This window comes from Sapajus apella, unplaced genomic scaffold (assembly GCF_009761245.1).
Source record: "Sapajus apella isolate SASKATOON/1434 unplaced genomic scaffold, GSC_monkey_1.0 scaffold2, whole genome shotgun sequence".
In the NCBI taxonomy this organism is placed as follows: Eukaryota; Metazoa; Chordata; class Mammalia; order Primates; family Cebidae; genus Sapajus; species Sapajus apella.
Genome location: NW_022436942.1, coordinates 32,967,455 through 33,039,543, shown reverse-complemented (window position 1 = coordinate 33,039,543; position 72,089 = coordinate 32,967,455).

Below are 72,089 nucleotides of genomic sequence, written 5' to 3'. Positions count from 1 at the left end.
CAAGGTGAGATTTGTGTGGGGACACAGCCAAGCCTTATTAGTTTTTAATTGTTTCTTAATGAAGTTAAGCTCTTACCCTCCCATGGAGACTGGAAGAGAGAGCCCTACTTTTTTTTTTTTTAAATAATTGCCTTTCAAAGAAATCATACCTAGATCTTTGAGAAAGATATTCTTACATGTAAGTTTGCATTCAAAGGGGCAGAGAAAGAATTTACAACTCTAAGTTTTATAAAGTAAATGTGCTAAGTAAATACAGATCAGAGGCCCAGAGTAAAGAAGTCTGGTTTAAGCTTTGTCAAGCTTAGAGTATTGTTAAAGCCATCTTAGTCACCACAGTCATAAAATGCAGAACAAAAATTTAGCATTTATTTTAATTAAAGGCTTTAAACACTTTTATAATTATTTTCTATAATCATTAGCTGCTTTATCTTTGATTATATCTCTATCTGACAACAATTTTATGGTGTTCGGTTTTTATAAAAAGAATTCAGCTTTTCCTGTAGCCAATTTGGCTAAGAGAAATTATTACTAGTTTAGGAAAATTTATTTCAGCTTTATTACTCATTACATTATTGGTGATGTCAAGGAAATCTTAGGTTTTTCCTTAGGAAAACTTAAAGAAACTGCCATCAAAATTTTTTTTTATATATGAGCTGTAAAATTTCATAGAATTTCACATTTTCTTGTACAATGATGAATCTTAATTATTTTTAAACGGATATTATCTTAACTGATTTGTCAATGATGATTGTCCACCTAAAGAGAGAAACTAAGACAAAAGTGGCATAAAGAGTCAATTTGAGGGCTGTAGCTTCTCATGTTTCTGTTGTGCTTACATACTCGAGTTTTAAGTTACTATTTCAATTCAATAAACAGGAAAATAATGAGGCTATTTAGTGTGATTAGGGAAGGCCAACTGGGGCCAGGAGACGCACATGAGCAATGCCTAGTCTGGTAAGGAGTCCATTTTGGCTATTGTGTCATGTACAGCTTAAGCACCAATTTGCAAGGCACTGGTGAAGTATAATGAAAACTGGATTTCATTATAGTTTATGATACAAATGCTTGAACTATATTCACATAAAAAAACTTAAAAATTTTCTCTACTTTTGAAGTCATTAAGCTGGGAAGCTGGAAATCAATCAGTTTTTTATGTAGGAGCAGTGATTCATATATATATATATATGTATATATATATACGTATGTATATGTATATATATATACGTATGTGTATATATATATATATACGTATGTGTATATATATATATATATATATATATATATAATTTTCCTAAACAGAATAAAAATAAATTGTCAAACTGAAATGAATAACAACTCTGGTGAATCTTCTGAAATTTAAAATAATTATTTCTGGTACTAAAATATAGTAAAATGTATATCTCTCTCATATACAAATATATGCAGGGCAGATGATATTCTTGTCTGGACCAGCAAATAAAACAAAATGAAAAGTTAATTGAAGGCTGATATAGGAGTTAGTTGGATAGGCATCCATTAATACCTCTATAGCTGTGCCTTTGCATACGTATAAGAAAAAATTCTCAAGAACAGTAGAAAACAAAATGTGCGTATGCCATGCATATCAAGTTCCATCTCAGTGCTTGAATGAATAAAATGCTGCAAATAGAACACAGCTGGAAGAAAAACTAGAGAAGAATTTGAAATAATATTTAAGAGGGCTTTTTCTGTCACCGAGGTAATTAATTTTCTCATGAAATAAGTGCCATACTTTTCTAGTTAAAGGAGGGGATGACATGGTTTTTCTTGTTTATGGTTGAAACATGATTTATCACAGTTCATTTATGAGAGCCTCATATTTTCTTGTCATATTTTGACTATGATTTATTCAGAAAAAATATACTTCTCAATTTAAAAGTGGTATACAACTATACCAGTCTGTAAGTATATTTAAATTCACAATAGATGTGGAAATAATTAGAGATCAACTTGCTTCTCTTTTCTAACCAAATTACACAAAGGGAAAATGAAAGCCTAAGCATGAAATACATGCATGTTGTCTGGAAAAAGTCATTCAAGTTTTGAAAAAACAAAACCCAATGTTTTAACCATGTCAAAATTTATTATGATTAGATGCGTTATATCTGCACAGCCAATGACAGTTTCAGTATAATGTGAAACGTTAAAATTATTCCCTAAAAAACTATGTTCATTTGTGCAAGAAGTTGCATTTCCAATGACATAGAGGATTAGTACTCCAAATACGTAAAATAAAGCTAGCTTGGGTCTGCATGAACCCTTTGAAATCACTAGTCTTCAGGTACATTCTCTAGTAGTTAGAGAATTCTGCTTTTGATATAGTATTTAAGTTTATTCAGGAATATTTTAGGTATATATCTATCACTTCTGTTTTGCAGTTTGAAGATCATTTTCTTTCCAAGTGCACAGAGTATAGAATGTTAATATTCCAGGAAATTAAGAAAATTTACAGGGCTGGGCGCAGTGGCTCACGCCTGTAATCCCAGCACTTTGGGAGGCCAAGGTGGGCGGATCACGAAGTCAGAAGTTTAAGACCAGCCTGGCAAACATGGTGAAACCCTGTCTCTACTAAAAATGCAAAAATTAGCCAGGCATGGTGGTGCACACCTGTAATACCAGCTATTCAGGAGGCTGAGGCAGGAGAATTGCTTGAACCAAGGAGGCGGAGGTTGCGATGAGCCGAGATTAAGCCATTGCACTCCAGCCTGGGAGATAGAGCAAGACTCCATCTCAAAGAATAAATAAAATTTACAGTATACAATAAATTAAAATCAAATGTTACATAAAAGAGATCAATTTAAAAGTTAGATTTGGCCAACTTTTTTTCAACAGGAAGTACCAGCAGTATTAATGGTATCAATGGGTCTATAAATTGATATAATCTTCCTGAAGGGCAGTTTGGCTCCATACATTGGTAATTAAAATGTATTTACTTTGCATCCCAGCAATCTCATTTCTATAAGTTTGTCATAAGGCAATAACTGAACACACTTGCAAAATAAGTGAACAAGGCTCTTCATTCCAACATTTTTTAAGGTATCCAAATATTAGAAAAACTGAAACTTTATATAAGGATGAATTGCTGGACATTTTGTCTAGCTAAATCTGACTATATTTATAAAATAGGCCACTGGGAAGTATGTTTATAAGCATGTATAATGTGTCTGTCTGTAGGAAGGAGAGGTAAGAAGGCTAAATTCTTATTTTCTATTGTAGAATGTCTAAAAATAATGTCCAGCACCAAAAAGAAAAGTGATTGCATAAAAAATATGTGATTTAGAAATAAGGGGCGAAATACAGCGGGGATAGGGGCAACTTTAGGATATGAACATGCTTGCCTCTGTTCAACAAACATGAGTGAGGTAAGGAGGCTATTATTCATTCATTCTAAGACTTGAAGATTTAGATGGTATTTAAATTGAGAATTTTTAACTTTAATAAGAATTTTAAAAATTAAGACCTTGATTAATAAATGTTTAATAAACTTTGCAATTACTGTCATGTCCAGATAATTGCAAAAGCCACTTAACTGTTATGCAGCTTTTGCTCTTGTTCAATTTGAATTTATTCTCAAAATGGAGCCAGAGTGATTCCATAAATGTATGCCAGCTCACAACTCATCAGTGGCTCCTCCCCAGATATTCAGTCAAGGAGCTAAGAATGGGTTATCAGAATCCAGCCAGCTGTTACATCTCTGACCACATCTCCACCACTTTCTCTCTGGCTCCTTTCCAGTTAGTCCGACTATTCTATTGAGTGTTTAGTAGACGTGTTATCACTTGGCACCTGTTTTGTCCCGGATAGCCACAGCCCTCGCTCCGTCACGCTCTCAGTTTATTCCTATCACCTTCTCAGCGAGGTCTTCTCTCACTCCTACAGCAACTTGCAGCCCTTCCACCTCTCAGTGAAGGGTGTTCTTTCCTTGATTTACTTTTCTTTGTATCACTTAGCTTTCAACAAACAATGCATTTTCTCTGTTCCTTAATTGTTTGAGGCCTCCTCCAAATAGAATACACCTTTGTAAGAGCATGAATTTTTCAGAGCTTTATCCTCAGTGGGAAGAACAGTACCTGATATATACAATTCAATAAACATTTAAAAAATAAATAAACTCAAGACGTAATTAGAGCTGAAGATGTAAGAATAAAGAGTTATTCAGTGATATGTAAAAAGTAGGTATTTCTGCTTCTCTGTTATAAAATTCTGAACATTTTTCTGATTTTCTAATTTAGCTACAACTAGCATAAATATACTGTAATGAAAATTTGTATAAAATTAACATTAAAAATGAATCTACATCAGCAGATTCAGAAGTACTAAAGGTAAAATGTGAAAACCAAATATGGAACAAATGAAATTATATATTTTTTTCTGAAGTGTATATCAAGGCTGTCATACATATGGGTCATTATCCAAAGACTAAAGTAAAAGAGTTCTTGGAATAAAAATAATCACTTTTCTTTGCACAGTTGAGAATAGGCCTGGGAAAACTTCGCTATGATTCAAAGAGACTTTCCTTTGCATCTTTTATGAAATGGATATTTTGGATGCTGTTTAATTCATAGGGGAAAAAGATATTTTGAAAATAGCATGAAATAGTTTGTTCATTTTTAAAAGTATTTTTTGTATGCAGAAACAACATCTCACTGCAGTTGTAAAACTTTTTTGTATAAATTTTTTATTTGCATGTTTTCCCTATATTTGGGAACCAACTCAGCGTTAGGGAAGGGTCCATGCTTTCAAATTAAACTTGCTTTACTCTAACATAAATCATTTATGAAAAAAACTTTTCCTGCTAATGCATTGCATTAGAAACAATATTCCCTTTATAGATTGGTTGTGAGGTTGAAATCATAATAGAAATTAAATTACTTTTTGTTGGAATTATTTTATACCACCATCACTGAGTAAATATGTCAGATTTGTTTCCACAAAATTCCATAAAAGTTATGCAAAATGTTGAAAACCCACAAAGACATTAATGCATTAAATCACTTATTGCATTAGTGGCTTTAGAAGCCGGTAAAACTAGCTAGCTAAAAAAATTCCTTTGGGTCTGGTGTCACATAAATTATTTTCAATGCCTGTTATTTTACTCTTGATTTTCCACAAGATGACGAGCCTCTTGGAGGTACCTTCTTGTATCTACTTTTCAGGTTATTAGATACGTTATTTTCCCAGATACATAATAGTTTCCCAGATGCATATATAGTTTTCCCAGATATATTATTTTTCCATGATATAGCAAAATTTTACATCCATGGGTTAGAAATTAAATTTCACAAAACACTTAACTAAGAAAGTCTTAACTGTTCTAAATCTTAAATGAATAAAGGCCTGGCAAGTGTTTGTGTTGTGTATGTGTGTGTTTGTGTCTCTGTGTGTGTGTGTGCGTGTGCACACGCACACATAGGTATCAGTTCTAAAAGTATATATTGGGGTCTAAGTTAGGCCCATGTTCTCAAAAATTTGATGCAATATGCTTAATTATTTCGTTCAATGTGAGAGTTAAAAACTAGGTTATAGTGTTATTTTGGAAAAGAAAAGCTTTTCAGTAGTAACCTAACATTTTGCATTGTATATATTGCCTTCTGCTTCTTTTTCTTATCCACATATACAAAAGCACATAATGATAATGGTATCATTACTGTTGTTTTTGTTAACCCTGATGGATCACTCTGTGTTTGCCAGCTTCTCTGCTAATTACCTTACATGTGTTCTATCACTTACTGTCCATACACGAAGTAGGCACTATTAATTTAAACATTTTTTAGATAGAATGTATGGATATAAAAAGCTGAAAGAGCTTGCTTCCAAAATTTTTATTAATTCTAACTACAGTATCATAACTTTTTTGCCCTTAACTCCACTTATCTATGTAATATACGTTTCAAACGTAACATGTCTAGGTACAAAGTCCTTTACTTTCCCCGTTTCTCCCTGCCCACTCTTTCTCCATAAATGTGCATTATTCTGCTGCATTGAAGAATTTGTGCTGAAATTAGAAAAATAATAGTAATATGATGATGATAATATAGGTATTTGCTTGACAATTTTTTACGTGTTCTACATGTTATTTTATTATTTAATTTGCAATGGATTAATGGATGGCATCATTACCCAGTTTTACAGAAGAGGAACCAAGTCACAGAAAGGTGAAGTAACCTACACATGGACACAGGGAGGGGAGCACTACACACTGGGGTCTGTTGGAGGGAAATAGGGGAGGGACAGCAGGGAGTGGGGAGTTGGGGAGAGAGAGCGTGGGGAAAAATGCAAGATATAGGTGAAGGGGAGGAAGGCAGCAAATCAAACTGCCATGTGTGTACCTATGCAACAATCTTGCATGTTCTTCACATGTACCCCAAAACCTAAAATGCAATTAAAAAAAAGTATCATAGCTTCTACACTATAGTAAATATCACATGCTCAATGAAGCATTGACTCCTGAGAGCACACTTTTGAATTGCCTGTTTTACTGCTTTTAAAAGTGTAGACTATTTTAAAATGTAGCTTTAGAAATTCTGATTTAAAATTGAGTTTTGGAAAATATCCTGACACTATTTTATCTTTTATTGAAATAACTAGTAAGATAAATGAAAGGAAAAAGTAAAACAGCTGAAAATAATAAAAAAGAATCTGGGAAAACAATGGATAACTCTAAAATCATCCAACCTCTATTAAGAATAAAGTATTATTCATATTTTTTTTGGCATTACTGGGGCTGATTTCCTAAAATGGATGCCTCTCAAACAATATTAAGAAACAAATTAAACACTGTATATGTCCCTAACTAAAAAACTCATGGTTTTAAACAGCAGGAAAATTAGATAGATATTCACTACTGTGTGGCTGCAGCTTTTTAATCCATCTAAAGTCTTTTTTATTCCATTACATTTCCATTACATATGTTTTCACTCCCATTTAACTTTATAACTGACAGAGAACAATGATAAGAAATGGAAGTAGATAGCATGACTGGTATTAACATGTTATATCCTGGGAACTTTTCCAAGTAGATAAACATTACAGGAGGGCAGACTTTTTGTCCGCTTTATTGGCTAATAAATCCATATCACTTAGCACATGGAAGGCTTTAACTAAGATTTTGAATAAAATATGTAGTGTTATAGGCAGTGTTTGAGACACGGAACTCCCTGCCAAATACAGAGAGTAGGGATTTTAATACTTCTATGTATTACAATGGGATATGACAGCAGCTACAGAAGAAAGCCACAATCTGGAAGAAGCAAAGAAGAAAATAATCTGAGAATTCTACATCTAATGACTCTCTACATTTAGATCTGAGAAGTAATTTTAGACTCCCTTCACCTGAGCCAATCCTCATATCAACAATGCTTGATTAATAAATTGGTCAAAGACACATAAAGGAGGAAAAGCAGCTATATGTGGTAAACAAACACACTAAAAGAATAATGAAAAGAGATAACTACACTAAAGACTCAGGAATATTCATCTTGATTTATATGAATTTAAAGAAACTCTTTCATATTTTCAAAATAATATGACAATTTGACCTCTAGGAAAAAAGAAGCAGAGAATTATAAGAAAAACACAATAAAAATTACAGGGAAAATAATAGAAAACTAAAAATGCACTTGCAGAATTATAAGCTCTGTAGAAGCAGTAAAGCACAGAATTGACAAAATGGCACCTTGATTTAGTGATAAAGAGAACATTTTTTTAAAATATAAGAAAACTTCAGAAAAGAGAACAAAATAATATTAGGAGATGATTGATATTGAGGATATTCACTGGAGTTATTATATAGGTGCTTTCCAGTTTGTGGAACTAATTTTTCTGCATATTGAATTTGGTAACTCATATTTTTAATTCATTTCCTTATATGGTTCATAGATTTTGATTGTAATCTTATCTTTAGTATGGGTGATTACATGCTCATACGTGTAGGTATGTATTTTTTGTGAGAGTTCCCAGCTGAAAATAGAAGTTTTAATTTACTTATCCATAGGCTGAAGACTTTGTACTCATTCTAGTCAACGTTTAAATTAATTTCTTGGCTTGCTGAGAACAAGCCATGTAGAAAGATAGTGTAAATTCTGACTTCATCTTATACCTTTTCATAGCACAGACCAGGGCTAATTTATGGCATTAATCTAATTCTTATTACAGAGTGACCTCTCAATTTTATATATCAACATATATTTTATTTATAATCAGAATGTATTAATAAGAAATGCTACTTTTAAATAGCTAGACTGAGACTTTGAATTTTTTTTTTTTTTTTGAGATGGAGTCTCACTTTTGTCACTGGAGTACAATGGTGTAATCTCAGCTCACTGCAACCTCCACCTCCTGGGTTCAAGCCATTCTCTTGCCTCAGCCTCCCTAATAGCTGGGATTACAGGTGTACGCTACCATGCCCAGCTAATTTTTGTATTTTTAGTAGAGACAGGGTTTCACCATGTTGTCCAGGCTGGTCTCAAATTCCTGACCTCAGGTGATCCACCTGCCTCAGCCTCCCAAAGTGCTGGGATTACAGGCATGAGCCACTGCACCCAGCCGAGACTTTAATTTTATAAATACCAAAAAAATAATATAATAAAAGTAGTCATTTCTCATGATATGACTTCAACATGTTTAGTGATTTTACTTTTCTCTTTTTCATAACTTCAAACAAAGAAAATTTAATAAATAGAAAAACTAATATCTTAAATATACAGTGCATTGGTCAGGATTTTCCAGAAAAACAGAATCTTTGTGTGTGTGTGTGTACACAAAAAGGGAAAGAGACAGATGGTGACTGAGACAGAAATTTATTATAAGAAATTGGTTCATGCAATTATGGAAACTTGGAAGTTCTGTGTTCTGCCATCTGCAAGTTGGACATCCAGAAAAGCCAGTGGTGAAGGTCCAGTCTGAGTTTCAAGACTCGATATCTGGGCACCTCATGACCCAGTCAGGTTGATACATAAAATTAGCCATCACATATAATGATATATTTTATCAACAATTCCAAATCTATACATACACTTCAATGAAATATTTAACAACTGTATCAAGAGTTTGTTTATTCAAGAAGTACTTTTTGAAGTTTACTAAGTGGTAAACTTAGTGATCACTGCGATAGTAGCTGGCACAGAGAGGTAAAGAAAAGAGAGATTACAATTCTGAGATTCCAAAATGAATCATAAAGAAACTAAACCAACATGCAAATAAATATTGAATATTATTTCTAAAATAAAAATATATTTAAAAATTTAAGAACATAAAATAGTCTTATCTAATTTAGTTCAGAGTTCAGCTATACTTCCTTTAAGAAGGTGTTATTTAAGCTGATCCCTGAAGGGTGAATAGGAGTTTCCTTAAAAATGTCAAATGGTCTTGTTCTATTCCAAACAGTCATTTGCTTATTGACTAAGTTGTCTATTGTTCTAAATGTCTGTGTTCTAATCTGAAATATACCATTATATTTAATTGACTCATTATACAGGGTTGTATTAAATGGATATTTTAGTCTCTTTAGGTACTATAACACTATACCATATACTTCAGTTAAGCAACAGAAATTTATTTCTCACAGTTCTAGAGGCTGGTAAGTCCAAGATCAAGGTTCTGGCAGGGTTTTGGTTTTGGTGAGGGCTTTTTACCTGATTTGCAGACAGTGCGTTATCACTGTGTTCTCATATGAGAGAGCTCTGGTGTATACAGTATTGATCTTTACATAAGAGTGCCAGCCCTATAGGAGTAGAGCTATGCTTTTCTGACCTCACTAAACCTGAATTACCTCTTTAAAGTAACCTAACTCTAATATAGCTACATGGGGGGTTAGGGATTCAACTATGAATTTTGGCACGACTGTTCTTTCCACAGCATTATTTTCCTGCCTTCTTGCCCACTCAATTCATGTTTTTATCACATGCAAAATTAATTTCTCCCATTTCATCAGCCCCAAAAGTCTTGTCACTACAGCATCAACTCTAAGGTCTGAAGTCCAAAATTTCATCTAAATATTACCTAAATCAATTATGGGTAAAATTTAAGTTACAATTCATCCCGAGGCAAAATTTTTCTTCAGCTTCTATAACTCTGAAGCTGTGATACTAGGCAAGTTACCCATTTCCAAATTATGATGGTAGAACAGACACAGGATAGACATTTCCATGTCAAAAGCAAGAAACAGAAAAGAAAGAGGGCAAAGGGTCCTAAGCAAGGCAAATGTCGTTACAACTTAAGACTTGAGAATAATCCTCTTTGGCTTGCTTCCCTGTCTTCTGGACCAACTTGGGTGACAATCTGCTCCTATGGCTTTGCTGAGCAGTGGTCATGTTGCCAACACTGCTAGGAGGGGAGAGGACCCCACACTCAAGGCTTTAAGCAACCCCACACTCACAACTCGGGTTGGACACTGTTTGGCTTGTTAAAACAGAGGTGCTAGACCCATTTTTTGAAACTGAGGAGGCAGCACTGATGATTTCTGAATTACCTTAAAGGTCATTCTTTCTTTTTTTGAAGAATAGTTCATTTGCAGTAGAATAGTTCTATGATTGAGTCACGTAGGATCTAAAAGTTTAACACCTTTCTTTCATTTTGTCTCTTTTAATTTCTGTCCCTTTTAGTCCCAGTTGTCAGTGTTCCTGCTGGTGTAATTCTATTTCTATTCCTGGCTTCTGCTTAAATGGCTAATTAAGTCCATGAATCATACCTATGATCTCTTTATCAAATGGCTATTCAGCCACATTCTTAGTGTTCTCTATAGAACAAACTTTCTCATTTTTGTATCATAAACTGATAATTTTTCAAATCTTTGGGTTCTGATTCCTTTTTAATCTACCAATTCCATCTTCGATTCATCTATTTCCTCTCATATTTTACTATAATCAGAAAAGGAACCTAAGTTGCATCTTCAATGCTTTGCTTAGAAATCTCTTCTGCTAAACATTTTATTGCTTACAATTTATACCTACCACAAAAACACTAAAACTCAACTTAGCGAGGTTATTTGCCACTTTGTAACAAGGCTTAGCTTAGCTTCCCTCCGGTTTCCAGTAACCACTTTTTCTTTCTTTTCTTTTCTTTTTTTTCTTTTTCTTCCTTCCCTCCCTCGTTTCCTTCCTTCTTTCTCTTTCTTTCTATCTCTCTCTTTCTTCTTTTCTTTTCTTTCTTTTTGACGGAGTTTTACAATTGTCACCCACGCTGGAGTGCAATAGGGCAATCTTGACTCACTGCAACCTCCACCTCCCAGGGTCAAGCAATTCTCCTGCTTCAGCCTCCCAAGTAGCTGGGGTTACAGGTGCCCACCACCAAGGCTGGCTAATTTTTGTATTTTTAGTATGGACAGGGATTCACCATGTTGACCTAGAACTGATCTAGAACACCAGGCTGATCTAGAACACCAGGCTGATCTAGAACTCCTGACCTCAGGTGATCCATTCGCCTCGGCCCCCCAAGGTGCTGGGATTACAGACCTGAGCCACTGAGTCCGGCCTCCAGTAACCTGTTTCTTATTTCTATTTGAGACCACCCCCAAATTTCCCATAATATTTATATACATTTCCAGCATGTACTTCACAACTCTTCTGGCCTGTAGCTAATATCCAGTTCCAAAGCTACTGCCATATTTTTAGGTATTTTTTACACAAGAACTCTACTCCTTGGTACCAAAATCTGCCTTAGTCATCTTGGGCTGCTGTAACAAAATATCATAAGCTGCATGGCTTAAACAACAGAAATTTCTTTCTTATCGTTCTGGAGGTTACAAAGTTCAAGATCAAGGTTCTTGTAAGGTTTTGTTTCTGGTGAAGGTTTTCTTCCTGCTTGAAGACAGTCATCTTCTTGCTGGGTTCTCACATGGCAGAGAAAGAGAGAGCTCTAGTGTCCTCCCCCCACTGCCCTTCCCCTCCCCCTCCTTCCTCTCCCCTCCTCTCCCACCCGTCCCCCCCTCTTCTTCTTCTTCTTCTTCCTCCTCCTCCTCCTCTGTGAGAATCAGCCTTCTCAGATTAGAACTCCACCCTCATGAATTCAGTTAGCCTCAATCACCTCTTTCAAGACTTTCTCCAATATAGTCACATGAGGAGTGAGGGATTTAACACATGGATTTGGGGAATCCTTTTCACACTGCAGCAATTAGATATTTTTCAATATCGCACAAGATTTTTAAGAGTGGTAGCTACTATTCTGGCTGTTATTAGCCAAGATAATACCCGTGGAGGATTATTGGCAGAGAGAAAGATGCATATATTATTCCTGGTGTGGGAGGGAGGTTGACCAATGCAGTTGGAACTGCACTGTGAGAATGGGTAGGTTTGCTATGAGGATAACGAAACCATAGGTCAGGGGGCAAATTCTTTCAATGCCTCGTAAAATCTGAAAAACTCTTAATTTATACTGTGAGAAAAATGGGCAGCAATTTAGGGAAGTAACATTATCAAAAATGAATGTAAAAAGCATTCTGACTATTTTTATGAAATGCATTGAACTATTTTTATGAGAAAACTGGACAGATGCTAGATGACCAGATATGGGAGAGAAAAAAATGGGGATTTGCTATATCAGATATTTCTATACTGAAAGAACAATTTAAGTAAGGTTCAGCCACTGAGGAATGACTGTATCAGCCTTGCTGTGTCAAGTTTTAGTACTTTTATATACTCGAAAAATAATTCTTTATATTTTTTTAATTGTATAACAGAAACATTTTGACAATGCCATACTATGTGAGGGAGACCATATTTAAACCAATGTTTCTGGCCTGGCATGGTAGCTCACAGCTATAATCCCAGCACTTTGGGAGGCCGAGGTAGACAGAGCAACTGAGGTCAGGAGTTCAAGGCCAGCCTAACCAACATGGTAAAACCTATCTCTAATAAAAATACAAAAATTAGCTAGACATGGTGGTGTTCACCTGTAGTTCCAGCTGCTCAGGAGGCTGAGGCAAAACAATCACTTGAACCCAGATGGTGGAGGCTGCAGTGAGCCAAAATCGCGCCACTGCATTCCAGCCTCGGCAACACAGTGAGATTCCATCTCAAAAAAAACCAAAAGTTTCCAATTATGTAAATATCTTTATCCATACATGGCTGCATAGGCACTGCAAAATATTATAAATATGTATACATATAAATACACAAAAAGTAAATGCAATAAAATATGAATGTGAAATATTATCTATATGATATTAATTTTAAATATTAAAATAACATTTAAAATAATCATTGGTATTTCTAGAGACAAATTAAATTTTATTTTTTCAATCTTGCTTTTCTTACAACTAAATATTTGTAATGTATAATTTGCTTAAATTTTTAAATTTTATGATGTTTAGGCATCATATTTCTAAGGAAAAATGATTATAACTGGTATATAAAGTTAGACACTTTAGATTGAAAGATAAAATACTCTTTTTGGTATCTGAATATGGTATACTCATAATGTATTATATTACCAGGTGTTTTATGTGTTGTAGATGTGTCTTAATTTTATGGTTGTGTTAAGACTAATGAAGTTGAGAAGTGGGGCAAAATCGATATTTGGAAGAAGAATTTAAAAGATTCTGATTTTCACATTTTCTACTTTCATTTTATTAATACAATCCTGAAATTATAAATACCTTACCAAGGTGAAGATAAAACAAAAATATGGCTTTACAACTTTAGAAGTTAGAAATTATTCATGCAACCTGTTGGGAAAAAGCCTATGGTTTCAAATTGAAAGGGCTGTGTGGTTGGTTCTAAATGTTCTACTTTGTAGTCACAAGATTTTGACCAGGTTGACTGAGTCTCATTTTCGCTATCAGTAAATAAATTAGAAAATAAGCTCTACTCTACCTTCTGTACATGGATGTCGTGAGGGAGAAGTAAAGCACTCTGTACACAGTATTTAGAAATTATATGTTATGCAAACCTAAAATTCTTGTTTTAGCCATAAAATTAATGATCACAGGGGAGAAAATAAAGCAATAAGTAGATTGCCTTGGAATTTACAACAAATAATTAAGGAGCATATGAAGAAAGCTAAATACTAAATCAACCAATTTTGTTTTCTTTGGGCTTAACTAGTATCTCCTATTCATGTCCTCCTAACAATCACTAATGAATTAGTTAACCTCCTAACAGCTTGAAGGCCTGTGATCAAAGACCTAATTGGTATATTTTAAATAATTTTTATTGTAGCATAGTATGTTTTAAACTCAATATAACTAGTCTGGAAATAAACTAGATCTACTCTATTTAGATGTAATCTGAATATCGCCCATATTTATTCATAACTAATATATTTTATTAAATTAATATACTAAGTATATCTGAATATAAAGTGGACTCAAGGTAATTATAGTAAATATAAACGATGAATGGTAAGATCAAAAAGATTTACAACAATTAAAAGGTAGTTAAATGTTTATCTCTGAGTTTCTTGTTAGTCAAGAGCAGATTAAAAAACTAGCATCATGAATTTTCTTTTTTTAATAAAAATTCACATATAGTTTTAAATTGATTTCTTCAGTCTATTATAGTCAGGAAACCTTCTGCTAGACTCCTAAAAGCATACATGTAAACTCTTGGATTTATCTTTCTGTTGAAGAACTGGTCAGGAAAAACAGTACACCCCTTTGCAAAAACACACAGACCAGTGAGTCTGGATAAATATGCTTCCTTACGTGCTTTTTTATATTATTACTTATTTTTAATTTTTATGAGAACATAGTAGCTATATATATTTTGGGGGTACGTGAGATATTTTGATCCAGATGTACAAGGTATAGTAACAATTACATTATAGAAAATGGATATCTGTCACCTGAAGCATTTATTCGTTTTGTGTATGTTACCAGCATTCTATTTATACTCTTAGTTATATTTAAATGTACAATAAAGTGTTGTTGACTGTAGTCATTCTGTTATGCTATCAAATACCAGATCTTACTCATTCTACCGAGCTACAGTTTTATACTTGTTAAACATCCCCATTTCTCCCCTCCTCACCACTAAAAATCCTGTTCTTTTGAAACTGATGCTGCCTTCTGTTGCATTTGATCTTAGTTTTTTGGCTGACCTTTCTCAACCCAACCCAACCCAACTCTTTCCTCAGAGGCCCTGAAATGACTTTGACAGAGGATCATTTATTTTCTGTATCCTATTTCAGACTTAATAACCCTAACAATTTGAGGGACCTGAAGTAGTTTCTTTAATTTGTTCACGGTCAATCAGGCCCAAATCTATACATGGCTCATTTTCTGCAAAATGAGCACGGTGAGATTAAGATATCTAGATTCCCTAAGCACGAAAAAACATAGTTCCTTGTTTTGTATAATATTACAAAATAAACACTAACCCCAAAAATGAATTTGAAGAAATACCACATCATTTCTTCTATGTATTTTTCATCATGTTTTAAAATATATGCTATAACATTTCAAAAATGATTTTCTAGTTTTTATGCTAATTCTTTATATGTATACAATAAATCTTTATTATAGCTGGTAAAAAATGCAACAGGAGCTATATTGGATTCATTTTATTTGAATCTCTAGTAGTTCCACCATGTGTTTCTCACACTATCAACCTCAGCATTCAAACAATGTATCCCTATGCAGTGATAGCAACTTTCATTAATAAGGAAAAAAGCTTTCAGTGAAATATTGAAAATCTATTTGCAGTAAATTAATGCTTTTTGTCACAAATCTTTCAAGACATATGATTTGACTGATTAATATGAAATATCTTTATCAAAGTATCTGTGTCATTTTTGCACAGTACTAATCACACAATCAGTACTTTTAATGTAGTGATACAAAATTTCTGAATTTGATTTATTAACTTTTTTTCAAATTATAGCCAAGTCTATTTTTTTTGTCACACATTTATTTCTGGAAATGAAAAAAATAAGAACATTTAAAAATAAACTTCACTTATCTGTTCATTTCTAACTTATATTCCACTTGCTTTCCAGAGCCACATCATGGTAAAAGATACAATAGATTATCACTCATATTACCATATTTTATCTAGACAGCCCATAAGTCATTTAACAATACCAAAGTCTGCCGGGTGCGGTGGCTCAAGCCTGCAATCCCAGCACTTTGGGAGGCCGAGGCGGGTGGATCACGAGGTCAAGGGATCGAGACCATCCTGGTCAACACGGTGAAACTCCGTCTCTACTAAAAATACAAAAAATTAGCCGGGCATGGTGGCACGTGCCTGTAATCCCAGCTACTCAGGAGGCTGAGGCAGGAGAATTGCCTGAACCCAGGAGGCGGAGGTTGCGGTGAACCGAGATTGTGCCATTGCACTCCAGCCTGGGTAACAAGAGTGAAACTCGGTCTCAAAAGAAAAAAAAAAAAAAAAAAAAAAAAAACCAAAGTTAAGATTAGCTGCTTTCAAAGCTTTAATTTTTCAGCAGATTAGATTTTAGCTAATTAGAAAAATGTATCTAGTTGGATATATTTTTTTAAATATTCTTTTTCTGAGTACTACCTTCTATAGGATTTATCTGAGATATATTCTGAAACATTTGAATATTATGGAGTTATTACATACTTTGTGTACTCGGTCAATTAAATAGGTACTGAGAAATATGTACTATTACTTTCAATCTGTTTACTTATCTACCACAGGGAGCAATTACCTGCGAAGTACTTCCTGCATGTCCTATGACTCATAAATTGAGAATAAACTCAGACAGAATCAAACCTTATATTTTCCTAATTATATAGTAATTATTTAGTATGATTTCAAATATTAAATACAAAATACTTATATTTAGCCATTGGGAACCATAATGTTGAAATATTGATTTAAATATACAAATGATAACATTCTGTTTTGGAAATAACAGAAAAAAATCAGCCAACAATTTTTAATTAATTTTCAACGATTAATGTCACTGATTTTATAATTATATCTTGTTTGTCATAATGGTATGTGCTTTTTCTGTGAACATTTTGCCTGATATTCATAACAATCTGATAACATTTTTACTAGGTAGAATTATCATCATCATTTTACAGATGAATTGACTGATTGACCTATATAATTAAAATAGTTTGTCTAAGATCATTCAGGTCAGAAGTAGAATAGGTGACTCTTCTATAAGAGCCATTGTTAAATTCTCCTAAATATACCTACATCATTCTTAACATTTTAACATAATTCCCTGTGAATTGGAAATAGGCATATAAAACTGGCATGTTATTATAAAAGTTTCTAAGATGACTAATTGAGCTCTTCAATTTGGTAGCTGCTAGCCACATACATCCGTTAAACACTTGAAATGTGACTATCCCATGGTAGCTCACACCTGTAATTCCAGCACTTTTTGAGGCCAAGGCGGGTGGATCACCTGAGGTCAGGAGTTCAAGACCAGCTTGGCCAATGTGATGAAACCTTGTCTCTACTAAAAACACAAAAATTAGCCGGGTATCATAGTGGGCACCTGTAATTTCAGTAACTTGGGAGGCTGAGGCAGGAGAATTGCTTGAACCCGGAAGGTGGAGGCTGCAGTGAGCTGAGATGGCGCCATTGCACTCCAGCCTAGGCAACAAGAGCAAAACTACATCTAAAAAAAAAAAAAAAAAAAAAAAAACATGGTTAGCCCAAATTGGGAAGTATTTTAAGCATAAATATACACTGGATTTCAAAGACTTAGTGTGAAAAATTATGGAAAATATATCAGAAATAATCTTCAAATTTAATTACATGTTAAAGTAAAAACATCTTGGTTATATTGCATTAAATAAAATGTACTAGTAAAATTAGAACACTATACTGGATATTTTGGTGGCTACTTTTCATTACTAAATTCGTTCATATATGTATTGTCTCTGCTTTTACTTTTATATTCTTATTTGCATTTTGGTTGGTTTCAAAAATCTTAAATCATAAAGAACAGAGAAAATGCCTTCTATTTAATTTTTAGCAATTTATCCTCTGGTTTAAAATGCAGCAGCTGGGCTGGTTCATGATTTTGTTATAAATTGATTTATGGTCACCAGTAGCTTCTTCCTTGGTAATGACAATATCAGAATTATGTTTGGGTAATCTTGCTTTTCTAAACAACCGTCTATAATCAATTGTAACAATGCCATTTTCCTTAGCAAAATTTGTTTATAAATAGGACAGTGATGCAACAACATTAAGACACATGTTTTTGAGAGACAGCTTGCTGAGAGGATTCTGTGATATGTTTTCTGTGATAAAGAGAGATTATAGGGAAGGAAAGAAGATGCTTTTTTCATTGATTGGACACTTTGCCTGGATATGATGTCTGACAAACCTTCTTCAGTATTACAATGAGGCTAACTAAGCTGACACATTAAAGATGAATGAAACCCAAGTCCCAATATCATTAGTTATTTAACAGTTTTGGCAGCTACCTCACATGTGGACTTACTGTTGTATGAGGTAATATACTTACTTATTTTAAAAATTTTACGTGTGCTTATTTTTTAGAAAATACACATTCCAAAAATGTTGTAAAGGGTATAATTAACTTTTCAAAGATGGAGCAATTGTACACCAGTAAGAACATCATTATGTGCTCTCAGGATCATCTTTGACAGATGAAATACAAAAAGTATTTATTTATTTGTAAGTTGAATAATAAAGATAAGAGGCCCACTTGTACAGAATAACACCTCATGGAGTCAATGACCTGTCAATGCCTTGAGCTATATTCACAAAACAGACAGAAAACAGATATGAGGTCTAAGAATGAAAAATATAGGTAGGCAAATGCTATCATTTAATATTCTGGGTATTTTATTTGCTGTTTCATTTCCAGTCTTGGGATTTCTAGTAGCAGGTTTCATAAATATATTAATAATGCCAAACAGCAGTTCTCTAGCAAATTCATAATCAGAGTAATAGAAATATAATAATTTAAGAAATGTCCAAAACAAGTAATTTTTGGAAAATACTGTTCTGAGCATCAGTACCCAGCCTTTTGTGAGATATTTAACACTCAGAACAACGACTGCACTTATGTGCTCCATGACTTTCCTTAATATATTAGGTGACTTTAATTTCTGCCTGTATAGTCAAATTAGAAAACCAAAAAGGCAAAATAGGCTCATATTTCACTATGACCAACTAAAATATATGTTTCTTAAAATTAAAAATATGTGTTCTTTATTCTTTACAAATCCATACATTATCATGTATTTCCAAAATAAAGATGAACATTGAGCAGCAATATATGGTAATTTTCCCCAATTCAAAATTGACAGACTATGGCTTTACTGGAAGATGTTATTTAAAAAAAAAATTTTTTTAATGTAATAAGATCCCACTGAGAGATTTTTTTTTGTTATTCTCCTAGGCTTACTAATCAGATATTTTGTAGTTTTATCCTAAATTCACTGCAAATCTTGATAATTTATAGATACGGTTACATCTAAGATTACACCTTTATATATTTCATTGAGTATATTTTTCTTGTAATTATATACTTGCATTTTTATTGTAGGTCCTTGTCATTTAATTTGAAACTTTTTTTCCTTTATGTAGATGTGCTTTTTATATATGTTTTGAGTATACCTAAATATTTACATGAATAAAATATATACCAAAGATTTAAATACATATATTGCTCCTAAACTATAATACAGAATCACATAATTCTAGGATTTAAAGAACTGAAGGTAATATTTACTAAAAATTCCTTTTTATAATGAGAAAATTGTCACACAGAACACTATAGAGCTGGTATTAGCCACATTGGGATAAGAAACTAACTTCTGAGATTTCCTGCTTGAATATTTCCCAAAAATACTGATCTAAGTTTAACTTTTCTTCTGTTTTAGATTTCTCAGACTATCACAGCTTCTAATATTATGCCCTAAATTAAAGAATTCTGGGTCTAAATGTGAACAAATTGCCTCAATTCTATCCAATGAAACCTCTTTGGAACTTATGACATAATAATTCATCTGTCTGCTTCACATAGATTAATTTCATAACATTTCTCTTCCTTACCTGCATTTTCCTCCCTCCTTCATAGCCAGACCTCCTGGTATGCTGAAGCTGGGTCCTTGATGTTTTATTCATCAGCATAATTCCTGAGCCAGGCTTTCCTGTTCACCTCAGCAAAGGTGAACAGATATATGGTAAATAGGAAAGATACTGAATCCACCTGTGATTGTAATGAATAAGTGATGAAAAGAAAATGAAATAACTTTTACCCTCAACAGATGTGGGCTGTTAACCTAAGAAAAGTTTGTATTATAAATGGCAATGGACAGTCGGCAGCCCTCAGTATTCTTGGATGAGGGGGGTGGGGTGGGGGAGCTTTGGTTCCAGGACACCCCTCAAATACCAAAATTCATGGATGCTCAAGCCCCTTATATAAAATGGTGTAGTACTTTGCATATAACCTATGCACATCCTCCCATATACTTTGTCTTCTGTAGATTACTTATAACTAATACAATATAAATGTTATATAAATAATGTTATACTTCATTGTTTAAAGAATAATGGCAAGGTAAAAATCTGTAAATGTTTAGTACAGACTCAAGCATCCTTGTTTTGTATGTGAATAGTTTATATCCCAGTTGATAAAGGCCAAGAATGCAGATCCCATAGCCATGGAAGGCCAACTGAAAAGCTTTTCACTAATCAGCCTATCTCTCTTCTATTTAAAAGTTGAATTATAAGTTTCATTTCAGAGGTTTTGATACCTATCCTCCAACTCCAAATCATTCTCAATCTGTGATTAGGGTTTTGCTTTGGCAAAGAATGTTTAACTTGTTATTAATAAAAATAATATTTTACCCTCACAAAGTAAGCTTGTGAATGTACAATACGCATACTCAAAAAGCTTGAAATAAATAGTAAGTCCTCACTTAACATTTTCTGGAGGCTCTTAGAAACTGTGATGTTAAGCAAAATGACATGTGAGACTAATTTTATTAGAGCCTAATAGATGTAAAGAAGAGTTAAGTTTATAAGGCATAGTTCTGGTCAAAAAAAGTTGAAAAACTTCTATAAAGACCAAAACACTGTTTTTAAAATTTTTTAATTTTTCCCCTTTAAAGTCATAAAACACTATTAATATTAAATATTGAAGTACATTTTAACTATGAAGATATTTAAGAAAACATAATTAAAAAGTAAGATAAGTATTTTTTCCAGTCATTCCAGTTCAAGGTTATATGTAGATGGTTGGAGTCTATTCCAGAAACAGGCACAAGGCAGGAAGCCACTGTGGACCGGGCACCATTCCATTGCAGGGGACACTCACATACACTCACATTCACTCAGACGGAAACCATTTAGACACGCTAATTCACCTAACGTGCACAGCTCTGGAATATGGGAGAAAACTGAAGTACCCAGAGAAGACCCTTGCAGACATAAGGAGAATATGCAAGCTCCACACAGCCAGTGCTCCTGGCTAAAACTGGAGGAATTTTTTCTCCATTAGAGTTATAACAAAACGAAATTGAACGTAACGATATTATTCAAGCACCTTCCACACAGCAGATGAGAAAGAAGGAATCTTCTTCATGGCTCTGCTTTCATCAGAGTTACTTACATGGATTACCACATGGATTTAGGATATCAGGCGTATCCTAACAATCACAACTCTTGAGGCATTTACTGTAGACACACCTCAGAGGAACCTTCAGCCTGAAGGCATACTGTAAAACATAAAGCAGGGTCTAAAATGATTTCATTTCCTCTGTTCTGCAACATCTAGTCATCTCTTTATACTATAAAGTTTCTAATAACTCAAGTTTCATCCTGTTATTTTTTGTGTTTCAGATAGTTCACTTTTTATACTAATTTCATAATAAAACCCAAAATATATATAATTATTTCCAAGGATTTTAAAAATCTGAACTCTATTAATAAATCTAGCATCATTTTTCAATAATTGCTTTCCTGAACTTTGTACCTCTGCCAGATTCAATGACTGTTAGTTTTCTGATACCCCATGGCCTCTTACATGGGAACTTTGTATATGACATTTACATCAGTTTTCTAATCGTGGTTCTTCATGGCTTTTCCCTATTTGTTTTTCCAGATTCAAGTGTGACATTAATTCTCACCAATCCTTTCCTGAACCCATATGTCCAGAATAGTGGTTCCTTCTATTTATACTCGATGAAACCCCTGCTACCAATATGCATGCATTGTAATTGTGTTGATGAAAACTGTTTATAAAATAGCCATTCATTAATTTTTATGGTTTTTTTTTTTTTTTTTTTTTTTTTTTTTTTTTTTTGAGACGGAGCTTCACTCATGTTACCCAGGCTGGAGTGCAATGGCGCGATCTCGGCTCACCGCAACCTCCGCCTCCTGGGTTCAGGCAATTCTCCTGCCTCAGCCCCCTGAGTAGCTGGGACTACAGGCATGCACCACCATGCCCAGCTGATTTTTTTGTATTTTTAGTAGAGACGGGGTTTCACCATGTTGACCAGGATGGTCTCGATCTCTTGACCTTGTGATCCACCCGCCTCATTTTTAGAATATTACCATTTTTACTAACGGAGTTATCTTAGAATTTCTTAAATGATAGCTTGTAATTATGCATATGTTAGACATGCAGTCTAGACTGATAAGCATTCGAGTTAGGTTTGTATTAGATTCCATTCTGATGAGGTAAATGCCTGTCCCAAGACAGTTGTTACAAATTTTGATTATCACAATTGTGAGCATCCACGGTTCTATAGAAAGGGTGTAATGGGATATTTGTTGAATGATATAAACATGCCCTTTTCGTTTCCTCATTTTAGAGAACTTTAAGATTACTGGGATGGGATAGTCCAATATGCATAAAGTTTAAGGAATCCCCTGGGTAGAAATGTTTCAAGGCTTCTACCTTTCCTCTTTTGGGATCCAATTTTGCTAGGATATTTCTGGTGGATTGAAATGATCTGGAGAAGTAAGCATGACAAGAACCACCTTAAAAAAGGAAGAAGGAATGGTGTTATAAAGGACAACTAAGACCAGCCACTCTGATGCTGTATGCCATGAAGAACATGACTGAGTATGTCAACATGCAAAAGCTAGAGAATTGTGTGACTAAATTAAGACACCATGAAAGCTCAGGTCAATTCGGTCAAAGCACAGACAGGAGCCAGTGGCTCTTACAGAATCCTTCAAATGTAAATTCCCACATATGAATATTTAATATTTTGTTAAGTGAAATGAAAGGAATCAGAATTGATTCATTACACGTGCCAGATAGAAATAATCAGTCAGATATGAAGGACTACCTGCTTTCAGTCTCTGCTTTGGGTGATAGCACATCACCTGCATACCTCTTTTAGGGTCATAAAAGGAGCAGTCTCAGCTTTGGTTCTAGCAACATGGTGGAACAAACTAGCTGGTGTGCGCCATCCCCTAAATTCTAGGCTTTTCCGTTGGGAAAATAAGTCTGATGTCTTCTTCCCCTAACAGAAGCCCAGAATACATTGTTTAATAAATTATTTAAAAATGTTTGCTGGGTTTACTTTTCTCTGCCTAAGGCGACCAGGGACTATCTTTGTTGTATTAGTTTTTACATCTTGGGTACCTAGGCAGAGTCTGGCCCAGAGCAGATGCTGACTATATATCTGTGGAGATAACGAAAGAATAAAACAACATATATGTAGAATCTAAGATGGGCTCTAATTGTTTTAAGATGACTATAATTAAATTGTAACTTTGAAGAAAACAAAAATCCATTACTACCGCATGAAATACATTTATAAATTATAAAAAAATATAGTCATTTAGAAAAATAAAAAAATATGTACATTGAGAATTAAGAAAATATGCTGTTATCTGGCTAAAATAAAGATCCCTAATATGTAGAATAAATGGAACTAAAACGCAGATCTTCAGTTCCAGATCTGAAAATATGATCCCTCAATTATTAAATTTTGTATATGCTGCAAATCCCATTTGCATCATTTCATTTTGATTTTATAAAGTAGAAAAAAGTGGGGCTCAGGGTCCTATTTTATGAAGCTTGTATAATTCTCTTGATAGACAGAAGTGCAACTATAGTCTTTTTTGGTTAAGTAGTTTCTGAATTCCTCTGCTGTTTTGTTGAACAGACAGATTCATGATTACAAAAGATTTTAACTTAAATAAAAAATTAGCCAGGAGTGGTGGCACACACCTGTAGTCCCAGCTACTTGGGAGGCTGAGGCAGGATAATTGCTTGAACAGGGAGGTGAAGGTTGCAGTCAGCTGAGAATAATTTCTACTATAAAATTCTGTAAATACTTTCCAAAAGATTTCCCTAATATGTATTTTTACTTTGTCAATAACAAATATTCAAATCATCTATGTCTTATCTTGTTATATATTGAAAGGTAGAGACATTACTTTTATTTTACCTAATGCTGATGAAGCTATTTATAAACTAAAGAATTTCTTCTATATTCAGTATACTGTGTTCATGCTATTCTACGTATTTACCATTATTCATAAAAGTTTTCTGAATTGTTTCTTGTTTAAAGTCATTCTTTTTTCTTACAAAGACCATGTTACTTAAATTATTGTAACTTTGTCATCTGTTATAGTACTTATAGGGCATAGTCTGTTATTGACCATGTTTTACATAATAATCTACAAAGTAATGCAACTGCAATTTCTCAGTGTGATTTATACATGGGAATTTTAATTTGTAACATATTTTCTGAAAGTCAGTTGACAATTTTTTTGAAGAAGAGTTATTTAGGAACTAGCTAATACAACCATTCTTAATTGGTACAAAAACTTATATTCATTGCTGACTGCTCTAATATTTTCCTTTTATACATTACAACTCCATGTTAAGTAGTCTGTAGATAAACTCTGAGGCCTCTGATCCATCATCTAAATCTGCTTTTCCAGAGATAAATTGCTACCTTCGAACATGCCCTGGCAAACTGGCCTACACATGCCCTCGCTGCTCACTCCTAATTTTACAAACCTTTCAGGACTTTGAGCTTTTCATTTTGCATAGTCAGTCACTATATTTAAGTTTTGCTTTTGTATGTCTTCAAATTTGTATTCCCATTCCAAATTTATAGAGCTTTAAATTTTGTTCACCACATGATAGAAATTGGAATTAATTCAAATATTTATCTCATCACAAAGCCCATATGCATCTCATTATGTTGGACTGTTTTAAGTTGAAGGCACAATTCAGATTTTACAGCTAACTGCAGTTCCTAGTCAATCACAAAAAATTTACTCAATAAACGCTTTGCTTAAATCAGATTTGATTCTGTTTCATATTTAAATTTGCATATTAATAAACAAACATCAGGTTTTAAATATTGTTACAAATGTTATATTTTTTTTTGTTGTTTTCTTTCTTCAGGATCTTTCAAAACCTAGCTATTGCCTGAATTCAGTATATGGTGACTTAGTACAACACAACCACATTCTCTCTCTCTCTCACACACATACTCACATTTCCATTACATTTCAGCTTTTATAAATCCTGATATTGAGAATCTGTATAGCCACAGATAAACCAATATAGTTACACCCATTACTGATGCTACACTCAGCAGAATGAAGTCCATCAAATAGCATATTCATTAAAAGATAAGCATCATCTATTACTGTGCTAGTCATTCCAGGGAAAGCACAGTCAATAATGAATGGTTCCTGTACTCAAATTATTTAAAATGTAGTTAGACAAAGAGAGTACATACTTAATATTGCTACAATTATACCTATTGAAAAATGATCGGGCTGGCTGGGCTGTTGATATTGTATGGCCATTGGTCTAAACCTTTTCTCTTTAGGGACAGAGGAAATGTGCTATGTTGTTAGGGGTTGTCATGGAAACAAGAAAGGGGGCATACTGAAGACAGAAATAGAGATACTATATAACCGTTGGTGTATGGTAGAGTTCTGGACAGCAAAATATTCACTGACCCAAATGCCAATATATTCTCAGGGAGAAACAATATACACTAGACTACATTTTAAACAATTTATTTATAGTAATTTTTGCCATTTAGAACATATACATGAATTACATGTAGCATACTAAGGTATTTTTCCTTCAAAATAAAACTTAGGAAAATTGGCTTGAGAAATTTTATTTCAGGGAAAAAATTATACAAAATAAATATCCTTTATATGTCTCAAATTAAGAGACAACAAAGACTACAAGATGTTACTGCTCTTTTGAGAAGGACAAAAGAGAACAAGATGGGGAAAATATCATCCCTATCAAGTTTTGCAGTTGTCTTCAGTGAATTTCACTTGCCTTTTTATACATGCCAATTGAGTCCTCTTATCACCTTTAGCTATCTCTGGAGTATATACATCAATGTCTTTCTTCAAGTAGAAAACCAGGTAAGCATCTAATGAAATTGAGCCTGGTTTTTCAGACTGGGGCTACTGCCTCAGAGTTTGGTTTGTGTGTGTGTGTGGTTTGATCATTGTTTTTGGTGGTGAAGAGTTGAACTTATATGACCCTTAAAGTATAAATATCATTATTCCTTACTCGCTGCTGCAAATGGACATATAGATAGTGCTCAGGTTCATAGAAATGGCCAGATATGCAAAAGAAACTATGCATGCTATCTAAATGAATAAATCTAGGCCTTTATTTTAAATATAACTGAGCAATAATTACCAGATTTTTAGAAAAATCAGTAGGAAAAGAAAAACATTTTACCTGGAAAGAATAAGCCAACCCTAAAAGAAGCATAGATAATTTAGAAAAAGGTTTATAACTTAAAAAAATAAAAAAAGAAAGTAGCAAACAAATTTAATTAGTAAATTTAGGGTTATGAAGAGATAATACATGTACCCAACTTTGACCAACATTTATGAGGAAAGAACAATTACTAGAACAATAAAACATGCATGAAAATTAAAAACATAATTGTTCTTATCAGAAAAACATATGGAGGCTATCTCTGAGATTTAAGAGCAAAATATAAGTAAATATGTAAGAGATATTTCCAATCAGAGGAGATACAAAAGACTGATAGGTACTCTAGAATAACACAACAAACAAGGTAGAAAGATATAAACAATGAAATAGTAGGAGACATGTTCTCAAAGTTGAAGTAAACCTTGAGTTTGTCTTTATCTTTGGTTTTAGAAAAAAATAACTTTTATCTCAGCATGGCGGCTCATGCCTGTAATCCCAGCACTTTGAGAGGCTGAGGTGGGTAGATTGCTTGAGACAAGGAGTTCAAGGCCAGCCTGGATAACATGGTGAAAACCTGTCTCTACAAAAAATACGGAAGTTATCCAGGCATGGTGGCATGTGCTTGTAGTCCCAGATACCTGGGAAACTGAGGTGGGAGGAACACCTGAGCCCAGGATATCAAGGCTAGGGTGAGCCATGAGCATGCCATTGCACTCAGGCTAGGCAACAGAGTGAGACCCTGTCTCAAAAAATAATAATATTCCAGTAAGCCACAAAAAAATAAAAAATGTATCAATAATCAAAGAAGAAATCTACAAAGAATTTCATAGGATTCACGAAAATAATATTCATCTATTAAACTAAAATGAAAATAAATGTGAGGCTTAGAAGTTAGAGCATATAAAATTCAATAAGTTGTATAACCCCAAACTGAAAACTTTTAATGATGTGGTAACTATGGCGCATGTTTTATCTGTCAAAATAAAATAAATTTTGTAAATTGAAAAATAATGAATTATTCAAATATGAAGTCAATTAAGACATGAAATAATTTTTGCATGTTAAGCAAGCCCGCATGTAAATGTGGCATGTGTTTTATTCTTTGCTGGATACCTGTAACATGTTAGGTACTCAATAAGTATTTGGTAGAACATTTAAGTAATTAATGGAATAGAAAGAGCAACAATTCATTTGACTTTGAAGCAAGTAATGTATGGATTAACTGTGAAGTATAAATACAATCGAACATATTTTATAGAGGAACATATTCTATAGATGGAGCTACTCTAGTATTCAATGGTTTCACAGTGATCATATTTGCATTATTAAATATTATAGATAATGTGTATTCTTAGACTTTTAGTTTTTACAGAATAATTTATAGATAGAGCATTTGATTATAATTGTAGAGTTAATTGTAAATGTTTTAAATCTCTTGATTATGTAAATGTAAAGGCATTAAGATTGAAAATAGTATTAGTGAATCCACAGCTGCTGTTTACTGTAACGTAAACTTAGTGTATACCAGCCTGATGTTCAAAAGTAGAGAATAGAGGAGGAAGAATGTAAAGAGACAATGGTTTTCTTTTTCATGTATTGGAGTGTCAAGCAATATAGTACATGGTAAATAGGTCACGAAATAAAGGTATGCACACATTATAAGATGTACAAAGTTAGGTACGTTTTTTCTATTGCTGCTGTAACAAATGAACACAAATTTAGCAACTTAACACAAATTTGTTAATTTATGGTTCTGTAAGGCAGACGACCATTACAGGTTTCACAGGCCTAACATCAGGGTTGGCAGGGTTACATTCCCTTCTGGAGCCTCCAGGGAAGAATTGGTTTTCTTGCTCATGCAGATGATGGCAGAATTCTGTTCCTTATTGTTGTGTGGTGGAGGTCAATATTTTCTTGGTTCTAAAAGCTGCTGTGTGTCTTGGGTCTTGAGTTCCTTTCGTTTTCAAACCCAGTAGTGGTGGGTTGAGTTCACTCATGCTTCAAATTTCCCCTGCCTCTTGTCCAGTTTTACATCTCTGACTGAAATTTTGTGCCTTTTCAAAAGCTAGGTGATCACCTTGAAGCCTGACAGGTTATCCAGGAAAATCCTTTATTTTATGGTTGAAAATCTTCTCTTTTTTCTTTTCTTTTTTTTTTTCTTTTTTATTTTATTTTTTTTTTTTTTTGAGGCAGAGTACTCTTGCTCTTTTTTCTAGGCTAGAGTGTAGTGGTGCCATCTCAACTCACTGCAACCTCCACTTCCTGGGATAAGTGATTCTCCTCCCTCAGCCTTCTGAGTAGCTGATACCACAGGTGCACCATCACGCCCAGATGATGATTTTTACATTTTTTCGTAGAGTCAAGGTTTTGCCATGTTGGCCAGGCTGGTCTCAAACTCTTGACCTAGGTGATCCACCTGCCTTGGCCCCCAAAGTTTTGGGATTATAGGGATAAGCCATGGTGCCGGACCAGTCCAAAATCTTAATTCCATCTGTGAAGTCCTCTTTATCATGCATTTTTACATGCAGAAGCAAAATACCAGGGGTTAATACAAAACATATTTGGTGGTCTTACATGAGACTTCAATTCAGGAAAAAGTAGCATAATTAGGCATATGCTACAAATAATTGATTTTTTTAATTAGGAAATTGGTATAGGTCTCTTCCTTCTTAGAGAAAGCATTAATGATGGTTCTAGTATCAGTGCCTCGCATCCTGTGCAAATGCCAAAGTACAGTACCCAGGTGTCTTTGGCTAGAGTAGGACAGGTTTCTGGCTTGAGCATAGACCCTCTCAGTAGCAAAGTCTCTTAATTATTCAACCATTGCTGTGTAGATTTGTCTTAACACACAGATCCCTAGATCTCATTTATTGCTTTCTCATGGGTTTTTGGGTTTATTGTAGTATGTCTACTTTAGGAATAGTGGTCAATCTTAAATCTTAAGTCTCAACGTATTTCTCCTTTAAATATCCAGAGTCAAGAAACAGTAGTAGTCTGGGCATAGTCTTCTCATAATAATCGGCAGGAATTATGAACAGGCTGACAGAAACGTGACTTGCCTCTTAAAGCCCTCAGGAGCTTCTTCTGTTCCTATACTGTTGGGCACGTGTGGTTGTCACTTAGCATTCTTTAATAAAACTATTTTCTGTGAGCTTATGAATTTGTTTTTTTTGTTTGTTTGTTTATTTTAATTTTTGTTTAACTGAGAACCTTAAGTGATACAAAGAACAGCACTTTTTGTGACTGAAAGAATTTCCACTGGATGATTTTGGAACAAACTGTAGATGCTTCTTATTGACTATTCCATGAAAACAAAAGTAAACCACAGTAGACACTGCTCAGATACTATGACAGTGGCAGCCCAAAGCTATAGGCTTTAAAGTATGATTTTAGTATCTCCTGTCTCAGAATGTCACACGGTATTTAATTTTAGAAAAGTACACCCCTTTGCTCTACTAGATATCTACTCAATAAGAAAATAGGGCTACTATGGGTGAGGATCTAATTTTAAATTAATTTCCTAATAGTGATTCTCGTGTACCTTTTAAGCCATCTTCCTATTCTACAACTAATATGTATTTTGATTCAATTGCAATCATTACTTTCTATTAAAAGCAATTGGTTTCTGATTTTCTAGTGAAAATTCTGTTAAACCTGACCTATACTTCCTTCTTCATAGTGTTTTGTTTTATATCATTTTAAAGCTTTAAAGGTATTTTTATATATTTGATCTTATTTTCTTTTCTCATAGCACATTCCTCTGTATTAGGCAGAAAAAATAATAGTGAATGTAAATCTTCCCACTCTTAATATCTCAAGACTGGATATTAAGGCTCAAGCACTATATAAAAGTAAATTTAGGTAAAATCCTAAAGCATGCTTCAAAACACAGTAGTAAATACTCAATTTTAAAATTATCTTATAATTTTTGCTTTGACAAATGTTATTGTCATAGAAGTTACACACATTTAATTTATTTCAGCTTGCAGAATGTGATATATAATGGAAAAATGATTACCTCTTTTTTAAGATTATCTTCAAAACACTGAGATGCTCTAGTGGTTAGGAAGACAGTCAAGAATGAAAGACCCAGTTACTTCCCTTGTTAGCTGTATTGTTCGGAGGATTTTACTTAATTTTTAAGTTTGATTTTTCTTAAAAGAGGTTAAAATAACTGCTATATAATCATTTAAAAAATTGCGTGAGATTGTCATGTGAAGCTTTTAGCATGTATCCCAACCCATCAGCTATTATTCTTGTCAATCCAGTATTTTTGTTGTTGCTAATGGTATAATACAGCCAATTAGCTTAAAACAACTTTTGAAATTAAAAAAAACAAATAGTTAAAATCTAAGTTTCTGACTTCAGGTCTGTGCTTCAGTCTAGATTTCAAAGGTAGTGTAGCATCTTGATTAATATTGTAGATCCTAAAGTCATGGTCAATTCATGATTTTTTCATTTACAAGCTGACTGAGTAGGAGGTTACTTAATCTCTCCATCCCTCAGCTTCAGCATCTGTAAAACTAGGGTGATTATAACAAAAATTAATTCATAAAGTTGTGAGATTTCAACAAATTAATTCGTATAAAATGCTTAAGAACATATTTGAATTAGGTTGTCATTCACGTAAAGGTAGCTCTTGTTACAGATATTTTTGTACAAAAGTAAACTAATTTTCTTTATTGTGATGTCAAAATCTGCCATTAGATATAATGTTGTAGTTTTGCTCTTCATGCATGGGAGATATGAGAAAGTAGATTGAAGTGTAACAAAGAAATCCTCGTTAAATATCTTTGGACACAAGTGAAATTCTACACCACTGTTAAATATGACAAAAATATTTTAAATACCCTGTTATGCTTATGATTCATGAACTATGTAAGAGCAACAGTAATCTGACTGCTACACTTTTACTTTGCATTTGCACAGTCCTTTAAATTTAGGAAGTTTATTCATATACAGAATTGTATTTACTACTTGCAAAATATATGTGATATAGATAGCATTAAACTAGTTTATTGATGAGGGAACTAAAGCTCAGAAAGATTAAATAGGCTAGGGGTGGTGGCTCACATCTGTAATGCCAGCATTTTGGGAGGCTGAGGTGGGTGAATCACTTGAGATCAGGAGTTCAAGACCAGCCTGGAAAACAGGGTGAAACCCCAGCTCAACTTAAAATACAAAAAATTAGCCAGGCATGGTAGCACACACTTGTAACCACAGCTACTTGGGAGGTTAGGGAACAAGAATCCCTTGAACCTGGGAGGGGTAGGTTGCAGTGAGCCTAGATCACACCATTGCACCACTCCAGCCTGGGTGACAGAACAAGACTTTGTCTCAAAAACAAAAAGAAAGAAAGTTTAAATAATTTGATGAAGTTTAAACAAACAATAAGTAGAAGAGCTTGAATACAAAACCAGATCTTCAGATTCTTAGAATACTTTAACATTAAAGAAAATATTTAGGAATAGACATCACCTCACCTTTTATGATAGGGGTAAGAGTTTTAAAAGATACCCAAAAACGCAGACTTTATATAAGCCAAACAAAAAACCTGTAACTAACAAACATGTCCCCAAACAAGGCCATGCAATATCTCCAGAGGAAATAAGCCATCGCCGCTGCCGCCGCCTCTCTTCTTCTTCTCCTTCTTCCTTCTTCTTCCTTCTTCCTCCTTCTTCTTCTTCCTTCTTCTTCTTCTTTCTTCTCTTCTTCTTTCCTTCTTCTTCCTTCTTCTTTCCTCTCTTCTCCTCTTCTCTTCTCCTTTCTCTTCTTTGTTTCTTTCTCTCTCTCTCTTCTTTTTTTCTTTCTTTCTTCTTCTTTTTCCTTCTTTCTTTTCCTACTCCTCCCCCTCCTCTACACCCCCCCTTCTTCTTTGACATGTAGCATTTTTTCCATTTATTTTCTGGAAATTAGGGAGTTCTGACTTCACCAGTGAATGTTATTAAAAGTTCTCTTTTCTATCCCTAAACTTTGCATGTATCTTGGAAATACATAGCACAATGTGTTCAATTAGAGAATCTTCAGGTTGTAGACTCTTTTTAGACAATTCAATGACTTAGTTTACAATCTAGGAAGAATTAGTTTCAAAAATGCAATAGAAAACATATATTTATGACTTTTCTTTTCTTCCTTTACCTCCTCCAGTCACAAATAATAGCTAACACTCTAGTAATTACTATATGTGAAGTTCTTTTTTTATTGTTATACTTTTAGTTCTGGGGTACATGTGCAGATCATGTAGGATTGTTACAGAGGTATACACATGCCATGGTGGTTTGCTGCATCCATCCCCCCATCCTCTACATTAGATTGTGTTCTTCTCCCTACTCTCTCCTCTCTCCTCCCTCCTCCCCTCCCCCCACCTCTCCTCCTCCTCCTTCTCCTCCTTTTTCTTCTTCTTCTTTCTTTTCTTCTTTCTTACTCTTTTTTTTTTCTTAAAGGGGGGAATATTTATGATCATACCAGAAAATTACTTTTGCTATAGAAACACATGGGCCATATGGCCCATTTGTCTAAGTCAGAAAACATGACATTTGTGTAAGCCACTTATTTTATAGATATAGAATGCAAGCTTTATTCTTTGTGTCATGAATGACATATTGAGCTTGTCATTTTTAAGGAAAAATATATGTAAATGTGTAGATGTCAATGAATGCTCCATGCTCAGATAAAAACTATATCATAGTATGTAAAACAATTCAAAGACAAAGCAACTATTCACACTTATTGTTGGCTTCACATTTAAAATGAAACTGCTCTCTGAAGTAATCACATTTCATGTATATGTGTGGACCTCTCTTCTGAATATATATAAATTATATATAGAAAAAATGTATATATATATATATATATATATATATATATATCTTTCCCTCCAGAAGAGGTCAAACTATAACCAACATATGGTAAAATTAATCAAGCATGTCATTTATTTTGTCTGCTTGGATTTTAATAGAGCTGATAATCTAGTTTGACAACTTGCTGAATTATTGTCAGACATATTGAACAATTTCTTTTCATTATGTATGACAGCTAGTTAAGTGCTGTAAATTATGGAGCACTGCAGGACTTGAGTATGTTATAAAAGCCAAGAGACAAGCATTAGAGGAGAGGGAGTAACTCTGTTCTTAAATGACCTTTTATAATAATTCACAAAGAGCATTCAAGCAATTCTAGACAGGCTTTTTTATTCTAGTTCAAAGAACAACTATTCACTTGAATAAGAAACAACTGAAGGTCAGGCATGGTGGTTCATGCCAGTAATCCCAACAATTTGGGAGGCCAAAGTCAAGACCAGCCTGAGCAACATAGCAAGAACTTGTCTATTTTTTTGTAAGAAACAATTGTGTATGAATATGTATATGTATGTATTTATATTTATTTTATAATACATTTTCCCTCAATTTTATTACTCAAATATTTTCCAACTTAAAGTTCTAGTTTATAGCCACCTTACTCAACGATTCTACTCCTGAATTTATTAATATCATAAATATTTGTTGATTAATGGCCTGGAAAATTATAGTATTTAATATATGATAGTAATATATTTTTACTACATATTTTTGAAAAGTCAACTGATTAAGTATTACCCTAAAGTAGTATATAAGCTCAAGTATTTTACTGTGATAATCACATAAATGTATTTTAAAAATTGGTTAAATAATGATTATTATTTGTGATGTGTGGCAATAAAGTCATAAATGCTTACTGAAGGATAATTCGAGACAAAAACAATGTAACACTTTCTTCAATAATATCACTAACCAGAAATAATGACTATTTTGCTATTTTTTCAAACATTCCATAACAGTTGTCTTGCATGGATAAGATCATGCTTTATACTTTCATGTACGATTATATCTTAGTTTTTGACTTAATATTGTATTGTTGATTTTTTTGTGTCATTAAAAAATTACTCATTACAATGTTGGTCAATTAAGTAATGTTGACTTCCAGTCTTCTCTCTGGCATATAAAGAATTTAGAAGTTATCAATTCTGTCCTTACTAAAGCGAAAAGGCAGGACAAAGTGAAAATCAATTATTTTTCATTCACTTGTTAAAAACTGAGGTTTCAGGGCAAACTTCCATCTTGAAATCTGTAATGAAAGATTTATCCACAGAGACACAGCCAGGTGTGCTTACCTGGAGCAGGACCCTCTGAAGCAATAAACTGATAGGAACACATAATGATAATTTGAACTAATTCCTGTAGGCTGAAGGTAGGCTAGTATGCATGTGAGAAATTCTTGGTTGTATTCACAATTTCATGGTTACCATCTAGTAACTAACTATGCCTGGCTCTCATAATGAAGATGACCCAAATGTCCCCTTTGATCTTGACAGTGGAAGGGAAGGGTAATTATTTTGAAATAGGCCTCAAGACTTCTCTGTAGCAAATACAAATGTTCCAGGGACAGATTTGTCAGAGCATTAACCTAGTTAGGGGAAAAAACATTCCTTCAAGTTGAAGGAATTTTCTTCTAACCTTTCCACCTCACCAAAGTGAAAGAATACCTCATGTGCAACTTTGGTCAGGGCTTCAAGGAAAAGGACGGAGAATTATGCAGTAGGGAAAAATGGGAACAGGAAGGTGGTGGAGAAAAGCAAAACCACTGGGTAAAGCCATGCAAATGTAAAAGCCTGAGACACAGGCTCACTAAAACATTGAAATTAGATGGAAAGATTATTAACCCCCCTCCCCCCGCTTGCCTTGTACTTTAGTATCACAACAACAGGACTCCAGTATAAAAAGTTGATTTTAACTGAAAAAGCTGCAAGACAGACTCTCTCTGGGGAAGATTACTTAGGGAAGCCCAAAGTCAAGAGGGAAAACAGAAAAAGGCCATTAGAGGAAATTGAAGACTCTGGTACCCATCGATAAGGCCAATATTAAACATCACCTAACTCCTGACATAAATCCTCAGAAAAAATGCTTTTTCACTTCAGTTCCTATTACCCAATACAGCATATCCATCTCTTATAAAACAATTATGTCATTCCAGAAGATAAGGCAACACCAGTGTGAAAAGACAAAGCAAGCATCACATCCTGATGGAGATATGATCAGTATATTGGAAGTATCAAATAGGAAATATTAAGTAACTATGACCAATATGTTAAAGGGTCTAATATTAAAGTATACAATATGCAAGAACAAGTGGGTAATGTAAGCAGAGAGAATGGAAACTATTGAAAAAAAATCCAAAGGAAATATTAGAAATCAAAAAGATTATAGGCTGGCATGGTGGCTCATGCCTGTAATCCCAGTATTTTGGGAGGCTAAGGTGGGTGGATCACTTGAGGTCTGGAGTTTTAGACCAGCCTGGCCAACATGGTGACACCCCATCTCTACCAAAACATATAAAAAGTAGCTGGGCATGGTGGCACGCGCCTGTAGTCCCAACTACTCAGGAGGCTGACATGGGAGAATCGCTTGAACCCAGGTGGTGGAGGCTGCAGTGAGCCAAGATTGCACCACTACACACCAGCCTGGGCAATAGAGTGAGACCCTGTCTCAAAACAATCAAACAAAAACAAATAAAAAATAGTGTAATAGAAAATAAGAATTATTTTATGAGCTCATCAGTAGGTTTGAAAAGACTGAGAAATGAGTCATTGAGCTTGATCACTGGTCAATAAAAATTTTTTGAACTGAAATGAATGATAAATAAAAAAATATATATCCAAGAACTGTAGAACGATTTCTGTATACCAAGAATACGGAATGAGAAAAAAGAAAAGATAAAAATGTTAATATGATGTGTTTGCAGTAATATTGGGCAAGAATATTTTAAAATTAATGACAGACCCCAAACTATTTCAGAGCCATCAAGCTTAGAGAACATCAAAAAGATAAATGCCAACAAAACAAAGTAAAACATAAACACCCTAAGCATATAATGCCAAATTGCAGGACACCAAAGGCAAAAAAAAAAAAAAAAAAAAAAAAAAATATCCAAATAAAAAGCTAAAGCCAAAAATTACCTATGACAAAACAAAAGATAAAATATCAATGGACTTATTTTCACAAATCATTCAAGCAGAGAGCAATGTATTATATTTAAAATGTTGAAAGAAAAAAGAACTCTCAAACCTGGAATTGTATAACCAACAAATCATTCTTCAAAAGTAAATGAGAAATAAGTTTCTCACACAAAGCACAAATAAAACAGAGGGATATTTTTACCAGCAAAAGAAATGTTAAAAGTTCTTTGGATAAAAGGAAAGAAGCTTGGATCTATGTAAAGAAAATTAGAATGTTAGAGAAGGACTAAATTATAGTAAAATGGGGTATTTTTATTAATCTAACTCTTAATTGATCTAAAAAATATCATTTAAAAAATAACAGTAAAAATTCAGTGGTTGATGATAAAATGTACATAAAATCAGTAACAGCAATGTCACAAGAGACAGAAATTAGAATGTGGAAATAATATTAAATGTCCTACAGTATACTTGAAATGGTATAGTGCTATTTGAAGATTCTCCCTCTCTCTCTATCTCTCTGTCTATCTAACCTGTCTTAAATCAAGGCAATGACTGATAGAATGACTTTAAGATGTCGCCAGAGAAATTGAATATATTTTGAACTAAAAAAAATGAAAGTGCATTAAAATTTGTATGCAGCTAAAGTAGTGCTTTAGAGAGAAAATACATAGCATCAGATTCAAATATTAGAAAATAAGAAAGTCCTAAAATCAATAACTTAAGCTTCCTTTTTCAGAAACAAGAGAAACATAATTTAAACCTAAAGCAAACAGAAATCAATAAAACCAAATTCAATGAAAACAATGTAGACAATCAATAAAATCAACAAAATTGGCCTTTGAAAAGATCAGTAATATTGACAAAATTCTATCCATGCCTACCAAGTAAAATAATGAAAACAAAAAGAACCTTTTCTCTTATTCCATACCGTGAAGATAAAATAAGTTAACATACTACAGTTATCTTTCTCTTTATGTAATTCCTTTTGACTAGTGAAAAAAGTGACTGCTATAAAAATATGCTAACAGTCATCTTATCAAATGTTTTGAAATATAAGTCTAGAACACTCAGGAAAACTCAATTATATATTTCCTTCAATTGGGATTCTTTTCTGATATTTTCTTGTAATTCAGCTGGAATTACAGTTTTTTTGGAGGAAGATAACAGATAAAGTACCATTTTCATCATATCATATCAAAGGTATATAATATCAACATGAGTTTTAACTGCTGAGATTAGCCTTGATCAGCAGGTTGAGGCAGTGCTTTTTAGGTTTCTCCATTGTAAGATTAATTTTCCTTCCCTGCCTTTTCATACTGTACATTTTAAAAGTCACGCTGTCCAATCCTGAGATATGGTAAGTTATGCTAAACCTTTTTGATGGTGAAGTGTCTATTGTTGGGTATCTGTTCATATCCTTTACCCACTTTTTGATAGGATTGTGCATTTTTTTTCTTGAAAATTTATTTAAGTTCCTTGTAGGTTCTGGATATTAGAACTTTGTAAGACTGGTAGATTGCAAAATGTTTTTCCCATCCTGTAGGTTGCCTGTTCACTCTGATGCTAGTTTCTTTTGCTTTGCAGAAGTTCTTTAGTTTAATTAGATTCCATTTGTCAATTTTGGCTTTTGTTGCAGTTACTTTTGGTGTTGCCCATTCCTAAGTCCTCAATGGTATTTACTAGGTTTTCTTCTAGGGTTTTTGTGGTTTTAGGTTTTACATTTAAGTCTTTAATTCATCTTAAGTTAATTTTTGTATAAGGTGTAAGGAAGGGGTTCGGTTTCAGTTTTCTGCATATAGCTAACCGGTTTTCTAAGCATTATTTGTTAAATATGGAATACTTTGCCCATTGCTTTTTTTTGGTCAAGTTTGTGGAAGATCAGATGGTTTTAAACGTGTTGTGTTATTTCTGAGGTCTCTGTTCTGTTCCATTGGTCTATATGTCTGTTTTGGTACCAGTACCATGATGTTTGGGTTACTGTAGCCTTGTAGTGTAGTTTGAAGTCAGATAGTGCAATAACTCTAGCTTTCTTATTTTTACTTAATTTTTTTTGGCTATACGGGCTTTATTTTTTCGTTACATATGAAATTTAAAGTAGTTTTCATTTTTTTCTGTGAGGAAAGTCAATGGTAGCTTGATTGGACTAGAATTTATAAATCACTTTGGGTAGCATGGTCATTTTCATAATATTGGTTCTTCCTATCTATAAGCATGGAATTTTTTTTTTTTTCATTTGTTTCCTATCTTATTTTCTTGAGCAGTGGCTTGTAGTTTTCCTTGAAGAGGTCCTTCATGTCCCTTGTAAGTTGTATTCCTAGATATTTTATTCTCTTTGTAACAATTGTGAATGAGAGTTCCCTCATGATTTGGCTCTCTACTTGTCTATCGTTGGTATATAGGAACGCTTGCGATTTTTGCATATTAATTTTGTATTCTGAGACTTTGCTAAAGTTGCTTATCAGCTTAAGCAGTTTCAGGGCTAAGACGATGGGGTTTTCTAAATATACAATTGTGTCATTTGCAAACAGAGACAATTTGACTTCCTCTCTTCCTTTTCAATTATGCTTTATTTCTTTGTCTTGCCTTAATGCCCTGGACAAAAATTCTAATACTATATTGAACAGGAGTGGTGAGAGAGGGCATCCTTGTCTTATGTTAGTTTTCAGAGGGAATGCTTCCAGATTTTGCCTATTTGGTATGATATTGGCTTTGAGTTTATCATAAAAAGCTCTTATTATTTTGAGATACATTCCATCAATACCTAGTTTATTGAGAGTTTTTAGTATGAAGGCTGTTGAATTTTATCAAAGGACTTTTCTGCCTCTATTGAGATAATCATGTGGTTTTTGTCATTGGTTCTGTTTATGTGATGGGTTATGTTTGTTGATTTATGTTGAACCAGCCTTGCTGGTTGAAGCCAGGGTTGAAGCCAATTTGATAGTGGTGGATAAACTTTTTGATGTGCTACTAAATTTGATTTGCTAGTATTTTACTGAGGATTTTTGCATCGTTGTTCATCAGGAATATTTGTCTGAAATTTTCTTTTTGTTGTGTCTCTGCCAGGTTCTGGTATCAGAATGATGTTGGCCTCATAAAATGAGTTAGGGAGGAATCACTCTTTTTCTGTTGTCTGTAATAGTGTCAGAAGGAATGATACTAGCTCTTCTTTGTACCTCTGGTAGAATTTTGCTGCAAAACCATTTGGTCCCAGACTTGTTTTAGTTGGTAGTCTATTAGTTGCTACCTCAACTTCATAACTTGTTATTAGTCTATTCAGGGATTAAATTTCTTCCTGGTTCCCCTTGGGAGGGTGTATGTGTTCAGAAATTTACACATTTCTTCTAGATTTTCCAGTTTATTTGCGCAGAGGTGTTTATAGTATTCTCCAAGGATAATTTGTATTTTTCAGGGATCAGTGGTGATATCTCCCTTATCATTTTTTTATTGTGTCTATTTGATTGTTCTCTATTTCTTCTTTATTCATCTAACTAGAGGTCTATCTATTTTGTCAGTCTTAAAAAAAATCAGCTCATGGATTCATTTTTTTTTTTTGAAGGGTTTTTCATATCTTTATCTCCTTCAATTCTGCTCTGATTTTAGTTATTTCTTATCTTCTACTAGCTTTTGAATTGGTTTGCTATTGCTTTTCTAGTTATTTTAATTGTGTTGTTAGGGTGATCTTTTCAGTTTTCTATTGGGGCATTTATTGCTATAAATTTCCATCTTAACACAGCTTTAGCTGTGTCCCAGAGATTCTGGTGTGTTGTCTCTTTTTTCTCATTAGTTTCAAAGAACTTTATTTCTGCCTCATTTTCATTAGCTACCCAGTAATCATTCAGGAGCAGATTGTTCAATTTCTATGTAATTGTGTGGTTTTGAGTGAATTCTTTAATCCTGAGATCTAACTTGATTGCACTGTGGTCTGAAAGCTGGTTTTTATTATTTCCATCCTTTGGCAATTGCTGAGAAGTGTTTTACTTCCAATTATGTGGTCAATTTTAGAATAACTGCTGGTACTGAGAAGAATGTATATTCTGTTGATTTGGGTTGGAGAGTTATATTTCTATTAGGTCCACTTGGTCCAGACCTGATCTTACATCCTTGTTAGGTCCTGAATATCCTTGTTAATTTTGTGTCTCACTGATCTGTCTAATATTGAGAGTGAAGTATTAAAGTCTTCCACTACTCTTGTGTGGGAGTCCACATCTCTTTGTAGGTTTCTAAGAACTTGTTTTATGAATCTGGGTGCTCCTGTATTGGGTGCATATATATTTGGAATAGTTAGCTCTTCTTGTTGCATTGATCCACTTACCATTATGTAACGTCTTTGCCTGTTTTGATCTTTGTTGGTTTGAAGTCTGATCAGAGACCAGGACTGCACCCCCTCTTGTTGTTGTTGTTGTTTTTGTTTTTTGCTTTCCATTTGGTTGGTAAATATTCCTTCATCCCTTTATTTTGAGCCTATGTGTGCCTTTGCAAGTGAGATGAGTCTCCTGAATACAGTGCAGCAATGCATCTTTACTCTTTTTCCAATTTGCTAGTCTGTGTCTTTTAACTGCGGCATTTAGCCCATTTACATTTAAGGTTAATATTGCTATATGTAAATTTGATTCTGTCATTATGATACTAGCTGGTTATTTTGCACATTAGTTATGCAGTCTCTTCATAGTGTCATTGGTCTTTATATTTTGGTATGTTTTTGCAGTGGCTCGTACTTTTTTTCTTTCCATATTTAGTGCTTCCTTCAGGAGCTCTTGTAACACAGACCTGGTGGTGACAAAATCCCTCGGCATTTGCTTGTCTGGAAAGGATTTTTTTTCTCCTTCCCTTATGAAGCTTAGTTTGTCTGGATATGCAATTCTGGGTTTAAAATTCTTTTCTTTAAGAATGTTGAATATTGTCCCCCACTCTCTTCTTATAGGGTTTCTGCCAAGAGATCCACTGTGAGTCTCTCTGGGCTGTCCTTAACATTTTTTCCTTCATTTCCACCTTGGAGAATCTGAGAATTTTGTGTCTTGGGGTTGCCCTGCTCTAGGAGTATCTTAGTGGTGTTCTCTCTGTTTCCTGAATTTGAATGTTGGCCTGTCTTGCTAAGTTGGGGAAGTTCTTCTAGGAAATATTCTGAAGTGTGTTTTCCAACTTGGTCCATTCTCCTCATCACTTTCAGGCACACCAATCAATTGTAGGTTTGGTCTTTTCACATAATCCTATAATTCTTGGAGGCTTTGTTTATTCCTTTTCATTCTTTTTTTCTCTACCCTTGTCTTCACTCTTATTTCCGTAAGTTGATCTTCAATCTCTGATACCCTTTCTTATGCTTGATCAATTCAGCCACTGATACTTGTGTATGCTTCACAAAGTTCTCATGCTGTGCTTTCAGCTCCATCAAGTCATTTTTGTTCCTCTCTAAACTAGTTATTCTAGTTAGCAGTTTCTGTGACCTTTTACCAAGAATCTTATCTTCTTTGCATTGGGTTGGAACATAATTTTTTAGCCAGAGGAGTTTGTTATTACCCACCTTCTGAAGCCTACTTCTGTCAATTCATCAATCTCATTTTCCATCCAGTTTTGTGCCCTTGCTGGAGAGGAATTGTGGTCATTTGGAGGAGAAGAGGCATTCTGGTTTTTGGAATTTTCAGTGTTTTTGCTCAGGTTTTTCCTTATCTTTGCGGATTTATCTACCTTTGATCTTTGAGACTGATAACCTTTGGGTGGGGTTTTTGTGTGTGGGTCCTTTGTGTTGATGTTGATGTTTTTGCTTTCTGTTTGTTAGTTTTTCTTTGAACAGTCAGACACCCCTTCTGCAGGTCTGCTGCAGTTTGCTGGAGGTCCACTCCATACTCTGTTCACCTGGGCATCACAAGTGGAGGCTGTAGAACAGCAAAGATTGCTGTCTGCTCCTTCTTCTGGAAGCTTCATCCCAGAGGGGCACTGCTTGATGTCAGTTGGAGGTCTTGTATGAAGTGTCTGTTGATCCCTGCTGGGAGGTCTCTCCCAGTTAGGAGGCATGGGGTCAGGGACCCGCTTGAGGAGGCAGTTTGTCTCTTTGCAGAGCTGGTGCACTGTGTTGGGAGAATCCCTCTTGTCAGGATCAACTGTTCTCTTCAGAGCCAGCAGGCAGGAATGTTTAAATCCTCTGAAGCTGTGCCTAGAGCCACCCCTTCCCCCAGGTGCTCTGTATCAGGGAGATGGGAGTTTTGTCCATAAGCCCCTGACTGGGGCTGTGAACTTTACTTCAGCAGTGTCCTGCCTAATGGGGAGGAATCTAGAAAAGCAGTCTGACCACAGCTATTTTGCCACACTGTGTTTAGTTCTGCCCAGTCCAGACCTCTCATCCTCCTTAGCACTGTCAGGGAAAAAATGCCTACTAAAGCCTCAGTAATGGCAAGCGACCTACCCCCATTAAGCTCGATTGTCCCAGGTTGACTTCAGACTGCTGTGCTGGTAGCAAGTATTTCAAGTCGGTAGTTTTTAGCTTGCTGAGCATCATGGGAGTGGGACTCACTGAGTGAGACCACTTGGCTCTCTGGCTTCAGCCTCCTTACCAGAGGAGTGAAGAGTTTCATCTCACTTGGGCTCCAGGTGCCACTGGGGTACAACAAAAACTCTTGTAGCTAGCTCAGTGTCTGCCCAAACAGCTGTCCAGTTTTCTGCTTGAAACACAGGGCCTTGGTGGTGTAGGCCTGCAAGGGAGTCTCCTGATCTGAAGACAGCAAAAACCATAGGAAAAGCATAGTAAACTACTCGGTTAGCATAGTCCCTCACAGCTTTCCCTGGCTGGGAGACCGAGTTATTACCCCCAGTTTCTTGCACTTTCTGGGTGAAGCGACACTCTACCCTGCTTCTACCCTCCTTCCATGAGTTGGACCCACTGTCTAACCAGTCCCAATGAGATGAACTGGGTACCTCAGTTGGAAATGCAGAAATCCCCTGTCTTCTGCATTGGTCTCATTGGAAGCTGCAGACAGGAGCTGTTCCTATTCAGTCATCTTTACCCCTCCCTCCAAGAGAAAGTTCTTTAAAGCAACATTTGTCTCATAATTATTTAATATTTATCATAAATATTTTAGAAAAGGTCAATATAAAATTTTCCACACAGCCTGGCTTATCAGGAAATGTCAGAAAAAAAATGGTTTATTCTAGGATGAACATGATGAAAATGCCAATGTTTTCAGTTCTGATTGTATGTCCTCATAACAAAGAACAAAGTCTTAGGGTTTCAAAACAAACAAAAAATGTAGACAACATTTCTGTTTTCCAGAAAATTCTCCATGGTTCTTGAAAATTATAACATATTTTTTTGGGGATGACAAATGTTATAAAACAGTAAAAATATGCATATAAGAAACATATCAGGCAAAAAGAAAAGTAGAGCTTTATACTCAGCAGCAGACAGTAAATGTTTCTACATCATTCTCTGTCCATTATACATAAATCATAATTCAAATGATATTCTTTCATACAGGTAGTTTTGTATCATATTTTGCAAAAATTGATTCATATGGCCAGGTCACACTTGTGAGGATGGTAAGAGTACTTAAGGCCAGAAATTGGAGATTAGTCTGGACAGCATAACAAGTATCCATCAAATAAAAAAGAATTAGCTAGGCATGGTGGCATTCTCCTGTAATCCTAACTATGGGAGGATTGAGTCCCAGAATTTGAGGCTTTAGTGAACTATAATCACGCCACTGCATTCCAGCGTGTGTGACAGAGTGGGCCCCTGCTTCAAAAAAAAAAAAATTTCTCATACAATGCTTTTGTTATATACCTTGCTTTTGTTCATTTTACCTACATGATCGTGTTTTCTCATGATGGGCTTCCTGCTATCATGAAAGTTTTTGTCCTGTGCACTCGTATTTGGAACCCTATTGCTTCTTGCCTTTAAAGTGCCTAGGTTTGCCTGAGCTATAAATATTTATACCACTTTACCTGTCACATGTGTTATTTTTAAATTAACATTTAATTGTCTTTTGCCATACATTAATCCTTAATTTTGAATATTATAAAATATGTCCTTCTATGCTGTCCATTCCTTCACTTTTATCTCTTTTGTATTATTTGGTTTCAGTGTACTATTTTAAATTTCCGTATTTTGATGACACACTTTTCAATTCAAATTGAAAATACATTATATTACATATAGTAGGTCTCCACAATTTATTCATTTTATAACAAAGTTTATATAATTTGACCAATATCTCCCCATTTTTTCCACCCCAAGGCGCTGGTAACCAACATCCTACTTTCTATTACTACTGTGAGTTCAACATATTTTTTTTAAAGATTTCACATGTAAGTTATAAATTAGATCATATAATATTTTTCTTTTTCTGGTTTATTTCACTGAGCATAATGTCCATATTCATTCATCTTTTTGCAAATGGCAGAATTCCCTCCTTTTTCAGGGTTTCAGATAATGCTTTATTATAATTGTCTTTATAATAAATGCTAAAAATGTTCAGTTTTAATTTGGAATTTTAAAATTTAAATTTTAATATTCTGGCTATTTTTTCATTGTCATTTCAAACTGCCTACTTAAATGACATGTATATTTATATAAAGTGTTTTCTTTCTTCATTATATGGTATCCTTCCATTATGTATCACAAAATTCTTTCATAAGAAAATTAATAATAATGAATTGAATTTCATCTAATAAAATCTGACAAGAGGGATAACATGCTGTTTCTTTAAATTATGTTTGATAGATATAAATATACAGATTACATGGTAATTAATTATAAAGTGTGTAACAAAATACATTAAATACATCAATTTAAATTATTGACTGTAATAAAATTAGTGCTATCATGCTAGTACTTAAAGAAGGCCCTTTCACATTTAAATTGCTACAAGCTAAACAGTAATACAGTTATATCATAGATTTCAGCAATATAGATAGAAGTGTTCATTTATATAGAGTGTAAAAATATCTCTGTTAAAATATGTGCATTACTTTTATTAATAAATTATCTCTTTGAAATTTCCAAATTTGTGTAGGATATAAGGAAAAGAGTTCTTTCATTATGATAAATCACCTAAGGTTTGGAACAAACATAGGAATTCATTCTCTCTACTCACCACCGCCATCACCGCCCACAGAGACACACTCCATCCCAGAACTCAGAAAATCTAAGGAACAAATTCACTAAGCTTTTAAAAGCCTTATTTAATCTAGTTATAAAAGAGTATCTATACTGAGATAAAATTAATGATACTGAATATCTGTATGAACTTTCCATAACCAGTAATGGCAGAGAATCCCACTAGGCTTCTGAACCAACTGGCATTCTCAGTGAGGCACAGCTAAGTCACCAAATGTGCAGGTTAGGATTATTCTATCTAAATGTGCACTCTAAGAAATGAGCCTCTTTCTAAATGTATTTGAGCCTCTTTCTAAATGTATTCTCAACCATACAACTAGTGTTACAATCATCAAATCATGTTTCCTGTAGTAGAGCACTTATACTCTAGAGTTAAGACTTGATAAACTCTATCCACTTCACCATATTTAACTGGACTGTTACCAAAACACTGATGAGATCCACTGAGAGTTAGAAGTTAAATTAAATTTGTTCTTTGCCCTTTCACAATAAGTATTTGAATGACAAAAGGCAATTTTCAGAAAGTGTGGAAAATTCATTCAAAAAATTTATAGTGAAGTTTTATATGCCCCAGCATTCAATTAAATGTGGAAATACTTACAATTCCTGTGGGTACCTACTCTAGTTTTATTTTCTTACAAGGAGACAAAAGGAGAGATTTTATAACTGAGGAAGTAGGAAGAAATGATAAACACTAATGGATTTTGTTCTAAATTATTCTATTGACACAAATGAACAGAATTTGTCGAAACACATTATCTTTCTTAGAAACATACTAGTTGTTCTAGCCTTCAATTTGACTATTTTGAATTCTGACAGCAGAACTCCATAGAGATGCAAGCTGGACAGGGAATGTGACTGACTATCTTAAGAAGTGAATGATCCAAATGCTGAAGCATCCTGAGATAAGACCTAATAATTTATAGGTGCATATTATAGTTTCCTATTCAACTACAGTAATCCCATGCTTATTCTAAACAGATAAACTGTTTGGCTGGTTAAATTAGCAAAATGTATTGCTAGTTTTTTCTTTTGTTTTGTTTTGTTTTTGAGTGAGAGTCTCACTCTGTGGCTGGACTGGAGTTCAGTGGTGTGATCTTGGCTCATTGCAACCTATGCCTCTCAGGTTCAAGTGATTCTCCTGCCTCAGCCTCCCGAGAAGCTGGGACTACAAATGCGTGCCACCACACCAGGATAATTTTTTGTATATTTTAGTAGAGACAGGGTTTCACCATGTTAGCCAGGATGGTCTTGATCTCCTGACCTCGTGATCCATCCACCTCACCCTCCCAAAGTTCATGGCTTACTGGAGTGAGCCAAAGTGCCTGGCCTTTAAGACACAATGTATTCATTAGCGCCTCAAAACAAAACAACAAGAGCAACAACAAAGCCCTCAATGTGGTTTGCTATTATATCTTTCTGGTGCCTTACTAGTGTATGGTATGATCAAGATACTAAGCTCATCTCAAACACAATATCCATTATTTTTTGACATATACATAAAATATGTGTGTCTATGCTTATGTTTACCAAAGAAAAAAACAAATCAAGTTTATAGCATTCTGAATAAATCTTTCTGCTGAAAATATGATAGTATTATATTGTGCAGCAGATAGATAAAATGGAAGAAAAAATATTGTTAAGCCTACAAAATGTAGAACAATTTTTGGGATAATAGGCAAAATTATTTCTTTGTGCTGATTGCCATTTATTGCACTTAAAATGTTTGTTTCTGGAGGATATAGGACTTTTGATATTTCTATTTCAGTAAACATATCCCAAGTTATTTTGTGTAGGGCCTTTTTCAATGACTGTAAATTCTTCTCTTTCTTTTTCTTTTTCTGTCCCTTTTTCTTCTCTCCTTTGTCATCAATAAATATTCTTGTAAACAAGAGGTCTGGTCTAAGTTTTTTCAAACTCCCTTTAGTAACTGAATGCCAGGCATTGGCTTCAAATTAATATTATAACAAGTCAAAAATTCCTGTATCATTTTTTCAAAGTATCAACTTATCCATAAATTAATTATAGATTATTGTTTATTCTGAATATCACTCAGATATAAGTTTAGTGAATAAATTAGCATTGCCAGATTTTTTAAAAGTAGAGTAAAATTTTTTGAATAGAAAAATTTTGGATGATGAAGCTGCCAAGATATCAGATCTTCCATATTCTTTTTTTTTTTTTTTTTTACGGAGTTTTGCTCTTGTTGCCCAAGCTGGAGTGCACTGACATGATCTCATCACAGGCTCTGCCTCCAGGGTTCAAGCAATTCTCCTGTCTCAGCCTCCCGAGTAGCTGGGATTACAGGCATGCACCACTATGGCTGGCTAATTTTGTATTTTTAGTAGAGGTGGGGTTTCTTCATGTTAGTCAGGCTGCTCTCCAACTCCTGACCTCAGGTGATCTGCCTGCCTCAGCCTCCCAAAATGCTGGAATTACAGGCGTGAGCCACCACACCCAGCCTTCTCTATTGCAGATTCTTATTATGACATTTATCATATAACATAATTACTAGTTACTGCCTTCAACAGTCTTTCTGGGCAGGTCTCTTGAAGGCAATAATTGTATCTCATTCATTGATAAACACAAAGTAGGAAATCGATATGTGTTGAATGAATTAATATATAGCTAAATCAATCATGACCCTGTCTAATGACAAATATATCCTGTGTTAGATTGCATTATTATTTTCAAAGAATGTTTAGTTTGCCTCCTCATCCACCTAATTTTATAAGAGAATTACAAAAACATGACCAATTGCCTTATAATGTCAGTGTATCATTTGGTGAATATATTGATGTTTGATCCCACAAATCTTGGAGTTGGCCATATAATAAAATTTAGCTAATGGAGTATGAAAGGATACATTGTGCAGTACACCTGTTCAGAAGTTTTAAGAGGCATTGCAATTTCTGTCATCTCCTTTTCTTTTTTTCTCTGACCCAAACAGAAGCTGATCCTTCTGCCTGTGTTCTAGAATGAGAAGACAACTGAAGCAGAGCTCAACTTTTGGCAGGGAAAAATTATTTTCTCATGTGAATTCCTGCAGTTTTGCAGATTTTTGCTAAAACATCAAAGCTAGTTAATTACACACATTCTTAGATAATCACGCTGAGACTCGTACTTACATGTGCCTGTTTTCCACTTGTAATTTTCACTGAAGAACAATTATGCCCCTAATTCCTTTCTCTGAGTAATGCAGTAACGTTTACACAACATTTATGTATACTAATGTTTTATTGACACATGGCCCATTCCCATTCTGCAGTTTACTATAATATTATTCTTTCCTTTTCTTTTTAAAAAGTTTTTGTAAGTACATAGTAGGTAAATATTTATAGAGTACATACAATGTGAAAGAAGTACATTATGTAGAATGGGGTATCTGTCCCCTCAAGCATTAATCTTTTGAGTTACAGACAATCCTATTTATTCTTACAAATGTACAATACAAAATGTACAATTAAGTTATTGTTGACTATAGCCAATCTGCTGTGCTATCGAGTAGTAGGTCTTATTTATTATTTCTAATTATATTTTTGTAACCACTAACCAACTCCAATTCTTCCCTACCCCCACCCCCAACTATCCTTGCCAGCCACTGGTAATGATTCTTCTACTCTCTATATCCATGAGGTCAATTGTTTTGATTTTTAGATCCCACAAGTAAGTGAGAATGTGCAAAGTCTGTCTCTTTGTTCCTCATTTATTTCACTTAACATAATGATTTCCAGTTTATCCATACTGTTGCAAATCAGTAGATGTCATTCTTTTTTATGGCTTAATAGTACTTCATTGCGTATAAGTACCTCATTTTCTTTATCCATTCATCTGTTGATGGACACTTAGGTTGCTTCTATATCTTAGCTATTGTAAACAGTGTGGCAATAAACATAAACATATAGATATCTCTTCTATATACTGATCTCCTTTCTTTTGGGTACATACCTGGTAGTGGGAGTGCTGGATAATATGGTAGGTAAATTTTTAGTTTTTTGAAGAACCTCTAAACTGTTCTCCATAGTGACTGTACTAATTTACTTCAATGTCCAACTTTCATTTTAAGTTCAGGGGTAGATGTGCATGTTTGTTACACAGATAAACATGTGCCATAGTGGTTTACTGCACAGAGTATGCCATCACCTAGATATTAAGCCCAGCATCCATTAGCTATTCTTACAGATTCTCTTCATCCTCCCACTGCTCACCCCATGACAGGCCCCAGTGTGTGTTGTTCCCCAGCATGTGACCATGCGTTGTTATCCTTTAGTTCCCACTTATAAGTGAGAACGTGCAGTATTTGGTTTTCTGTTCCTGCATTATTTTGCTAGGATAATGGCCTCCAGCTGCATTCATATCCCTGCAAAGGAAATGATCTCCTTTTTATGGCTGCATAGTGTTCCGTGGTGTATATGTACCACATTTTCTTTATCCAGTCTATCATTGATGGGGATTTGGGTTGACTCCATGTCTTCATTATTGTGAATAGTGCTGCAATAAACATAAGGGAACATGTGTCTTTATAAATATAATTTATATTCCTTTGGGCATATACCTACTACTGGGATTGTTCTGCCTGCAGATCTTTGAGCACTCACCACTCTGTCTTCCACAATGGTTGACCCAATTTACACTTCAACCAACAGTGTAAAAGCATTCCTTTTTTTTTTTCTTAAATAACTTCATTGACATCTGTTGTTTTGTTTTAATGACAGCCATTCTGACTGGTGTGAGATGATATCTCATTGTGATTTTGATTTGCATTTCTCTGATGATCAGTGATGTTGAGCTTTCATGTTTGTTGGTGGCACGTATGTCTTCTTTTGAAACATGTCTGTTCATGTCCCTTGCTCACTTATTAATGGGTTTATTTTTTATTCTGTAAATTTTAAGTCCCTTATAAATGCTGATTATTAGACCTTTGTCAGATGGATAGATTGCAAAAATTTTCTCCCATTCTGTAGATTGTCTGTTTACTCTGTTGATATTTTCTCTTGCCATGCAGAAGCTCTTTATTTTAAGTAGGTCCCATTTGTCAATCTTTGTTTTGGTTGCAATTGCTTTTGGCATTTTTGTCATAAAATCTTTGCCCATGCCTATGTCCTGAATGGTGTTGCCTAGGTTTTCTTCCAGGGTTTTTATAGTTTTGGGTTTTACATTTAAGTCTTTAATCGATCTTGAGTCAATTTTTGTAAGGAAGAGGTCCAGTTTCAATTTTCTTCATATGGCTAGCCAGTTCTCCCAGCACCATTTATTAAATAGAAAGTCCTTTCCCCACTGCTTGTTTTTGTCAGGTTTGTCAAAGATCAGATGGTTGCTAGTGTACAGTCTTATTTCTTGGTTCTCTATTCTGTTCAATTGGTCTATTTGTCTGTTGTGTACTGGTACCACAGCATTTGTTGTTGCCTGCCTTTTGGGCATAAGCCGTTTTAACTGAGATGAGATTATATCTCACTGTAGTTTTGATTTGAAATTCTCTGATGATCAGTGATGATAAGCATCTTTTCATATGCCTGTTTGCCATTTGTATATCTTTTTTTGAGAAACGTCTCTTCAAATCTTTTATCCATTTTGGATTGAATTATTAAATTTTTTTTCCTATGCAGTTGTTTGAGCTCCTTGTATATTCTGATTATTAATCTGTCAGATGAGCAATTTACAAATATTTTCTCCCATTCTGTGGGCTGTCTCTAATTGTTGATTGCCTCCTTTTCTGTGAAAAAGTTTTTAACTTGATATGATAATTTGTTCAGTTTTGCTTTGGCTACCTGTGCTTCTTGAGTTGTATCTCAAGAAATTTTTGTTCAGACCAATATTTAGGAAAATTTCCCCAATGTTTTCTTGTAGTAGTTTCATATTTTGAGGTCTTATCTTTAAATTTTTGTATATGGCAAGAATTAAATGTCGTCTCATTTTCTTTTTATATATAAATATCCAGTTTTTCCAGCACCATTTATTGAAGAGACTGTTTTTTCCTCAGTGCATGTTCTTGGCACCTTTGTTGAAAATAAGTTCACTATGGCTGTATGGATTTAATCCTTGTTTCTCTGTTCTGTTCCACTGGCTTTTGTGTCTGTTTTATGCAGCGCTATGTTGTTTTGGTTACTATAGATCTTTAGTACAATGTGAAATCAGGTATCTGATTCCTCCAGCTTTCCTCTTTTTGCTTTGGTTAATTTTGTCTATTCTGTGTCCTTTGTGGTTTTATGTAAAATTTAGATTTCTTTTCCTATTCCTATGAAGAATGTCATTGGTATTTTGATAGAGAGTGCATTGAATCTTTAGATTGCTTTGGATAATATGGACATTTTAACAATATTGATTCTTCCAATCCATGAAAATAGAATATTTTTTCCAATTTTTTGGTGTCCTCTCAAAGTTTTCATTATAGAGATCTTTCACTTCTTTGGTTAATTCCTAAGCATTTAATTTTATGTGTGGCTTTTGTAAATGAGATTAGTTTTTCATTTTTTTCCCCAATTGTTCACCATTGGCATATAGAAATGCTACTCATTTTTGCATGTTGATTTTGTATCCTGCAACTTTACTGAATTTGTTTATCAGTTCTAATAGTTTTCTTGTGGAGTGTTTAGGTTTTTTCAAATATAAAATTACATAATCTTCGGACAAAAATAATTTGACTTTTTCCTTTCCAATTTGAATGCCCTTTATATCTTTCTCTTGCCTGATTGTTCTAGCCAGAACTTTCAGTACTGTATTCAATAACATAGTAGCTGTGAGTCTGTCACATATGGCATTTATTATGTCCAGCTATGTTCCTTCTATCATCAGTTTTGGGGTTTTTTTAATTATGAAGGAATGTTGAATTTTGGCAAATGCTTTTTCAGCATCAGTTGAAATGTTTATATAGGTTTTATCCTTCATTCTGTTGACATGATGGATGACATTAATTCATTTACATATTTAACCATCCTTGCATAACAGGAATAAGTCCCACATAGTTATGATGAATGGTCTTTCTGATGTATTGTTGAATTCAGTTTGCTAGTATTTCATTGAGAATATTTACATCAATATTAATCAGAGATATTTACCTGCATTTTTCTTTCTTTAATGTGCCTTTGTCTGGTTTTGGTATCAGGGTAATATCAGTCTCATAGAATGAACTAAAAGTATTCCCTCAGCCTTATTATTCAGTATAGTTTGAGTAGGGTTGGTGTTAGTTCTTATTTAAATGTTTGGTAGAATTCAGCAGTGAAGCCATCAGGTCCTATGCTTTTCTTTAGTGGGAGAGTTTTTATTACAAATTTGATCTCATTAATTGCTATTGATCTGTTCAGATTTTGAATTTCTTCCTGATTCAATGATGGCCAACCATATTTGTGTAAGAATTTGTTCATTTTTTCTAGATTTTCAATTTACTGTCATATAGTTGCTCATAGTAACCATTAATTATCCTTTGCATTTATGCAGTATCAGTTGTTATTTCTCCTTTTACATTTCTGATTTAATCTATTTGTATATTCTCTTTTTTTTCCTTAGCTGGTCTTGCTATAGGTTTGTCTGTTTTGTTTAGCCTTTCAAAATACCAACTTTTTGTTTCATTGATCTTTCTTTTTTAATTTTAGTTTCATTTATTTCTTCTCTGGTCTTTGTTATTTCTTTTCTTCTACTGATTTTGGGTTTTGTTTTCTCTTGTTTTTCTATTTCTTTAAGATGCATCATTAGGTTGTTTATTTGAATTATTTTTCTCTTTTTTGATGTAAGCACTTATAGCTATAAACTTCCCTGAGTACTGCTTTTGCTGTATCCCATAAGTTTGGGTATCTTGTGTTTTCATTATCATTTGTTTCAATTTATTTTCAATTTCTTCCTTAATTTATTTTTTGACCAACTGGTCAATCAGAAGCATATTGCTTAATTTCCATGTATTTTTATTGTTTCCAAAATTCTTCTGTTATTAATTTGTAGTTTCATTTTATGCTGGTCAGAGATGTTGCTTAATATTATTTAAAGTACTTCTAATATTTTAAGACTTGTTTTGTGAACTAACATATGGTCTATCCTTGAGAATGATCCATGTGCCAAGGAAAAAATGTTTATTCTGAGACATTGGATAAATTTTTCTGTAAATATTTATTAGATCAATTAGATCTATAGTGGAGATTAAGTCTGATGATTATTCATTGATTTTTCTATCTAGAAAATCTGTCCAATGATGAAAGTGGGATGTTGAAGTCTAGTTATTATTGTATTGGGGCCTATCTCTCTCTTTAGATCTAATAATATTTCTTTTATATACCTGGGTGCTCCACTGTTGGATGTATATATATTTAAAATTATTACATCTTCTTGCTGAACTGACACATTTTCATTATACAGTGACCATCATTGTCTCTTTTTATAATTTTTCTCTTGAAATTCTTGTTTTCTGATATAACTATAGCTCTTTTGCTCTGTTTTGTTTTCCATTAACATGGAATATCATTTTCCATCTCTTTATTTTCAGTTTATGTGTGCCTATACAGGTGAAATGTGTATATGTCTTTTGGTTGGAGAGTTTAGTCCATGTACATTTAATGTTATTATTAATAAGTAAGGAATTACTTCTGCCATATTGTTATTTGTTTTCTGTTTTTGTTTTTTTTTGTGTGTGTGTGTGTGTGGTCTTCTCTTCCTTCTTTCTTTCCTTCCTGTCTTCCTCTAGTGAAGTTGACTGTCTCTGGTCTATGATTTAGTTTTGGCTTTATATTTTTGTGCCTCCATTGCGTTTATTTTTTTGGCTTGAAGTTACTAAGAGGCTTGGAAATACTATCTTATAATTAATTTTTTTAACCTGAGAATGACTAAACACTGTTTGCATAAATAAACAAACAGGCAAGAAAAAAAAACCTAATAAAAATTGATTGCTTAACTTAGCCACCCTGCTTTTTAACTTTCTGTTGCTTCTGTGTATATTTTATTGCATTGACTATATTTTGAAAAGTTGTTGTAGTTACTATGTTTGATTGGTTTATTGTTTAGCCTTTCTTCTTACAATAAGAGTAGTTTACACATACAGTTACAATGTTATAATGTTTTGCATATTTCTGTGTACTTACTATTACCAGAGAGTTTCTAATTGAAGTACTCTCTTTCGTATTTCTTATAGTTCAGTTCTGTTGTTAATGAAATCCCTCAGTTTTTCTTTGTCTTGGAAAGTCTTTATTTTTCCTTATGTTTGAAGGATATTTTCACCAGATATACTATTCTAAAGTATTATTTTTTTTCTTCAATGATTTAAATACATTATGCCACCTTTTCTTGGCCTGTAAGGTTTCCACAGAAATGTCTGCTGCCAGATGTATGGTAGCTCCATTGTATGCCCCACTGCCCTCCACTTTTGGAATTCTTTCATTATCCTTAACCTTTGAGAATAATTAAATGCCTTGAGGTAGTCTTCTTTGGATTGAATCTGCTTGGTGTTTTATAAGCTTCTTGTATTTTGGTATCAATATCTTTAGGTTTGGGAAGCTCTCTGTCATTATATCTCTGAATATGCATTCTAACCTTATCTCTTTCTCTACCTCCCCTTTAAGGCTCTTTGGCTTATATTTGCCCTTTGGCTCTTATATTTGCCCTTTCTACATCCTGTATGTATGCGTCGTTGTTTTTTATTCTTTTTTTTTTCATCTCTTTTGTATATTTTCAGATAGCCTGTTTTCAAGCTCACTAATTCTTCCATCCACTTGATTAATTCTGTTATTAATGTACTCTGATGCATTCTTCACTATGCCAGTTGCATTTTATGCTCCAGAATTTCTGCATAATTCTTTTTAATTATTTCAATTTCTTGTTAAATTTATCTGATAGAATTCTGAATTCCTTCTCTATGTTATGTTGAATTTCTTTGAGTTTCCTCAATACAGCTATTTTGAATTAGTTGGCTGAAACCTCTTTGTTTCTCCAGGGTTGGCCCCTGGTGCCTTATTTAGTTCATTTGTTAAGATCATGTTCTCCTAAATGGTGTTGATGCTAATGAATGTTCTTCAGTGTCTGGACAGTGAAGAGTTATGTATTTATTGTATTCTTCACTGTCTAGGCTTATTAGTAGCCATCCTTCTTGGAAACGTTCCCTTCTGTGGTTCTTGCAAACTTATACAGGTACTACCTTAATGGTCTTGGACAAAATCTGGCAACATTCTCAGTCAGAGACTCAGGTTTTCTTCTCTTACATTCTCCCAGAGTCTCTGTGTGTGTTCTGAGCCACATAAAGCTGGGGGTGAAGTGATACAAGCATTACTGTGGCCACGACCACTATCATTGTGCTGGGTTAGAACTGAAGCCAGTACAAGTGTGGGTCTCACCTAAGGAACCAGCATGTTCCCTTCTGGTCTGGGGTGTGTCTAGAAAAGTCATCTGGGAGCTCAGGCCTGGAATGGTGGCCTCATATTTGACCAGTGCCCTATCCTGCTGTGGCTGAACTGGTATCCTTGGTACAATACAAAATCCTCACCAATCTTTCCTCTCCTCATGTGGAAGGAAGGAGCCCCACGCTGAGGGACTTGGGAATGGGAGTTGCCAGTACTCCCTTGCCTGCCCTAACTGATACCTCAGTATGTCACATGCCCTCCTAGTCTACTGTCTCTGGGTCTAATTCAGCACTAGGGCTTACCTGAGATTTGCAGTCCTTATGGCCTAGACTGCCTTTCAAATCCACTTGGAGACACAGAACACTGTAGCCCTTGATGGTGAGGTTTGTGGGAACTTAAGTTTGGATAACTGGGATTGGTGATTTGCCTCTGGCTAGGCCTGCTTTAAATGTTCCCTCCATGGGCGGGCATTAGCTGAGTTTGGTCTGCTTTTCCTTTATCCTCTAACAGGACAGCTGAGAGGCCTCTAACTGAGTTCAGTGACTCACAATTGCTGTCTTCTCCTTTCCCCAGCACCCAGAAATACTCTCTGCATCATGCAGCACCTGCCAACGGTACAAGAGGGGTGGTGTTGGCTATTCAGGGCTGTTTTTTTTTCTATTTCTACAAGGCCTCTTTAAATGATATGAGATTACAACTAGGTACTATGAGTGCTTACCTGATTTTGGGTTCTTACGAAAGTGTTTGTTTGTTTCTGTGTAGGTAGTTGCTAATGGGTGTAGACAGTTGTTTAATGTAGTGAGGGATGATGAGTGGAAACTTCTATTTGACCGTCTTGTTCCCTGTACTATTTTTCAAGATGCTATCTCTTTACCTTTCATAAGACTTCCAGTCAATTCCCTCATCTCCATCACCTTTACATATCTACATCTACTGTTGCTATCTTCACTCTTGCCCTTGCAAAATTCAGTATAGTTTAGACTAAAACGTTAGTAAGTTATTTTATCACTGGAGTGTAAAATGTAAATTTTTTATTCATTATTTATTAATTTTCTGAATAAACATTTCTGAAAAACTGTTTTCCAGAAAACAGGCTGCATATGTGGAACGTCTTTATAAGAGAGAAAAAGCGTCTCAGAATATGTAGGGTTTATTTTTTAAGCTACAGGGTGTGATATTTCAAATATTCTATTTATGTTATCTTGCATTATTCACTTCACCACTCCTATAAAGCCATAAATTTTCAGCAGGAAGCAGCTGATACATTTCTTGTCTTTTAGTAAACCCATGATTGTACCTCTTTATGTGATCAGCCACTTAATTGCACTACTTTACAAAAGCACCTCCATAGAAAGAGTTTCATTTGAAGCATTTAAAAAATCTCTTTTAAAAATGATCACCCTCAAAGAGCTAGATATTTACTTTAGGGGAAAAAGTATTTAGAGTTCTACCCTCATCTGAATTAGATTGCCTCAATCATCATCTGAAATTATTATTTGAATTCTTAAATCTAAGCATGACTTCTTTGGTGTTATTTTTAACATATTTCTAAAATCACTATTATTAATACTATTAGAGACTTTGCTTTCTACAAATAGCAGTGAATGATTTTATCGTTCTAAAACAATTCTTTCTGGTTGAGGGGTTGGGTCAACCCCTCTCAACCAGAGGCTAATAATATCCCCATAGCTGCAAAGACCTCTCTTTAGATTTCTTTGAGGTCTACATGAAAGTTTTGAATAGATTATTCAAATAATAGCATATATTTTCTTGACTGATAACCATAAGCGTAGTGCCCACACACACTTCTTATGGGTAAGAAGCTTATATGTACAACATAGGCACGTTTAGAATTTGCAAACAGAAGTTCACCAATGACAATTTGAAAACACATTGCTTTCTCATGATAATAATAAATTATTTTATCTCTAAAATATAGGTATAAATGTATAATAAATGTATTACTTTATTCTCATTTGTTTTTTAAAGATAAAAAGTTTTATTAAATATAGTAAGTGTATTACAATATTGTAATTAAATATAGTAATACATTTAATAGTTTATATAGTAATATATTTAATAGTTTTATTAAATAGCGTAAGTATATTACAATATTGGAATAGTTTTATTGTAATAGTTTTATTAAATATAGTAAGTGTATTACACTTACTATATTTTATTAAAGTGTAACACACTATATTTAATAAAACTTTTTATCTTTAAAGTAAAAAAGTATACATATGGTATACAATCTTAGACTACAGGAAAAAAAGGTCTATATGTTTTTTCTGCTACTCTTCTGTCCTGATAATACACTTTCGCAAGACTCACTATAGATTCAAAAACAGTTTCAGTCTTTCATTTATTATGAGGATATAGAAAAGCAGAGACAGGTACCTCCAGCCTAACAATGATAACAAGCTAGAAGCTAAACCATCGGATATCTTTTCAGCACATAAGAGAGTTACAGAAGCAAAGTATTTAAAATTAACTCACTTTCATAAAGTTACAAGTCTTTCTTAAAAGATTCTCACAGCTGTATTCATCCCTGGTAGAGATGGAAATACTCATAACACAGGGGAATTATCTTAAAGATGAAAAACTCAATAAATTACTCAAATAGTCCAGAAATAGAAACACATATATTTGGCAAAATAATTGAAAAGATACTTCAAAAAAGAAGATACATAAATTACCAGTAATTCCATAATAAGATGCTCAGCATAATTGTTGGACTCATCATTCCTTTTGTTGTAGTAATTCTAATGAGTGAGAAAATGGATCAGAAGGTGGTTTTAATTTGCACTCTTCTTTTGATCAATAATGCTTTTCATGTGTTTTTTGACCTATATATCTTATTTCTTAAGAATATATCTTATTCCATTCAGGACTTTTGACCATTGTGTTTTTTATACTGTCTGCCTTTTTATTGTTGGCTTATTCAGACCTTTATGTCTTCTGCACGAGTTCTTTGAAATACAAATATGTGTATGTTCATACAGCATATATTATACATATTAGTTACATATGTACAGCAAATTATTCTATGCTGAAGTTTGCTGATTCATTTTCTCAATGCTATCTTTTGATAATATTTTTTCTTTTAATTACAAATCATCTTTTTTTCATTTATGATCAAAACTTTTTTGGATATTTTAACTATGAAAACTTTGCCTATCTTAAGTTTATAAGGATACATATTCTAATATACTTCCTTATAGAATTTTTATAAGTCTAACTTTTACTTTTTAGCCTATTATCTATCTTGAATTACCTTTGTTTTTTATGTATAGAATCAATAGTTGAGGTTCATTTCTTTTCCTGCACCATTTTCAATAGAAGTTTAAAAAAATTTTCCATTGATTATATTGTTTCTTTGCTGAAAATCAAAGTAGAAAGAAAATGTTGAAAACTCATAGAACTCATAAATATCTCATCCTACCAGAAAGGCTAAGTTAGCGCCAGAGTAAAGCCTTTCTTAGACCAACCTCAAGCTTAAAATCAACTAAGAAGGATCAAGCTAATCCATGACTAGTTTATCTATGAGTTAAGATAAATTCAATATTCATTGAGAAAACAGACTATTGAGAAAGTAAGAAGCATGAGACTTAGAATTCATCAAATCTATATTCCTAAAGCATGAGAAGCAGAAGCTTTTGATTCACAACCAAGATAAAAATCAATACACATAGATTTAGAACTGACAGATATCATATGAAACATAGAAAAGAACTTAAACACCTATTATAAATGCTATAAATAGACTACATAAGTTAAAAATACAGTGAGTCAAAAAAAGGAAACTACTGAAAATGAATCATACAATTTCTGGAGGTAAAAATACTTTATCTGAAAAAGAATAAAAAAAAGAGATGTAATTAACAGCAGATAAGATGTAGCGAAAAAGAGTTCAGTAAATTTAAATCTATACCCACAAGCATCATTTAAACAGAAGCATCGCTGAAGGAAAAGCCTGAAATAAAAATAAATCAAACATCAGTGACAGGGAGCATTATAGGACAGTCTAATGTATTATAGGTTTATGAGAAATAGGGCAGAGACAAAAAAAAAAGAGAAAATAATGGCCAAACATTTTTAAAATTTAATAAGAACTACAAACTCACAGGTCTAATTTTCTCAACAGACCCTGAATAAGATAAGTACAGTGAAAACCATACCACACAAATTATTATAAAATCTATAATATTCAATCAACTTGTGCAAAAATGGTGCAAAAATTAAAAATAGGCAAAAATACATATGAAAACAAAAAATTTAAAAACTGAATAATTTCTTGGCAGAAATAATGCAAGTAAGTAACAAATAGCTTGAATTAAAGACTGCAGTTAGGCAACAATTTTTAAAAACATTAGAGTATTATGTACAAAAAGACTTTAAAAATTAAGATAAAATATTTTTCAGACAAACAAGCTGAGAGAATTTATTATCAGAAGTATTTTGCAATAAGAAATGTTAAAGTAAATTTTTTCAGGCTGAAGGAAAATTATACTAAATAAAATCTTACATGTAAAGATATAATAAAAAATTCAAAAATGATAAATGTATGAGTAAATATAACCAAAGAACTTTCTTACATTTAATTTTAAGTCAAAAATAATACTAACATATATTTTATAATAGTTAAAACCAAAATTTACTATGCAAAGGAATGTATACAGTTTCAAAGTTTTCATATTATTGATTGATAAAGTATTTTAAAATATAGACCGTGATAAAGATTCTTATTTTAAACTCTAGAACAATAAAAACAAACAAAAAAAACCACTAAGAGGCATAGCTAAGAGCTAATAGTGGAGGTAAAATGAAGCCATAAGAATTATTGATTCAGTCAGAGGTAGCATAAAAAATAAAACCTACAACGAACAGATGGAACAAAGAAAAAACACAAATAAAATAATGGACATATTCTCATTACATTAAAAGTAAATGGTCTAAACACTCCAATTAAAGGGAAGAAATTGTCGGATTTGATTTTTAAAAACAAAATTCAATTATATTCTATTACAGGAAATATACAACATAGAGAGTTTAAAACTATAAAGATATAAGAAGAGATTATAAAAACACTAGTTATAAGAAGTCTGTAGTTACTATATTATTATAAGCCAAGCTAGAACCAGAATGAGGAATATTTTGAAAGTTAAAAACATATGTAATGATAATAAAATGTACACTTCATCAATAGTACATAATAATTGTAAATGCATGTGCATCTAAGAGAACATCAACGTACATTAAACAGTATTTTTAAAACAAAAGGAGAAATAGACGAATCAGCAACTGTAATTAGAAATGTCAACATCTTTCTCCCTGTCTCAGGGTTGATATGACAAGCTGAAAAAGATATGAGAAACAACAACTGTCAGAACTGAAAATGAACACAGACAAATACAAAATTATAGCTTGAGATTTCAACACCCCTCTCTCTGCAATAATATTAAAACCTGAACTATTAACTAAAGGGATATAATTAACATTAGAATACTATACTCAATAAAAGCAATATGTTTATTTTGTGTGTGTGCAGATGGAATATTCACCACTCAGACTATATACTGGGACAGAAAACACATACACTTAGTATGTTTTAAATATTAAAACCATACAACGTACTATTCAGGTAAAAATATAATTAAATTAGAAACAGTTTGTAAGATACCTAGAAAGTTCATAAAACAATTCTGAATAACTATTGGGTTAAAGAAAGTCACAAAGTTACAGATTTTTTGTAATAACAATGATAAAAATATTAATATATCTTACATATCAAAATATGCAATATAGCTTATGCAAGAGAAGTACATGTCTTAAATTCTTATACAGCAAAAAAGAATGATCTTAAAGAAGAGACATCACTATAGATATTAGAGATGTAAGAAATATAATAAAGTCATGCAATTTGGTAATCATAAACTAAAATTGGATTGATACAGAGACAATTACTATGGCTTTGGTGTAAGGATATGCAAAAATTTGTGGAGAATGTTCTATATCTTTGAGAACTCTCACAAGCCAAATGAAAAGTATCAGTCTTTGATATAATTATAAATGGTATTGTTCTTTCATATTTTCCAATTTTTCATTGTTAGTTGATATATATATAGCGGGTTTTTGTATAAATATTTATTTTTAGAACAGTTTTAGACTTATAGAGAAAATTTAAAGATAATTTAAAAAGTTTCCATATATCCCTCAACCAGTTTTTCCTATTAATAGCTCTTTGCATTAGTAGCATATATTTTTTTAAATTAATGAGCCAATAGTGATACACTATTAGATAAAATTCATACTTTATTAAGATTTTCTTAGGTTTCACCTAATGTTTTTTCCTCTGCTTCCAGATTCCAACCAAGATACCACACTACATTTAGCTGTCGTGTTCCCTTAGTCTACTCTTTGTTGTAATTGTTTTTTTAAATTTTCTTTGTTTTTGATGACCCTGACAGCATTGAGGAGTACCACTCATCAGGTATTTTATAGAATGTCCAGCTATTAGGATTTATCTGATTTTTTCTTTTTTCCTGATTAGATGGAGGTTATAGTTTTGGGAGAAAGTCCACGTAGTTAAAGTGCTATTTTTTTATTCACAACATATTGAGTAAATGTGTCACTATCAACATGAGATCACTGTTGATATGACAAAGATTCTTTCCTTAACCAAATTAGTCAAACTCCCCTGAGCCCTACATCTGACTAAGTTTGACCTGTAAAAACTAGATTCTAAACACAAATGATTTTACCCACCTTCTCATTTCACTTTAAAAGACATAGACTAGCATAGTCCTCTAATAGCGGGAGACTGCATGTCTAGGATTACCCTAAACTCTTTAAAGTGCCTGCTTGAGAAAGCTTAAATCTGCTCTTCCCTGAAAAGGTCATATATGCAAAGTAACCTTCAAATGCCCAAAGAGTCAAAAATAAATAATAATAATAACCAACAACAACAAGGAAGGAGGGGCAGATAAATCCAGTTTGTTGGTATTGGTGGTTTTATTGAGGGAACTTGCTGTCAGAAAGGTGGAGTTGTGTGGCTGTGTGGCAGGTAGATCTCTGCACCATTGCTCCCCAGACCCAGTGCTTATAACCCATAGGGGAAGAATATACCTGCTCTAGCAAAACAATTAAAGGCAACCCTGTGTGGGGGTTCATTCGGGGTGGTGAGAAAAATATTAAAGGAAAAATGTTAGAGATAGCTTTAGGGGATAGTCACAAACCTTTTTGGAAGACCAGGGTTTACATAGCTTGTAATGATTGAATGGGTGGAAAGTAACTGGCTTTTACCCCAGAGCATTAGGACAGTAAATACTAGAAATTGTAAAAGAAGTTTCTCCAGATAAGACTGTTTACCCCCACCTCCATTAACAAAACCTTTGATCATCCCTGGGTGCTTAACTGCCTTCTACTCAGAAGTTAAGTACCCTCTAATGGTGTTTATACTTAGGCCTTTGTGTTTTCACATGCTGAATAAAAGCCTAGAGTAGGGGCTGCTCCAGACCAGCTGCCATTAGCTCCTTCCAGTGAGTGGCCGGGACACCGCAGCTCACTCTTCCACCGTACTCTGTATTTGAGTGTACATTATTCATCTGTTGCTGAGTCAGCTTCTGCAGGACAGACTCCTGCAGGTGGTGACCCTGACAACCCTCCAGTACAGGGAAGAATGCTATGTGCATGATAGCCTATACTGTGTGATAACATTAAGGTTGACATTTTTATACCAAAGACAGTAACTAACGTAGAAACCAGGAGGCATTCCCAGAGATAGGGCTAATCAGAAGTCAACATGTGGATTAGCTCCAGGATAGAGTCACTTTTGTCTCCACAGCTGCAAAAAAAATTTATTGTTTCTTCTGGCCAACATCTGACTATACACCCCAACCACTATTCTTACATCATATACTAAAAACGGCTTAAATGAGAATCTTTCCTCTGTACTTTTCAAATGCATATGTGTCTCCTACAATTCAGAAATGTCTTCCTTGGGGACCTGAAAGCCGTTTTTAGTGTAATCAACCAGGAGGGATAGGGCCTCTGTTTCCCAGTCCCTGTGGGATGATAGAATCCTAACTTCTGTAATTGTTCGCCAGTTAATAGACAAAACTGGCCTAATCATAATTTACACTAACCAACTCTTCATAATTTATTTTTTCACTTTCTTGACTTTACTGAGAACTTTTTACACCCTCCCTTTACTCTCTCATTCTCACTTTAAAATATTCTGTGACCTCTGAACAAATCAAAGATGAGTTCAGTCCACAATGAAAACTCTTTTCAATGAATAGTAAATTACCAATTGAAATCTGTCCTTACAACTTTAGCTAGTGTCTGGATTTGTTCATCTTTCACTGGTAGCACTTTGTTCACTTCACTGAAATAGTGTTTAAAAAGTTTGCTGAGTGTAAAGTTAGTCTTTTCTCCCCTCCTTTCCACATCAGACTCTTGGGAAGGAAGTCACTATACACAGCCCACCTTTAAGAAGTAGGGAATTATATTTCACCTCCATGAGAGTAAAGTATGAGCACAAATTGTTTTGAATTCCTCTGCATGGGAGATTTGTCTCTTCTCACTAATATTTATTTATTCACTCATGTATTTATATTAATATGGACTGAATCACATTGATTTTTGCACTTTGGTTTATAATCCAATACTATGTATTTTACTTATTTAGTTTTTGCTTACATTGTTTCAGTTTTGGCTCTGTGTCCATCTGATATATTCGCATTATCAGGGGTGGTATTCGTTAGAGTACTTCCTTACTTTTATTTTTGGCACTACAAGATGCTCTAGGCTTATCTTCTATATATTTTTTTGTTTGTTTCAGTCTTAGAATTAGTTATTTTTTAAGAAGTTCTGTTTTCTTTTATTGGAGAATGGTATTTGAAACCAAGATCTGGGAGCTAGGTGTGTATAACATTGACTTTCATATTGGCCTTATAGCCCTTGAACTGGCTAATTCACAGACATTAGTTCTGGAATATTTCACGTGTATGCCTTAGAATTTTCTACACAAATAACTATATTGTCTGTGGATAAAAAGTTTGCTTACTAAGATAAAGGGGAGTTTTAAAAAAATTACATCAAGGATTATACTTTACTGTACAATGTTAAATTTTCCTTTTAAAAAAAAAAAACAACAAAGAACAGTAACTACTACTTGTTTCCAACATGGTACTCAAGGTGATAGTATAAGGTTAGAAGACAAAAAATAAAAATAAATCCAAGCACTGGAAAATAATAATAATGCCATTATTAGGCTTGTAAACATTAAATAGTAATTATCAAGTAATGTATGTGTTTAGCAAGTTTACTGGGGGGAAAAAAAAGGCCAACATAGACCAGTTAATTCTATATGTATATAATCTTAACAGAAAAGAAAATAAAGCCAAGATGTTCTTTATAATAACCTTAAAATAGTTTGGAAATTTTTAAGACCTCTATGGAGATAATTATAAAATATTATTTAGAGACTGTTAAGAAGATATACATTAATTTATTCTTGCTGTTGTAACAACAATTCTGAAGGTCTGAATTCCAAAAGGAGTTCCACTGGGTTAAAATCAAGGTGTCTACAGAACTGCTTTTCTTCTGGAGGCTTAAGTTTGGAATCTGTTTCCTTGTCTTTTCCATATTCTTCAGGTCACCTGTGTTCCTTGGCTCATGGCACCTTCATGTATCTTCAAAACCAGCATTGGCACTTCAATTCCTGTTCACGTTGTGTTGCTCTAACATAAAGTCTTCCACCTCCCTTGTTGCTGTTCTCTCTACTGTGCTCTTCACCTCCTTCTGTGCCCTAACTTGCAGTTTTTTAACAACCAGATTTTTACTTCAAGCATGTTCAAGGCAGCCTAGGTTTTTCTTTTATACTCTTCAATTTTTTTTCATCTTTTTTTCATTTCTCCATTCTAAGGTTACTTAAACATTTCAGTCATGTAATACAGTAACACCCCCCCACACACCCCAGTGCCTGTATCTGTTTCTGATTTTTGCTAATACAAATTATCATATACTTAGTGGCTTAAAAATTCAAACTTACTATCTTATAGTGCTGAAAATGGAATGTCTAAAATTCAAGATTTTGTCATAAATTTGTTAATTCTAGAGGTTCTAGAGATTAGTAAATTGTCTTGCCCTTTTTTGCTTCTAGAGGCTTCTTTCATTTTTTGACTTATGGCTCCAACTTTCATTTCTAAAAACAGCAGTGTAGCATCTTCTCTCTGACCTTTATCTTCTTCCCATCCTCTTATAAGGATCCTGATGATATATTGGGCCCACATTCATAATCTAAAATAATTTCTCCATCTCAACATCCTTAAATACATTAGATTATTGAGGACCTTTTGCCACAAAAACTGACCTATTCTTCTATTCCAAGAATTAGGGTGTGGATATCAGTGATTGGCCATTCTTCTGCCTGCTGTAAAGATTTAAAGAAATGAAGATTATTACTATGTCATTGACTAAAATGTTGTTACTAATGTCAGTTTATTCCTAATTTATTTATGTATTTACTTACAACCCTTAACAATACCCAGGAAAGTGTTTTCATAAAAATGTGTAATTGAAAACTAGCAAAAAGAAAAAAAAAAAAACTCAATAAAAAATACAAAGCAAGGATGTAGAACCTGCTACACAAATATCAATTTTGCTATGAAACTACAGTAAATATGTATTTAAGGGGGAAAAAAAACTACTTAACACAAGCCCTTTTAGAACTATAAAAGAAAGACATAACAATAGAAAATTCTGACAGTACATTTGAAGAGGCACTTAACTAAAAGGACACTCAAATAGCCTTAAACAATATGAGTGTGTTCTCAGCTTTATTAAAAATCAGAGAAATGCAAATTGAAGTGATGGTGCAATAATACCACTTTACCCCTACATGGATAGTTAAAATTAAGACTGATGATATAAAAAATATGGAGAAATAAATGCTCTATATTCTTCTATTACAAATGTAAGTTGGCACAGCTATTCAGTATAAATCTTTGTAAATTTTGACTAAAGTTGAATATATGTGTTCTTTGTAGTATAGCAATTTCATTTCAAAATATATAGTCAATAAAAGTATATCTATATGAGCACTGAGATATAAGTATAAGAATGTTAATTCTGCATTTATTATGATTGTGCTGACTTGGAACTGTTTAAATGCTCATAAACAATATAATGAAGACAATACTTGAAAATATTCAGACAAATAGAATACACTACGGTAATGAAAGTACAATAAGTAAAGCTCAAAAACATAATGAAGAGTGAAAGAAATCAGAGACAGAAGTGTTCACAATATATTTATTTCACTGTACTTAAAACCTTTAAGCGCATATAATTTATATTATAATTAGGTAGAAGAGGTTACTTTTGAGGGAGTTTTTAAATTTAGAAGAAAAAATGCATGATGCTCAGTAAAATTTGAATTTCTGATAATGAAAATTCGTTTAGATGTATAACAAATTACCACATTTTGTATTTTATCTAGGAATTCTACTCTGGGAATGAAGAAGGTAATGTGGATTAAAAAGAGGTTTGAGGGTGATTTTAAAAAGGTTTTATTCTTTTACTCATTAACATGGTGTTTATTAACTTCCTGATGACTTACTGAGCTTTAGCTTATAACTTGTATATTTATATTTTGTATACTTTGATGAATATCATGTACAAAAAATAGAGTTAAACATAAGAAGATGGTAGCATTCTAGGAAATGCAAGGTACATTTTAGTACCATGAGTTAATATTCCATTACTACCTGCAAGAGTTTTTTATAAAAAAAATTTCAAATAATTTTTTTGGTTATGATCTTCATAAACCTCTCTAGACATACCAAAGAAAATTCTTTCATAAGAGTAAATGCAATTTGGTATTTATTTATTTTGGTAAATAAAGTTTAAATTTACTAAAATAACTTAAAATAAACCTGTAAAATTTTTTGTCAATACTATTTTTTTTTTTAGTAAATGTTAGTAAGCTTGACAAGTTCAGTTCTCTAATTTATAGAAGTAATGAGCTAATCAGAACATTTATTTACCTGCTAATTTCAGTTGACTAGTTTATATAATGCCCATGTGAAGTAAGAAAATAAACATTTTATTTCCAGTTTTACAAATGAGGAAACGAATACAAATGTGTTAGACTATTTCATTGAGGCAATTAAGCAAATCAATTGAAGAAGCAATATTTGAACTAAGAGTTTGAAATCTTTCACTAACCTTTTATTGACCCGTGTTTGTCTGTTTTCAACACATAAAAGCTAAAAGTAAAGTGTTCTTTTTGTACAAAAGATACTTTGTATTCAAATGAACAATTAGAATATTCAAAAACTACTCTGAGAAAAAGGAAATATATTCTTATTTTTATACATTTGAATGAATCTTCATTTTCATATATAATTTCGGAATCAACAGGAAAACATAGGTGAGATGTCATTAAATTTTTTTTTGCAAGTTATATTTAAAGCACTGAATTTAGAATTTAGCACCAGGAGACTGGTTTCTGGTCTCTCCTTTGTCCATTTATAAGGCTTCTCTGAATTAGGCAATTATTTAGCCATGTAAAATAAAGATGGAAACAACTGACCTATTTATTGTATTGGTTATTTTGAAGATTTAATGTTGGGATGAAGGGAAAACTCTCATTCTCAGATGGTTCACTGAAAAATCAACTGAAAAAAAAAGGCAGATTAGTAGGAGAAATGGCATACACATTTATTAGCAGGCACAGAGTGGGGTGAGGAATCACAGTGATTACTTCACCATGGGTTGGATGATACACGGTTATATACTCTTAGGAGAAAGGAAGATAGGAAAATGAGGATGATTTTGTGGAGGTAGTAAATGATTATTATGGGAATTCAATCAGCTTGAAGAATACGGAATGGTCTAGGGCAAAGTGTGTTGAGTCTGCAGCAAACAATGGTTTGTGACAAGACTTTCCAGCTGTGTTTATAGGCTTCAAGTCTTTCTGAGATACAAATTCAGTTAATGAAAACTCAAGGAAGAAACCAGATGTAATTGTTTCTTCTTTGGTAGGTCTAGACTTTAGGTAGATAAGGGAATATCAGAGAACAATTTCATCCCATACTTTTGGAGAGAGAGGACTGGGTACTACAGAGGGGTAGTGAGGGCTATGTCATAGAGACCTAAGGCTTTTTTCAGTTCAATGTGTCAGAGCATCATATTTTGAAGTATCAATTTCTGGCCTATTCCTTTTACTGATTATTGTGAAAATTTAATAAGGCAGTTTTTGTATCATTAATGACCTGTTAAAAGAATAGCTTTATGCCTTTTGATACTTTAATAAAAAAAAAATAGAAAAAATATTTTATTTTTAATTTATCTACAGCAAGATGAAATTTTGTAGTTGTTCTCCTTTGTGTGCTAATCTAAACGATCTTAAAGATTTAATCTATATTTTTTATTGTACTTTAGGTTCTAGGGTACATGTGCAGATCATGCAGGATTGTTGCATGGGTACATACATGGCAAGGTGGTTTGATGCCTTCATCCCCCTTCACCTATGTCTGGCATTTCTCCCCATGTTTTCCCACCCCAACCTCCCCACCCTCTGCTGTCCCTCCCCTAGCCCCCACAACAGACTCCAGTGTGTGATGCTCCCCTCCCTGTGTCCATGAGTTCTCATTGTTCAATACCCACCTATAGGTGAGAACATGCAGTGCTGGATTTTTCTGTTCTTGGTGTCAGTTTGCTGAGAATGATGGTTTCCAGGTACATCCATGCCCTACAAAGGACACAAATTCATCTTTTTTTTTCCCATTTATTTATTTTATTGCATTTTAGGTTTTGGGGTACATGTGAAGAACATGCAAAATTGTTGCATAGGAACACACGTGGCAGTGTGATTTGCTGCCTTCCTCCCCATCACCTACATCTGGCATCTCTCCCCTTGCTATCTCTCCCCAGCTCCCCACCCCCCACTGTCCCTCCCCTATTTCCCCCCAACTGACCCCAGTGTGTAGTGCTCCCCTCCCTGTGTCCATGTGTTCTCATTGTTCAACACCCACCTCTGAGTGAGAACATGCGATGTTTGATCTTCTGCTCTTCTGTCAGTTTACTGAGAATGATGGTTTCCAGGTTCATCCATGTCCCTACAAAGGACCCTAACTCATCGTTTTTGATGGCTGCATAATATTCCATGGTGTATATGTGCCACATTTTCCCTATCCAGTCTATCGTTGATGGGCATTTGGGTTGGTTCCAGGTCTTTGCTATTGTAAACAGTGCTGCAATGAACATTCGTGTGCACGTGTCCTTATAGTAGAATGATTTGTAATCCTTTGGATATATACCCAGTAATGGGATTGCTGGGTCAAATGGAATTTCTATTTCTAGGTCCTTGAGGAATTGCCACACTGTCTTCCACAATGGTTGAACTAATTTACACTCCCACCAACAGTGCAAAAGTGTTCCTATTTCTCCACATCCTCTCCAGCATCTGTTGTCTCCAGATTTTTTAATGATCGTCATTCTAACTGGCATGAGATGGTATCTCAATGTAGTTTTGATTTGCATTTCTTTGATGACCAGTGATGATGAGCATTTTTTCATATGTTTGTTGGTCTCACGTATGTCTTCTTTTGTAAAGTGTCTGTTCATATCCTTTGCCCACTTTTGAATGGGCTTGTTAGTTTTTTTCTTGTAAATCTGTTTTAGTTCTTTGTAAATTTTGGATATCAGCCCTTTGTCAGATGGGTAAGCTGCAAAAATTTTTTCCCAATCTGTTGGTTGCCGATTCACTCTAATGATTGTTTCTTTTGCTGTGCAGAAGCTGTGGAGTTTGATTAGGTCCCATTTGTCTATTTTGGCTTTTGTTGTCAATGCTTTTGGTGTTTTGGTCATGAAGTCCTTGCCTACACCTACGTCCTGAATGGTTTTGCCTAGATTTTCTTCTAGGGTTTTTATGGTGTTAGGTCTTATGTTTAAGTCTTTAATCCATCTGGAGTTAATTTTAGTGTAAGGTGTCAGGAAGGGGTCCAGATTCTGCTTTCTGCACATGGCTAGCCAGCTTTCCCAACACCATTTATTGAACAGGGAATCCTTTCCCCATTGCTTGTTTCTGTCTGGTTTGTCAAAGATCAGATGGTTGTAGATATGTTGTGTTGCCTCCGAGACCTCTGTTCTGTTCCATTGGTCTATATCTCTGTTTTGGTAGTAGTACCATGCTGTTTTGATTACTGTAGCCTTGTAGTATAGTTTGAAGTCTGGTAGTGTGATACCCCCCGCTTTGTTCTTTTTGCTTAGAATTGACTTGGCTATGCGGGCTCTCTTTTGGTTCCATATGAAGTTTAAGGTGGTTTTTTCCAGTTCTGCGAAGAAGGTCATTGGTAGCTTGAGGGGGATAGCATTGAATCTGTAGATTACTTTGGGCAGTATGGCCATTTTCACGATATTCATTCTTTCTAACCATGAACATGGAATGTTTCTCCATCTGTTTGTGTGCTCTCTTATTTCATTGAGCAGTGGCTTGTAGTTCTCCTTGAAGAGGTCCTTTACATTCCTTGTTAGTTGTATTCCTAGGTATTTTATTCTCTTTGTGGCAATTGTGAATGGAAGTTTGTTCTTGATTTGGCTGTCTTTAAGTCTGTTATTGGCGTATAGGAATGCATGTGATTTTTGCACATTAATTTTGTATCCTGAGACTTTGCTGAACTTGCTTATCAGTTTCAGGAGGTTTGGGGCTGAGACGATGGGGTCTTCTAGATTTACAATCATGTCTTCTGCAAATAGAGACAATTTGACTTCCTCCTTTCCTATTTGAATGCCCTTTATTTCTTTTTCTTGCCTGATTGCTCTGGCTAGAACTTCTAATACTATATGGAATAGCAGTGGTGAGAGTGGGCATCCTTGTCTGGTGCCACATTTCAAGGGGATTGCTTCCAGTTTTTGCCCATTCAGTATGATATTGGCTGTTGGTTTGTCATAAATAGCTTTTATTATTTTGAGATACATTCAATCGATACCTAGCTTGTTGAGAGTTTTTAGCATAAAGGGCTGTTGAATTTTGTCAAAGGCCTTCTCTGCATCAATTGAGATAATCATG